Here is a 72,089-nt window from a genome sequence, read left to right as displayed (position 1 = left end):
ATCTGTTTAGTCTAGCCTTTTAACATCAGTTGACAAAGAGTTGGCTGCTTTCTCCTTCAAGTTTGTTCAGCACAGTTGGGTGAGTAATGATCCAACCACACCTTCTACAGCCACTTAGTCCTCCAGCCATTGTCTGTTCTATTCTACACATTTAAACATAATATGAATTTAAGGCCACCTTGCCTTAACACATAATTTGTTTTTAAATACTAAGGAAAAGTTGCCTTTATTTAGGCATGAATCATTTGATTCCTTCAAATGATGTATTCAGTATTTCTATTTAAGTATTCAAGAAAAATGGGTGAGACGCGCAATGGCCAGTGGTGAGGACTTGGCGATCTGATCCTCCGCTACAGAAGCTGCCTCTCCATACCTGGAATGTCAGAAAGAGCCTGAGTTGGTGTGTGAGGCTGAGAGGTTCCAGTCGGACTCACCTCCACGCATGGCTCTGGCTCCAGAACCAGATGCTTTGAGAGCAGAGGAAAATGGATGGATGGGAAAAAATCTTCACCGTAATGGCTTGAGCCACAGATTGTGATGTGTTCAGGACACCGAGTGAGTGGGAAGAGGTCTGGTTCGGATTTGGTTCTGGAAATTTTTACTTTAACATCCTGCTCGTGCGTGTTGCAAGCTGGTGTTTTACAATTTCCTGAAACCATCAAATTCTGTGACTCTAGGGGCTGTTTGACGAAAGGGTTCGGATCTTTGAATTGTTTTTTTCAAAATGTAGTTTTCTTGAACAGCTTTTACTAAGATTGAACTTTGCACCTTTAACTAAAAAGCTGTTTTTTCCTCAGAATCTACAGGAGATTTCCCCATGTCCTGAATGACAAACTGGAAGGAACGGTCAGTAATCCAAAAACATTTTACTGTTTTACACCTGTTCTAATAGTAGGCCTTAGAATGCACTTACAGACTGAGTGGGATGTGAGTGTGTGTGTGCACATTTAAATATTGCACAACTTTTGTGAGTCTTTGCCAGTACATGTGTGTAATGACAGGAGAGGAAGGAAGGCAGGTGTCAGCAATCTGGCAATGCTTTCCCACTTATCCCCTATTCACCCGGACCGTTTCCATGGCAATGAATGAATGGCTTGCCACATGGATGATTGGTGCCAATCCACCAGTTACTGGTCTCATAATGGACACCCACTCAGGAAAATAATACTAAATTAGCATAGAGAAAAGCTGTATTTTGTAGAATACATCACTGAGAGATTTTCGACTTTTGTCACCAGTTATTTTTTCCTAAAATTTCTAATCATTTCGAATAATTTCTGTAAAAATTTGTGTTACCCTCTGAACATTTCAAGAGTTATAAAAAAATTCAAGATTAACTGTTTTGTTTTCATAAAATAAATTCTATATAATTTAATTTATTCAGTAGGTGTTGGCTAGCCTAGAATGTAGGTTAGGCAACCCCAGTCCAAGAGAGCTGCAGTCCTGTTTTTGCTCATTTTAAATATATTTTTAATCATTTTCTAAATTCCTTTTTACATTTTACATTTTCTGTGAAGCGCCCCGTGATTTTTATCTTGAGAAGCACTATAGAAAAGATCTCTTCTTCTTCTTCTTCTTCTTCTTCTTCTTCTTCTTCTTCTTCTTCTTCTTCTTCTTCTTCTTCTTCTTCTTCTTCAATAAAGAACAAATATTGTTGAGCAATTTAAAATTTATTATCAAATAAATATTTGGCAGAGGAAATTGATGAAACAGAGATCAAAGGTTCATTATAAAAATGTGTTCCTATGTCTGAGATGTTTTAATTGCCCCTTTAGAACAGTTATGTTTAATTATTAAGGTATTACATTGATTTCCTCCTTACATTGTGGGGACAGATTGCCATTTTTTTAACGTGGAACAGTGAATTGTGGGTCTGCACTGACATTCAAGAGAAAATCACAGTCTTTGTCAACATATGTGACAATTAGAGAGAAGATTTCAGACCATCTGTGACCGATAACCACGTAAGGATGTTGATTAGGAAAGAACGTACAATCTCAACCATCCATCAGCAGAATGAACCCTGAAATTCTGATCAAGAGGCCAAAAAAATAAGTTCACAGTTAAACACTGAAACAAACAAAAAAAGATTAAATCAAAGTGTTGATTTACTTCTAGTTTGCACAATCCTTAGCATCATTCTGATGCAAATGAAGCAATGCTCTAATCTGGTCAGATCATTTTTCCCAATTATTGAACAGCATTCCAGTGTTGAAGACTGTAATGATCAGAGGTCATTACCAGAGTTTAAATAGCTGTGAAGAGTTACGCGATAGAGAAAGATCGAACTGAAGCCAGATTTCAGGTAAGCTCATCTGCTAGCTGATGCCTGATGGCTTTTGTGCAAATTGGAGATGGAGATAGAGAGATTTCAGGAAGATAATTGGCATGAAAAGTTTTTCTTTGAAGTTTATCTTTCTGCCCTTTTCAAGACTAAATCTTTCGAAAGCATTACAAAGCTGCAATGTGGCACTGAGCTTGCACAAGAAGCATCATTTTATGTATGTGACAGAGACCTAAAATGGCTCGTTCTAGAAGGAAATGAAACTGTCAAAAATAAACCTGATAAAATTACTTTATGTGAGAGGGACTTAGCGACCATAGAACTATTATAACTGAAAAAAGTCCTAATATGTCTCCTTTAAGTTCACTTTGCATCTTTTGTGCATTCATCTGATTGCATTTTTAGGTTCTTCTTTCAACACAGAAAAAGTAGTTTTCCCTTTGTTGCTGACAGTTTCAACCACTCCTGCAGTCTTTTTTAGAGCTAGCCACTGTTTGCGGTGTCAATTCCTTCTCCGTTTATCTGTGGGTAGCAAAGAACGGCGTCGCCCTCTGCTGCTCACGCTCTCCTTGTCGATGACACAGTCCCATGTGTGATCCAATGTGTAGACCCCATGGTCTCTGTGCATGGTTGTGTGTCCACGTCTCCTTGTTTCTACGGCTTCCACTTTGCATGCAAACACCAATTAGCTTACTGGGAGCAGTGGTGAGTTGTAATGTACTTTCCGTTCTGCATCCTTGGGGGCAGGGAAGACAACCACTGAAACAGATCCCAACGACCCTCTGGAAGGAAAATAAAGGGATTGATTTGTAAACCACATAAAGAGTTTAACAGTTTCACCGGCAAACTACTCAAACAATAGACTAAACCTGCATCTTCACAAATATGAAAGAACTAATAAAAGACTTCCCTTTTAGTCTGTTTAGTCTAAACTAGACTAAATTTGGTCTAAAAGTCCAAAATTCGGCCTAAATCATCTTGAGAGGCAAAATTGCTCACTGTCTGCTGGAGTTGTGTCTGAATCATGTAAGCCCAAGACCAGATAAGCCTTCTAATTCATATCAGCTCCAAAAGATATTCACAAGACCTCTTTCAATGGCACTAAAGTCTGCTACCCTCTGATCTGATGCTGAAGAAAATAAGAGCAGGAATTTAGTTTGATGAGTGGATGGGTTGTCACGTGGCTTGTAGAAAGCTTGTCTTTTTGGCTAACTTGTGACGCACAATGACAAGTTCAAGAGGGTCTACCAGCTGTTTTGTTGTTGGGTTTATTTATTTCTTTTTTGGGAAAGGGTCGATCCACTTCCTAAGGGAACATATAGGATTGTCCAAGGAAGTTTAAAGATTAAGTTGACATTTAGACATTTTAAGCATTCCTAGGCTCAGTGTTGGTAGACTGAACTCCACTATTAGCAATGTAAAATATACACAAAAAAAAGCCATAGAACCTCAAATAAAGTTAATTCTCTCCATAAGTAAATGTAGCCTATGCAAGTTCTAGCATTTAACAATAAACTAATTATTCAGCTTTTCCAGATGTCAGATTTATATTTTTAGTCTAAGAAGAACAAAGTTGACGTTCTACAAAATCAAATCAATCAATCAAAGATACTTTATTAAACCCAGAGGGAAATTAGAGTTTCAGTACACACAATTCAGAGATCAGACATACATGGGCAAGACACATGACAAGAATTGGTGACTGTGGTCATTCGCAACCCTGACTCGCGCTACCTTAATAGAGATCAGAGGGTATCATGAGGAATTGATTCGGGAGGAGGGAAAAAAAGGCACTTCACAGCTACCCTCACAACCAGGAGTGCAGCTTTGCTCTGCAAAAAAACACCTCAAACAGATATGCAACAGACTTCAGACAACACAACATGAGACTCCAATAGGAAGGCGGGGGGGGGGGGGTGTCCTTTCTCCCCCAGCGAGAGCAGCCATCTACGGCACTCAGCCACTGTAGCCACAGGTGGGAGGGAGATCTCGGGAGAAGCGCAGAGCACATTGACTACTGCAGGTTGATGACGTCGCCAGGCTGAAGTCCACCAATCCGAAGGCAGGGTAGGTAGGTCGGGTTTTCACAGCATCTGTCTGCATTCCTTCATGGGGGTTTGTTGCTAGCCTCTTAAGGCTGTTATGGCATCAGATTCGGATAACAAGATTTTGTTTGGGTCAGGCTGAGATAATTTTCCTCTCTGCCTTCAGTCTTTAAACTGATCATTCCTGTCCTTCAGTGAAGCCAATTTGGAGTTTTAAACTTGTCCATACCGTCCGGTGACCCTCTCCGAAATGACATCCACTTTGCGCACTAATACCGGTATCGCAGCTAGAACATTGTCCAGCTTATGATTCACCTCGAGTAACATCCCAGTCTGTGAGGTCTCCACACGGAAGGGGCTTTCCATGGGTGCAGGTCGCCCTCCAATCGCTCCCTTCTTCCCAAATTTCCAGAAAACCAGATATCCTCCCACACCAATCAGGAGAAATCCAGTGATCATCAGGCCGAATATCCACACGTCTTCGACATCCTCAATGGACAGCTGGGAGAGGCATATGATCTTCCATTCCCTCCAGGAATCCAGCATATACCCCGCCGGGTGTGTCCCCTGTGGGCATGTGGGAGCCCCCAACTCCGTTCTCATTGTTGAAAAAATCTTATCAATTGTGTTGAATGACCAATTTATCAAATCCGTGTTTAAAAAATAGGGGTTTTCAGAAGAAATGCAGAGAAGCGCTCTGTGGGCAGACAGGACAAAGAGCCTTGGGAAAAAAAGATAAGGGAGCAAAAAGAGAAGTGTCTGTACTCTGTAAGTGCCAGGAAGAAGATGGGTTGGTTCAATGCCTCAACTGACAATATTTTTTTAATTGTACATGTGTGTATGATCCTTAATAAAAGTAGTAGTAATAGTAATTGTTGTAGAAGTAGTAGAAGCATAAGCAGTGTTGTGGAGTACCGGAATACTAGTACCACTATTATGTATTTAAAATACTAATTATGAGTAACTGTATTCCGGTACAGTTACTATTTTTAAACATGGTATTTAGAATACAGTTACTTTCGTAATATCATTGTAATACTTGTAATACTTGTGTGTTTTTCACATTTCACCCAAAACATGAATAAAGAAATTCAATAAATAAGGAAAGAAATTGTCGGGCAGTGACTACGGTCCATTGACGGCTCTCAGCTCTCTTTCTATTCTCTGCCCTAAGCACGGGGTGGGATTTACGGTCTTTCTCCGCATGCTATTGGATACCAAACAACCAGACATACTCACCATTATGGGTGCCAAGTCAACGATGCGGTCCGCCCTACTCCGTCAAAAAAGATGCAAATACGTCCTTTTTGAAACAAACTTAAGTACCTCCACCCATCTCCCCTTGACTCAAAGAAAACACTAAGTCAAAAATAGTCCAAAGTTGATGCCAAAGCCGTTTCAAACGATCCACCGCTATCTTTGTATCAGTAACATCCCCTCCACCAACAGAGTGCTGTGATTGGCCCACCAAACCAAAACAACAGTGTGATTGAACCACTACGAAGCAGCGGCCATCTTGGTTTGCTAACTTGCAGGTACATCCCGCCCATTTGGCTGACAGAGTGCTATGATTGGCCCATCAAACATATAGAGCACTGTGATTGGACTGCTTTGGATGTCTGTTAAGGAGGCAGTCCACCATTCCATTGTGGAAAAACTATAAAACACATAAAAAAATAAAAATAATACATTGTTTTTTCTAAATCAATGCGCTGTGATTGGCCAGTCCCAATTATTTTGAAGTGTTTTGTCTAGATTACATTTTCTTGCAGACAGTAATGCTGTGCAATGTTCAAGCACTTTCTCACAGAAACAGATATACATTTTCTATTGACTGTTTGATCAATAAAGTAACAAAAACAATTTAATCGTTTTTTTTCTGAGTCGGTACATGACATTCAGCATTAATATGCCCTGCTTTTCAGCAGAAGTAGCTATCAACACATTGTGACATTTAATAGACCTAAATGCTGTTTTTATTGGAAAGTATTCTAAGTATTTTGAATACAGTACCAAGATTAAACAAAGTAATGGAATACATTACAGAATACATTACAGAATACATTTTAAAGCAAGTATTCAGTATTATTTACAAAGTATTCTCCCCAACACTGAGCATTAGTATTTGTGTTAGTAGTAGCAGTAGTACTAGTAGAGCAACAGAAGAGTCCTCCACAAAGACACTTTGATACATGCACAAAGCTTCATACTCTTTAAACAGAGCCCATACCTCTGAGCCATGGCTTGGTGATTTTTCAGCTTTTAACTGATCTTCAGCCAATTTAAAATCTCCTATAAAAGCAAAAAAACTGCTTGGGTTTGCTGGTTCAGGGCACTATGGTTGTCGTCATTGTGTTGAAAGACATCAGCTGTGACATGAGGGTACTAATTCTTGCTTCCCATCAATACAAGAGGGGTCACAAGGTCATATCCAAACAGCTAGCAGTCAATTAATTCACTCTTAATGAAAAGTAGGGAACATTAAAGCTAGTCGTCTATCTTCCCAGGAGCAGAGGTCCGAGCAAGTTCATCTCAAGGTCACTGCATGATGCTAAGAAAAATTCATAAGAAAAGCACTTTGGACTTCACAAGCCTCAGGTAACAAGTCCATAACAGACACGCAGAAAAACAGAGAAATTTATTCAGTTGTATGAAATGCTGATTCACTATGTATGAAATTCACTATGTACAGACACCCCCCCCACCACCACCACCACCAACAACAACAACAACAACAGCAACAACATCAAATGAACAAATAAGCTAAAAGCAAATAATTAAAGGTGTACTTAATGCTAAGAACCTTGAACCATTACCAAAGTCCTCAAAAATGAAATAAAGGAACCAAGCGTGATTGGAACCAGAAGGAATGTTTTAAGAATGACTTTATGGAAGACAAACAATATAAAGCGCTTTGGGCTTCCTGACAGGGTTGCGGAAGGCGCTTTATAAATAAAGCTTTGATTGATTGATTGATTGATTGATTGATTGATTAAAGATCTTTAAAAATAAAAGCCAAATTCTCTTTAGAACCCTTTGTTGTCAGGGCCAAATCTGTCAAATTCAAGTCATAAAGCAGGTCATTAAGTCAGAGGTGTATCTAACAGCCATAAAGTATGAAGCTTTAGTGTGAGCAATATGATTTTAAAGACCTCTTTAAATCTATCAAAAATTCATTGCGGGAAGAGGAGCAAAGAATTATTATGATCGTCCATCTTTGTCCTGTCAATAAGTGCAGCAACAGCATATTCTAATGAATCAGGAGCGATTCCTGCCATGGAAAACCTCATAACCACAGAGAAATGCAGAAATGGAATGAAAAATAAAGTACAAACAAGCATATATTTCTCTACTATTTCTAATTCCTTTAAGATTAAGGTAAAAATGCACACATAAAATCCTCATTGTGAAGGTGAGAAAATTATTTAAAAGTCATACTTTCCAATTTCTAAATCATTCTTTTGAAGTGAATGACCAGTGTGGTTTGTACTTCTTTAGTAACACTAAAGAGGTTTTGTATAAAAATACAAGATTACTATAGTTTCCTGACTCTTTTAAAAGTGAGAGTTAAAACAAAATCTTTATCTAAATAGTTGAACTTTTAATGTATAAAATTGAAGTCATGTAATTGATGTTCACCCTATTAGATTTTTATGGCCAGTCTTCATGTTCAGGATGAGGGGCTGAATGTTGTGCATTGTCATCCACACAAAGATTGTGGATTTCCAGCATAAAAAACTTAATTAAATTAAATTATGCCAACAACAAAAACAGCTAAATTATTTCTCTTCTCCTTGTGCTTTTTATTGAAAGTCAGCAAACTGAAAAAGTGAGCTGCTTGCCTCTAGATTAGCTACTGATCAAGTAAACAGCTTTCGCCATAAAGCAGGTAGAGACCTTTCACTAGTGTTCTTCTCATACCACAAACCTGTTAAGTGCAATTTCTGGTGAGAAGAGAAAGGTCTGTCCAGTGTGAAGATGGCCAAGTTTCTGCCTCAAGAATCACTGAAACCAGTTTGAAAGCAGTATATTAAAGTAATAAAACTCTTTAGTGCTGCTTTAAGGAACATGTCCCTCCAACAGCATAAATCAGTCTTAACCACCCTAATGTATTAACCTGTCCTCCTCTTTCCAAAACCGCCTTGTGCTTTTGTCTTCAGTCCTTCTGAATTCTGTCATCTTTCAAAATAAAGTTGTCAAGATTATCACGTCTCCCAAGAGTTTCTATCTGCATGTGAGTCAAACAAATGAACAAAACCACAACAACATGTAGGTTTTAGGACAGGGATACCTGAATAAGCTAACATGATATAAACAGTAAATTTAGATACAGCTGGAAATAATTCAAGAAAAAGCTAAAGAAAATGTTGAATAAGAACAATGATCAAAATGATCTGAAGAGACGCTTAATAAGAACAGATGTGTGATGCAGGAAGTAGTATGATGATGTACAAATACACAAAACAGCTCAGAGCAGCTTGAAAGGCTGAAAAGTGGAGAGCTAGTTGAAAATCAACAACCAGGCACTGCTGCTGGCTTAACCACTACAGTCTACATCAGAGAAAGGTTGCCATGAACAGTACTGACAGATCTGCCTCCAACTGACATGCTTTACTCATAGTGCAGGGTGAAGGAGGACAGAGGAATTGGGAGCAAGTTATGAAATGACCCGGGAGAAAAGAATAATGCGGTGAGAGAATGGGATGAAATACAGGTGACGACATAGAATGATTAGAGAAGAGGAGACATATATAGGAACGTAGTGTAAAGAAAGAGTTACAAGACCTCAAATGGCCACAAAAACCAGGTCATGTTGAATCATAGTTCTGGAAAAACGGCTCTGATCAGGGAGAAGATGACAGCTTAGGCTCAGTTGATGAACACAAGGCAGTTCTTATGTAAAGGGTTTTGTTTTATATGATGAAAGGCTGACTTTAATTTTTGACATCACTGAATGGACCCTTTAGGCTGTGTAACCATGGTCTCTGTCAGCCATTTCTTGCTGACTCAGTTGAAGAATTATAAATTCACATCTGAGCAGCTAAAAATCCACCTTTCCAGTAGAGAATACAGTTTTTCTAAATTCCGTTAATAGTAAAGAAATAAACCAGCATCCTGTTCTGGGGCGTGTTTGGGTGAGCAGGGTGCCTACAGGACTTTATGGTTGTGTCTCAGTAACATATATGTCAAGTTTTTCCCTCAGTTTGTTTTTCAGAGCCTATGAATGAATTTGGAAGTTCAATTGATCTTGTTTTATAGTTTCTTTTGGTGAATAAATTAATGATACAGTCTGAAAATACACACTTTAGTAAATCATTTGTAAAAAAATGTTTTTGCTGTTAACGTATGAAAATTCTGAACACTTAAGAAAAAAACCTACACCTGTCATTTTGTCAAATAAACTGGTGTATGTACATTCTGATTATGAACCAAACAATAAAATAAGCTCTATCAAGTTTTTGATTTGGGAACATTGTCTCATTTTAAGGCAGATTTCAGTATGCCCACCCCTGAAATTGTCATGTTGTGGAAAAGGCGCTTAACCCAGGACATGAAGAACCACACGTGAAAACCAGGCAAGTAAAAAAAAAAAGTAAAATATTTTATTAAATGAAGCTTAGGAAAAACTAAGGGCGCTGCTCCAGAAAAGCAGGAACAGGAACGGACCGGTAATCTAAAAAGAATAAACAATCGTGCATACGAAGCAGAACCAGAGAACCAAGAGAATAATAAGTTTGGTGTTGAATTGTTCTTACAGTGTTAAACCAATTCTTAGCGGTGGCAGACTGGGTGAGTTCAGTGGAGGAGAGGCAGCAGGTCCAATGGTTGTAGAGGAGGTGGACAGGAGAAGGTTGTGTGAGTCCAGGGTGTAGGTTGGCAGGCAGAGTGATGGAGAGTGGAGGCCAGAAGATCCTGAGCGACGGGACGAGGAAAACAACTCCAGGCGTGGTTAGAGGATGCGAGGCGCGATACTAGAAACAAGAGCATACAGGATCTCATACTGTAGAACAAGTTCGTTGGAAGATCAGGTAGTGTACTGGGCTAGAAGCTACCCTGGCGAGAGTATCAACCGACACTGGAGTTGTGTCACACCGCTCCTTAAATCCCCTGGCCCTCTGATTAGCGGAATCAGGATCAGCTGGAACTCGTGCCACGCCCACCTTCAACACAAACAGCTAACTGCCAGGTTACCTCACCTGCTGATAGAGGCAGACCGAGGCAGAAACAGCACATGTAGATTACCGAGAGCTTTAAGAAGTTATGTATGAATGCCTGATATGAAATATGACACTCTGCCTGAATTTAATTTTTATTTATAAAAATTAAGGACACTGCAGATCAAGCTACCTACAGCCTTGTATTGTTAGCTGTTGTCTTTAAAGAGCAAGTAACGTCTAAATTAACTTTTTTTTGCTGATGAACTGTATAAATGAGTGTCTAATAGTGTTTTAAATGTGTGTATTCATTATTTTAGCATTTTGGTGCATTTTCTTTAAAAATTGAAAATTCTGCCTAAATACCACAGTATAGCGCCACCTTCAGCTTAAAACATAGAATTTGAGTCATTTTGAATAAAATTTAGCCAATGGCTAAAGAGAAAGATACTACGTAAACCAGTAGAGTACTACGTAGCAGCTCTGTGTCAAAGTTATAAAAGCATCGAGAGCCTCTACCACGCCTTGGGAGTTGGATTTGCAAGCGAGTGTAGGAGGTTAGCCGTAGTTCAGTATTAGCATATAGCATTAGCATATACTAGTCTTTAGCGTAGCTTTTTGTGTTATACATACTTATTTAGTGTTAGTTTGGCTGTTGGATATTGTAGTTTAGTTAGTGTTTGGCTGTTAGTGTCATTAGGAAAGTTGTTCGGGTTTAGTGCTCCATATCGTGTTAGTATGGTGAGAAGGTGTAGTGTAGTATGGTTGCGGTGGCTCTGTGGGGTTGCACTCCTTTCCGCTCGACTTAGAAATTAGGCGCCAGTGGTTGCGCGCAATCGGTGTCTGGAAAACATTCAGCTCCCGCCTGGTGCTGTAGTTTGCAACCAGCATTTTACCCGCGATTCTGCACGTCTCCGTTTGAAGAGGGAGGCTGTGCCCACCGTGGCTCTTCCGCGATTTAGATGCAGCCCACTGACTCTGCTCCCCCAACATGGCGGGCTCCAGTCTGAGGTGAGTAAGCTAAATAAAAGTTTTAACATCTTCTAAAGACAATTCCCTTCCTAAATGCAAAGTTTGAGAGACGTGTTTCACTCCATTTAGCTAACATCAGCCTGCACTGCCTTCGGGCTGATTTGTCAAGTTCACAAAATGTGGAATGGGAGAATCAGCGACGAATCGGAACATATCTCGACGCCCTGGCCGACAAAACGGTCCACATGGCTTGGAGAAAATTCGGGTTGTTTTTGTGTCAGTCGGTAATTCTGCAACAGTGGCTCTAACTAACGCAGCACTAGTTGACAGACAGCATTACAGCGTGAAATCCAGCTTGTGACCCGGTTCCGTGAGGAATTCTGTTCAGGAGGTCGCATTTCAGGCTCTCCACATCATATGTGACTGACTTTTACGTTAGAATAACGATCACACACTAGGAATGTTATAAAGTGCCTATATGTTTCTTTTGTATATTATCTGACTTTATAAACTCCAACAACAAAGTGCTTCTATTTTTTTTCTGGTTAAATCTACCAAAGACACTGGCTGTCAGAATGCACTTGTCCAGGCTGATGTGAAGCCTTACCCGTAGCAAAGGTGAATTATTTTTAGTAATCTTCTATGCATACATTGTATTATTACCTTCTAGTTTTAATCTGTTTTACAGATTATTGTTACACGTGATGTTATGCTCTTTTAAACATTTATAAATGTGCTGCTTCTTTGTTTTTACATAGCCAGCCAGAATAGAGCTCCCAGCCGCAGTGTGTCTTGTGACACAGGGACCATGACGGAAATTCATCTTCCAGAAAGTCCCAGAGCAGCGTCCACACCCCTGAAAAAACCAAGATGTGAGGTGTCTGCTGTTGATTCCAGCTTCCACCTCAGTGACAGTGCAAGCTCAGTGAACTGTTCAAGGTAAAAAAAAAAATTAAAACATTTCAGAATTTTTAAGATATTAACTAATTAAATAAGTATGTGATTACATCATGACATCACGAAGGAGGCTACTGATGCTGGCCCTGTGACACTTGGTGGTGACGTGTGAGCTGATTCACCTGGTAAATAACTTTTACATCAAATATTTTGTTTTTGCTATCAAAAGTAAATTAACTAATAACCTGCATTATTGCAGGACACTCAGCAAAATATGGACTCTACACCATGAGGCAGGCACACGTTAATATTCTATAAGAGCACATAAGGTGAGCAACACCACATATTATTGTTATTATTGTACACTGTCCTGGATTTGTTTTCTTTCTGCATCTCATCATTAGCCTGGCTGATCACCTGATAACTCCTGTCATCTGGTTATGATAGCATGAGGATGTCCTCACACACCTGTAACCTATCAGCTCATCTGGCAGAATAGAGAAGAGACAACACCACATCTCCTGTTCCTGGAAAGCCTTCAGCCATCCTTCGATGACTGAGAACCTCCATCAGCTCTGTCTCCTGTCTGCCTACAATTATTATAATAAATATTGTGTTTGACAAGTTTTTTTCTGCTGCCAAATATCTCATTTTGATTCCAGTTTTGATATTTTAATGGATATTTATAAATTACATTAATTGAATTATCACATTGGTGCATGTTTAACTAGCTCTATTGTGATGAATTAAACTAGCACCTCACTGTTAAAAGCTCGTTTTAATTTCAAGCATGTTTAAGTATTTATGGACATGAACAAAAACAGGAAATATATAAATTGAGATTTATTTAATTAATATAACAAATAAGGGGGAAAGAGTAATTGAAAGGCACATTCTTCTGGAAGCTCCTGATCCTGACGACACCAGCAGAGACCAGCTGTAGACACCAGAAGATCACCTACAACCAAGAAAGCAGCTAGTATCAGTAAATAAATAATGAAATCAGGGCAGTTTTAGTGGGCTGAACACATTGCAGAATAATTTTCTCATGGGGTTTTTTCATAACTTTCTATGCAGCAGATTGTAACTTGAGCCCAGGGCTCCTGGAGAGCTGCTATCCAGCACGTTTCAGTGGTTTTCCTGCTTTAACAGGTTAGATTAGCTGTTAAGCAGCTCAGCTATTTGTTGCTGATTAAAACCATGTGTGTTGAAGCAGATAAACTTCAACATGCTGAATACTAGCTCTCTAGGGCCATGGAGCCAAACCCTGCAGCTAATCCAATGCTATGGCTAACGGCTACTTACCATTCAGAACTGGTTCTGTTGGGTCGGTTCCGGCAGTTTCAGGCAACTCACAAGCTCAGAACAATAAGGCTCAGGTCCGCTTGTCTCCTTCAAATAGACTTGGTCCCTTTCTTCTCGAGTGTCTGGGTAAGGAGGGGGAGAAACGTCCTCCACTTCTAATAACTGCTCAGAGTGAAGGGAGCTAGCATCGTCTAGTTAGCTATCGTCTTCGTCACTGCCGCGGCTCCGCCCTCTCGGTCCTCCAGGCAACGCCTACTAATGTTGCAGTTTTTAAAATTAATACGTGGGTGGGGTAAGACTCTGAGGGGGACATTACGACTTCTTTAAAGTGGCTGTGTGTAGTTCCCTGGCACTAGGGGGCAGTGCATACATTTCAGGGTAGTTTTACACCATGTTGCCGTGACTGTCACTAGTCTAAAAAAATTGCAGTAAATGTTACCTGTGGAGCAGAAAGCATGCAACCTCAGTGGGACTCCTCAGACTTTGATGGTCCTTCAGTTAATTCCACCGAGTGAATGCAATACCGATTGTAGTTTTCTGGCATTGTAGTTTCTGGATCTGCTCGGGGTCCTGCGCCTGCCAATGACGTCTACGTCAACACAGCTCAGCCAAAATATTTTGCATCTCTTTTTTGATTCTGTTCTTTCACATATGTTACAGAAATAGTTTAACAGTTTTGTTATTAAATTTGTTTAATGAAATGTTACTTCCATAAGTCGTACATCTAGCCAGTCGTCTAGTGTGACATCATCAACCAGCGCAGGAGCTCGAGCCAGACAGAAGAAAACACGGCGTCTAATATGGTGCCCTCAAAGACGCTAGAACTGCACCCTACTATAGATCCAATTTTTATGGTTGTATATCTTTTTTTTTTTTTTTTTCAAAAACTGGACATCCTTTTGTTCATTTTAAACATTGTTTTGATGGATATTTACAGACATTAATGCTTAAAACTACACATTCTCTCTTTAACAGATAAACTTACGTTATTGGATGGATCAATATGAAGAAGCATAAAAAACCTGAACACCGTTAAGAAATAATAAAAACAAAATTAAAATTTGAGTAGAAGTCCAACAGAAGGACTCAACACTAAGGAAACAAAAGGTATTCATGTACCAGGGCTGGTGATTAGTGCAATGAGGAGCAGCTGGGTTTATTAGCACATTGAAATGCAGGTGACAGTTAGTGAACTGTGGAGCTGAGGGGAAACTCAAATCTCAGGGAGTAAATTGAAAACAAACAACCATAAATAAGACTTGATTTAAAAAAAGACATTTCTAAACAATTAAACAAAGAAAATGAGTGACTAGAAAATAACAAAAGCACCAAAGGAATCACCAAATGTAACAAAACTGTAACAAAAGGTAAATGGCCTGCATTTGGTGTGGCACTTTCCAGGGTTCTACCCTCCAAGGAACTTTACAACACAATCAGTCATTCATCCATGCACACATGAGCTAAACTGGTTTCATTCACCAAATCTACCACAGGGGAATTTACAGAAACTTACAGCTGCCACCCATGCAAAGTAACATTAGAGTGAGATGCCATTATACTGTCATAATTCTATTATTTTAACAGAATAATTACCATGTTTGTGCTGTTTTGTTATATTGCACAAACCTGAAATACATATAGTTATGACAAGACAGTATGTGATGAGAAAAATCATATTTAAATGTAATCATATCATACTACAATGTGATATCGCTCTAATTTTATTTAGCGTGGGTGGCAGGTCTATAGTAACACCATGTTTTTTTTACTTCCTAATAAATATTTCTCTCAGGCTTTTAATTTATTTTTACCAAAAAAGAAATGATTTTGAAATCTGCTCAAACTGTGTCATCGGTTTTAGTCATTCAGAGTTGAATTTCAGTTAACGTTCAGCAAAGCGCCAAGAATTTTTACTTATTTTAAGGAGAAATAAATAAGCATGCAACAAACAGAGATAGATAACAGTCTCCTCACTGAGTATATCTGCAAGAATATGATGCTCACCGTGTCCACAAAAGCTAAAATAGTCTTGCACCAAATGCACCCACTGAGGAGGAGAGGCACTTTCATGCACACAGTAAGAGAACCAATCGGATCAGATCACCCTGGGCTCTGAATTACTGGACTAGATTAGCATCCTCTTTGCTCCCCTTATGTTATTTCTGAGCAGCCATGGCATAGTAAACCCTATACTCCTCTTGTTATTGCACGGCACATCATTAAATGTTAATAGCCAATCCATGCTGACACACCATTAGGCACAGAGAATTTGGTTAATGTGCTATAAGACCATTTGGGGATTTGCAGACTTCATTCCCATTTTATGGTATGTGAAAATCTATAGCGCGAACTAAAGATGTCATCAATGAGAAACACATCATGGGTTTTGCTCAAATGAAGTCTGTTCTGCATCATTCTGTGGTTCGGTGTATCTGAACAAGAGAAACTGAGAAGAAGAAGAAGAAGAAGAAGAAGAAGAAGAAGAAGAAGAAGAAGAAGAAGAAGAAGAAGAAGAAGAAGAAGAAGAAAGATGGGTGAGATTGTTAAAAGAAGAAGGGAAGTCAATACAGGAAGAGTAGGTGAGGAAAAAAAAGAGAAACCAGGTCAACACTGCCCCCTAAAAAGAAAAGTGAACTGAGGGCACTAAAAGCAGCATGTAGAGGTGTGGAAGCTTTGAAGCAACATTTGCTTTGAAGCAAAACTGATCAGAGGCGCTTCATCCCTTAAATGTATTGAAATCGTTTGCACTTTTCCCCTTCGTCCAGTATTTGGACATTTCCACATGTCATAATGCAGATCTGAACAGCGAAATACAAATAAATAATTAAAAAAATCATACAATGTGATTTCCTGATTTTTTAAATGCTGTCTCTCGACCCTCCATGATTTCTAAGTGGGATAACTTGCAAAATTGCAGAGTGTTCAAATACTTTTGTTCATCACTGTTTTTGCTTTTATTGGAGTGACAAAAATAGGCTTCTATAGATCCCAAGGGTTCCCAAACGTTTCGCCTTGAGGACCCCAGACAACCCTGCCCTCCCCCTCCCAACCACAGCTCCTACCCCCCAAACTTAGCAGCTTTAGATTGTTGCACTTATGCTCCTTGTTTTACACTGTAGGGTGTGTTACTGGGATTTTATAAATGTAATTTTTACAAATGCATGGCTCTGGCTCTGCAACCAGTTTCCTTGATAGCAGTTGGACTTTCTACCACCCTGGAGCTGCTCCCCACTGAGAGGCACCAATCAGAGGAGGGCATACTTGTTGTCCCCCGTCTTGGTGCCTGTACATTGGGGTTTATCCCAACGGATTGAGAGGGTAGCTTCCCTCCGCCTACGTGTGGGGGTCAGGTCCTGACTGTGGTTTGTGCTTATGCACCAAACTACAGTTCAGACTACCCACCATTTTTGGAGTCCTTGGAGGAGGTGCTGGAGAGCGCTCCTTCCGGTGACTGCCTCGTTCTGCTGGTGGACTTTGACGCTCTTGTGGGCAACGACAGTGAAACCTGGAGAAGCATGGTTGGGAGGAAAGTGGTTGAGCTGAATGTCCAAGCTCATATAGTTTTAATTGTCTGGTTTAGCCTTTTTCAGAGTTTCTCTATGATGGATTTAATTCATGGGACAATAAATCTGTAGTTGCTGATAAGACCATTCAAAAGGAGGCATGTTCTTATATTTTGTATGCTTTGGTAGGAAGCGTTACAAAAGAAACCCCAAAGATTTAAAGGTCAAATTAAACTGTTGACCTCAATTAACCCAAGCTTTACAAAAGAAGCTCCAGGTCTCAACCATGATGCCTTGGACACCCAAATGTGGTTTTGGACAGATAGCATCTTTTCTACCTCCAATTTAATACATTCATTTTTGTGGTCAATTTTTACATTTAGGAGGTGGTAACATTTTTTTAATTGCATAAAGCTCAAAGTCAGCATGTGGAGTCCTGTTTTCTGACAGTCACACTAAAGGGGCTTAAATGTTTCTGTGTCACCTTCAGTCTAGCTTGGATATTTGAGTAAAGATTAATTAAACCAGAAATCAGAATCCCACATGTATACACCATGAAGGGGTAGAAAATACTGGTGAAAATATTTTAAATCATCTCAGGTCAGAAAGTTCATAAATAAAGAAGCACAAAAACAAATAAACAGCTTTGTTTGGTCATTTTTTGACATTTTCAGTACCTTCCAGAATGAGCCGTTTCAGGTTCAGGTTTACAAAAACAAGCTGGAGCTGGCCACGCCCACTCATTCATGCTCAGGCCGAGAAGCTCCGATATCCGATATCCTGCTCCTGCACAGAGAAAAACAAGCAAAAGATGAAAAATGGCTACTGATAAGTCAAACGTAACAAACAATACATCTGCCTGAAAACGTTGAAGGAAATTTACGATTGCAAGATATTATCAAGATCACATTTGCAATAATCTACAGCAATAAAAATGCTAATAAAATATACACAGTACAGTTTTTTGAATACCTGATGGGAAAACGAATGAAGCAATTTTATAACTGTATATCAAACCTGAGAATAACATCATCATTAGTGCTTTTCTCCAGCCTTGTTTCATTTACACGCCCCTAGAATCCATGAAATAATGAGGTTTTAGCTAACAGCTTTACACACAAACAATCCAATCAAACAGTAGATTGTGGTGAGATTCGTTCATTTTATTGATGGAAATGAAAACCATATTAGCAAAGTAATTCTAAATCTGTTTCAGTGCTGCATTTGCTGTCATAATGCAACTGTTACCTATCGACTTTATTTTGTTTATTTGCACTTCCAGGTTTCCAGGCTTTAACCATCCTGCTTTAATCTCTATGATAAATAATCTTGAATAATATTTGCTTAAAGGTGTGGGACACTCATTTAATTAATACATTTGCAGTGGTCTATATTAGGAATGAATGCATTGTAGGTTTTCCTCAAGGGAATTAAAAGCTCACATGTGTTTGTTTCATGAACTAGAAGATGGCCACAGCTTAACATGGCAGGATCTGAAGTCTTAATTGATTTGGACATCTCACCTCTGATTGGCTAACAGTAGCATGACTCTACCACTGACTCTGTTTGCTCTGCAATGTTGAAATAACACAAGTCTGACGGAATTCAGTCACGTTGTGGAGTTGCTAATGCTAACAGTTTTTTCTAATCACACAGGAACAAGTATTGTCTTTTTTTAGCTTTGCAAAGGGGAAAGAGCAATGGAGAAGTTAAACAGGATACAGTCGTGACTCCACTCCACTGCCCAATTCCAAAGTTCTCCCCTGCGTGGCTCGTTTTTATTAAGCACAGGAACACATGGGAGTGGTTACACATTACAAGGATGTGATGTGGTAAGATTGTGTTCAATCAGCTGCAACGTAACATGGAACTGAAACGTAATATTCCAGACACAAAAGTGTGGGTGACTGTGTGTAAATGTAGGTGAATTGTTAGCATGAATGTGGGTGAATCGTCAGAATGGGGAACAAACATCATGTGCATACATAGTCATACATATTTTGAGATAAATGGTATTTTAAAACTCCAAAATCTCCCTCCTGTTTATCGAGTAATATGTGTGCTAATTAAGGTAGAAATAACCTAAGGAACATCAGTTAAACTCCTCTTGTGGATACATTTTCAATGAAAACATCATAACAGGTTACATAAGATATAGCAACATTTATCCAGCAGATTCGGATTCAGGAGGATCTTCAGCATGTAGCATTTGGTAATCTAGCATAGTATTAGACAACATTTTAACAACCATGAACTTAAAACATGGAACCATGCATGTGGTTAATAGGCAAAACAGAATGAAAATAACTATAAAAGGCATTAAGCATCTGAGGAGCAGTTGCCACCAAGAGCCAGCAGTCAGTCATGACCGCGAGTCCCAGTGTGATTGCCCAGTCTTGTAGATTCCTGAGGGCTTCCATGGCTTTTTCTACGTGGGTGTAATTTTCTCCTGGAATGTAGTAACAGCAGGTGGAGCCTATTACGACATAGACTCCTTGTTCTTTTGCCGTCAGCATGTCCAGAACCATCCTGTTCTGGAGGACGATAAGTCGTAGTGATTCAAGTTCTTTCCTTTGTCATTTGTTGATGTTGATGGATAGGGTCACAAAAGTCTTCAGTCTGTAGTCCACTGTTTCCAATTAGAGCATGTTTTCCTACTCCAAACCAGGGAAACAGAGTGAGTGTGACTTTCTGTCCATCATTCCAGTGCTTGAACTCTGCGGGCACATCAGTTCCCCAGATGGAGTCGTGTGGTGCGAAGTTGGGCACTACAGACGCATCTTGTCTCTTCTTCCAGGTGTGATAATCTCCACATGCATTGCTGAGATGAAGAAGGTATGGCCTGACACTAAGATGGGTGCACAAAGACCGCTCCAGTTACCTGATAGCGATGGGTATGCCAGACCATTGCCACACAACCACCAACCTCCATCAACCTTGAATGAAGATGTTTGCAGCCGCAAACGAAACGTCAGCAAGGTAAAGAAAAACCTTATCTGTGTTTTAAAAAAAAGAACCAAAAATGGCATCCTGTCCAAGTACAGCCACATCAAGGCTGCTAGAATTGATGGTGAGGTTGACAGTGAGGCAATTTGACACATTGCCGAGAGTAGGGCTGTCATCAACAAACCAGTGTTCTCCTTCAGTTAAAGGTGTATCAGTTAAATCTGGTCTGGGTAACTGTAGGGACTCTGTGTCTTCTAAGCAGTCATGTGGTATCCCATCTGCTGCTGTGGGCAGCAAAGTTGCAGGATTTAAAACAGTACATCTTTTAAAAATCAGATTTGGTTGTGATAATGTTTCTGTGTATGAGAGATGTCTTGCTGGTGTAATGAAGCGTTAATTACATGTAATTAAGGACCATAAGACATTAAAAATTCATATTGAGTATGAATTCCATCTTATGGACACTGGGTTATTTAAATCAGAAGATTGGATCTTTTTATTGCAGGGAACTTAGATAACACTTTGTATTAACTGAGAGACAAGAGAAGAGAGAGAGACCTTCAAACGTTTAAGGAAATTTATTACTAAATAATTTCAAACAATTTAACAGTACTAACTCTCTAATGATGGATGTTTTATTTGAATGAGGTGTGAGGTGGTTGGTGTGTGTGTGAATGATGTCAGATTCAGAACCCTCGCATCCGGAGAAACAAAGTCTGAGTGGGAGATGATGTTTTGCTCCTAACTTATCAGAGTTTGAGACTCATAGTCATAAACACATGAGACGCCATTTATGTCACATCCACATACCCTCAGTGAGACCTCAATGATGGATCCAGAATGCCAGGTCCTCGGACCTTCCTTCCGGTACTGGAGCCAATGGTACAGCGTCACAGCATGGCAAACTAGTCCTTGGATTGTCTCCAGGTAAAAAGCAACAGGTGGTTCACAGCGTCAAAAAGGGGACCCTCCTTGGGTCAGTGAGTCCAGCTTTTATTCTGATAGGTACCGTTGCTTGGTTGGTAAACTGAATTTTCCCAGCTTGAATGGTTCTCAGCTTAAAAAGAGAAGTACAGATGGCCTGTCCATACTTCACTTAACATGCGGTGAACTTCATGGGATCTTGAGAACTGAACTTAAGATGGCGTTGGAACTGTTTCATTAATCTGGATGTTTTTGATTCTGGACGAATCAAAGCTGACAGATTTATAAACACCACAGAGACTCTGCCACGCTTCAGACTAGAAAGGTTCTGACTGGATCAGTACAGCAATAAGTCATGTGATTGTTTTCCTTACGTGTGTCAGTGTGTCTAGTGAACTAGATAAGTCATATTACTTATTAAAACATATTAATCATAACATTGTTATTTCACAGATCTGTCACATTGTATTATTGACTAACAGTTGTTTTGATTAGCTTTACTGAAAATAGAGTTCTTTGTGTCACGGTCCGGACGGAGGAGGTGGAAACCAAAAATGCAGAACCCAGAACGACTCGAGGCAAGAGTGGTTAAAGAAAAATAATTGTTTTATTTAAAGGAGGATGAGCCAAAAGTCCAAAAACACATGAACTAGACCAAATCTTAAAAACAAAACAGAAGCTCACTCATGAGCACGGACTAGGAGAAAACTTGAGAGAGACAAAACCACGCTGACAAATACAATGGACCAACAAACACTGAGTGACAAGACACGGCTTATATACACATAGAGGAGCAATTAGGGAAACAGGCAGCAGGTGTGTGGAGTGAAGGCTGGAGGGAAAGCAGGTGCATAATATTATCTAAATGGGAAACAGAACCAGAGGAGGGCAGATAAACCTAAAACTATAAAACACAAAACTAAACCTAAAGACTTAGGGCCAAAATTAAACAACTAATAACTAGACAGATAAGGAGGACTAAAGAAAGATTGATAGGAATGGGGAATGATTAGAAAGACACCTGAGGGAAGTCTACAGAGGGCTGGGGATAATAATGGAACACAAGAGGAAAACCTGGAGTGGGAACTGGAGGGGCTGGGGAACAAAGGGACACAGAACATGACACTTTGATTTAATAAAAGAAAAGAGTATCTTCATCTTCTGTCTTCATTGCTGGAAAGTAAACAGTTTAGAAGCGAATGCATGACCTTGAGGCTGTTTCATGCACTCTGGCGCTGTGTCAAAGCGAACTGTGGAAAAGGTTAAATACCTTGGAAGAATAGTTCCTTCATCATGTTACACAGGAGAAAGCAAATTCATTTTGCTCTGTAGCAATAGTACATCAACTGCATGAGGAACTAAAATTTCCATTGGGTGGTACAAAACAACATCTGCTGATGACGTCACACCTATTGCTGCCACACACACGGTGGAAAGGCTTGTGCTACTGGGTCTACTTCCTTAGAATAGAATGCAAGTGGGTGTAGCTTTCCCCCATGAGTTTGAGAAAGTACAGAAGTCATAAATCCATCTTTGTATTCTACAGTTTGAACAAAAGATTTTGAGAAGTCAGGCAATACATGCGTGTCTATGTTAGTGCTTGCTTTAACATTACAAATGTTTTTTCTGTTTCCGAAGTCCATTTTACATGATCCGTCATGACCATGGGAGTTGCATGAATTAAATCTTGCATTGGGGTGTTTTTTCTGCATAGTGTGGAATCCATGCTCTGCAGTAGTTACATAAGCCTAAAAAGGACATCACTTGTTTCTTTTGACAGGTTTCGGTGCTTGCATGGTGGCAGTTTTTCTTGCGTCTTGTATCTGTTTTCCAGCAGCAGACAGTGAATGTCCTAAATAAGCAACTTGTTGCTTTACCCACTATACTTTGTCTTTGGTGACTCTGTTCCCGGTTTGTCCTAAGTGTTTGAGTAATGCCAGCAAGTCAGCTTTACTCTCTGCTTTCAGATGCTACTAAGATGTCATTTACATAAACCAGAACTTGGCTTTCGTGTGAGGCTGTGAAGTCTGCTAAACAGTTCATACTGGCTTGTGTGAAGATTGTTGGACTGTCTGCGAACCCTTGTGGTAAACGTGTGTAGCTATAGCTTCATTCTTTATAAGTAAATGCAAACCAGAACTGTGCATCCTCATGGATTGGAACAGAGAAAAATGTATAACTTAAATGTATTACTGTAAAGAACTTCTTGTTTGGTTGCTATGAATTTAACAAAGTGTGGTGATCTGGCATGTTGGGTGGTCTTGTCTGAACTACTTCATTCACTGTTCTTAAATCCTGTACCATTCTCCAGTCTGTTTAGTTAGCTATTTGTACTGGAAAAATAGATGTGTTACATGGTGAGTCAGAGCATTTCCTAATGATGCCAGCCTTTAGAAGGTTATTTATAACTGGTTGGATATCTGATTGAGCTTCTGGCTTTAGTGGAAACTGTTTTATCCTAGGTCTCCAACTAGACATCAGTAGGGTCTTTTGCCCATAATTGGTTGGTTTTCTATAGTCTTTGGGTTAGGGTTAGGGTTGGGTTAGGGTTAGGGTTATTACTGCTTCTTCAAAGAATCCTGACTGCTTTTAATAAAACCACAGCTAATTAAAAAAATCACTTTATATCATATTCCTTCAGGAAACTTGCTAACAGTAATTAAGTGTGTACTTTGAACCCATCGCCACTACATTACAGCACAGCATCCCATCTGTTGGGTAATTTTATCAATCCAGGATTACCTTAAGGAAAGTTTAATGCACAGGGGGTTATAGTAATCAATCAATCAATCAACACCAATACCAATCATAAACAATCAATTTAGACTTTGCAAAGTGGAGAGAAAAATCAGTACACACCAAGGCTGAAATCAGTTCATTCTCCCATCAGACTGACGTCTTCCGAAAGAATTTATTAGCGCAAGCACACACAAAGATTAGCACACACACATTTGACATTCCTTAAGCTATTACGTAGACTCTCAGGCGGTAAGCTGTGAAGGGAGTCTAAACTCTAAAACTCCAGGTGAACCCTAAATCAACAAAGCACTTTCTAGACTTTCTCAAGGGAGGTTTACTGATAAAGGTCGGTTCTGAGGCAAGGCCAATCCTCCTTGTAGGAACTAGTGGAGACTGGTATCTGTCAACAGGATGAAGCTGCGTTTTAATAAGGCACCAGATGTTTAGCAGTCAAGACATTAATATTAGTTCAATAATAATATCAGTTTTTACTTAACACAATCTAATCACTGACCCATTCCAACACATTACAGTGAGATTGGGAGCACTGTCTTTGGCTGGTCCCTAAACAGTGATGTGACCTACTAACTCTTTGTGTGTGTGTGTGTGTGTGTGTGTGTGTGTGTGTGTGTGTGTGTGTGTGTGTGTGTGTGTGTGTGTGTGTGTGTGTGTGTGTGTGTGTGTGTGTGTGTGTGTGTTTACAATGGCACCTACAGAAGAAGGTTTTTCTTATTCCAAGGTCAGGGAGAAATGAACAGAAATTACACAGCTGCCAGAATCTATTACTGCAGAGTCACACACCACAGGGCCCAAACACTGGCCGAGTCTACTTAAGAGAAACACCACATTCACACAAACATACATGTACACACAGAGACAATCATACACACATGTGGTGGAGTAAAGCCAATAAATTATAATCTCTCATTTTTGTCACTTGGTATTTGTCTTTATGTCGTTTTTTAAATTTTCCCACCCCACTGTGTAGTTCAGTATGAAACCCAACGCTAATCCCCCCAAACTTCTCACATTAAATAAATCTAAACAACTGAGTGAATGGTCGATTTAAGCCTTGCACTGGAAAATAATATTAAATTAACTGTAAATATGTCTCAAATAGGCATGAAGATGTGACGCTCTCCTGATTTTGTGCCCTTCAGCCACATTTAATCTGACCGGTTTGAGTTTTCCTCGTCCTACATTCATACACAACAAAAGAGGTTGACTTACCACAGTGGTGACTTGGACTTGATTAATCATTTAATAGAATTTTTTTTTGCAGATTACCTTTTTTTTTCTGGCTACTAAGATGAAGGTGAGAGTGTGTTCCCAGATGTTTTATAACAATTCAAGAAAATGTTTCTGAATGACAGTTTCCCTTAAAGGTGCAGCAAGTAAGAATAAAGTGAGAAGTTGACAGTGAGAAAATCCCAAAAGAGTCTAACGTTTCAGTCATTTTGGAAGGAAGGTTATACTGAAACATATTTGACATCCAGCTGGCTGCGGGGATTGCCAGTTTTTCTCCTTTCAAAACAAAGGAAGAAGGGCCATAACTACTGTTTACCATCACTGAGTGTGGGATAGCCGTGTCTCCTGCAGGCTAATGCTGCAGCATAATTTCACAATGGCCGACACAAAGCGGAGTTGTTTAAAGTTGACAGAAATAATGTGCTGTGCTATTCAACATTTATTCAACAACAATTTGATTGCAATAAGACTGATGAGGCAAACTATCAAGAATGTAAAGAAAACATGTCAAACGCTAGCATGTGTATGACACTAGACATGCTGAAGGAGGTTAATTGCCAAAGTGAGATCTAATGCTTTAAAACACACAGCATTGTATAGAGGGATGTGTGAGTGGAATTGTCTACCAAAGCAAATCGCTAATAATGGAAGTAAAAATCCATTTAAATTAGATGAAAATAATATTTATGTAGTAATGTGGGAGGAGGAATGCATTAAATATTTAAAATAGTTAACCATATTGTTACAGAAGATGAAATATAGGTATGTGGCATTATGGATGCCCTGGGATTTGTGAAGCTATATGATAAGATGGTTCATTGTTGTTGATTTTGTGTTATTATTATAATCATTATTCATAAGGTTATGCTGAGGATGATAAGTATGTTCTGTTTTGGGTTCTCAAAGTGTACTTTGTTGCTGTGTCGTTATTCTTTTATGCATTTTTCTTCTTCTTTTATGTAAACTTTTATGTAAATGTATAAAGAGGTCTCCAAGTTAGAATGGCAGCAGCTTGCTGCAGGTATTTGGGTTCCTAATAATAAAATATAAAACCGGGTCTGAAACGTTAATCGTTCAAAATCAGGACTTGAAGACAGAACCAGAATCAAAACAAGATGAAAAACCAGCCCGGGCTTAAGTCCCATAAATTCCCCCCTCGCTCTGCTCCTGCTTCCCAAACTGGTCAGTTTCAGACGGGCTGCATGGTGGCGCAGTTGTTAGCACTGTTGCCTCGCAGCACGAAGGTCGCAGGTTCGAAACTCGGCTGTGGCCTTTCTGTGTGGAGTTGCGTGTTCTGCCCATGCATGCGTGGGTTTCCTCCGGGTTCTCCGGTTTCCTCCACAGATCACAACATGCCCTATAGGTTATAAATTGTAAGTCGCTTCGGATAAAAGCGTCTGCCAAATAAATAAACATAAACAGTTATGTACATTAGAATTTAGGGTTATTTACAAGCAGAAGATTCTTCAGTTGCAGCAAAATGTAGCACTACAAAGATCCAGGGGTCATGTCCAGTGAGAGGGACGCTGGCTCACAGCCAGAGGGGCACAAAGCAAGAAGTCCTCAGATGGCCCAGAACCCAGTCATCACTCTAGAACTCCATCTCTGCAGTGCTCAAGACCTTTCTCAATACCTGAAGATGCCCTAGCAAGTGTCTAAATTAGACAGAATTTCATGCAGATTTAATTCCATGGACTAAATGGATTGCACTCCTTCTGGTGCCACATATGTTAATTCTTTAAACGAAACATCTGAATGTTCTTGTGTTTGTACCTCATCTTCTGCAGGGCTTCACCTACTCACTAGCCTGGCAAGCCTATTATTTAGTTTGGCAACACTTCATTGACGGCTCTCGGTTGTGGGGCGGGTTCTACCGTTGTCTTTCAAATGATCTCTGCATGCTACTGGACAATGAATGTGACATACTCACTGCAACAGCTATCGGTAAATGAGGCGGTCCGCAGTTGAAGGAGAAAATACATCATTTTTTCAAAAAAAAAAAAGCACTTAAATACATCTATCTGCTCCTGATTCTAATGAAGACCAAGTTCTAATAGTCCAAAATTGATGTAAAAGCCATTTCAAACGAGCTGTCGCCATCTTGTTTCACTCTGTTGCATCATCCCACCCACCAGGCATATAGTGTGCTCTGATTGGCCCACAAAGCGGATAAAGCTCTGTGATTTGTTCACTAAGCAGATAGAGCACTATGATTGGCCCACCATTATGGACCAATCACAGCTCTTTATGTGTTTGAAACCCCTCTAGAGAGCTGTGATTGGCCAGCCAAAATGCTGTTAGGGGCTGCAGAGGTTCCAGTGGAGCGTTCCTAGACCAAACTTTGCAAAGCAAGAATTTGGTCCAGTTCACTAGGCTACCTGTCCACATGATGGTTTTAAGATTTGAACAGTTCCTAATTTTCACACTTTTGTAAGTGAGATTTAGATTTTTTGTGAATCCATGTTTTTATTGCTGTTGGGTCAAAATCTCACATCCACATTTTCCTCTTTGTACAAATCAGCCATAATTCAAAGTATTAACTGCTTTTGAATGAAACATTCTACAAAGAAACTACATAGATTTAATTCACTGATATATATATATATATATATATATATATATATATATATATATATATATATATATATATATATATATACAGGTCCTTCTCAAAATATTAGCATATTGTAATAAAGTTCATTATTTTCTGTAATGTACTGATAAACATTAGACTTTCTTAAATATTAGATTCATTACACAACTAAAGTAGTTCAATCCTTTTATTGTTTCTGATATTGATGATTTTGGCATACAGCTCATGAAAACCCAAAATTCCTTTCTCAAAAAATTTGCATATCATGAAAAGGTTCTCTAAACGAGCTATTAACCTAATCATCTGAATCAAATAATTAACTCTAAACACCTGCAAAAGATTCCTGAGGCTTTTAAAAACTCCCAGCCTGGTTCATTACTCAAAACCGCAATCATGGGAAAGATTGCCGACCTGACTGCTGTCCAGAAGGTCATCATTGACACCCTCAAGCAAGAGGGTAAGACACAGAAAGACATTTCTGAATGAATAGGTGGTTCCCAGAGTGCTGTATCAAGGCACCTCGTGGGAAGTCTGTGGGAAGGAAAAAGTGCGGCAGAAAACGCTGCGCAACGAGAAGAGGTGACCGGACCCTGAGGAGGATTGTGGAGAAGGACCAATTCCAGACCTTGGGGGACCTGTGGAAGCAGTGGATTTAGTCTGGAGTAGAAACATCCAGAGCCACCGTGTACAGGCGTGTGCAGGAAATGAGCTACAGGTGCCGCATTCCTCAGGTCAAGCCACTTTTGAACCAGAAACAGAGGAAGAAGCGCCTGACCTGGGCTACAGAGAAGCAGCACTGTACTGTTGCTCAGTGGTCCAAAGTACTTTTTTCAGATGAAAGCAAATTTTGCATGTCATTCGGAAATCAAGGTTCCAGAGTCTGGAGGAAGACTGGGCAGAGGGAAATGCCAAAATGCCTGAAGTCCAGTGTCAAGTACCCACAGTCAGTGATGGTCTGGGTTGCCAAGTCAGCTGCTGGTGTTGGTCCACTGTATTTTATCAAGGGCAGGGCCAGTGCAGCTAGCTATCAGGAGATTTTGGAGCACTTCATGCTTCCATCTGCTGAAAAGCTTTATGGAGATGAAGATTTCATTTTTCAGCACGACCTGGCACCTGCTCACAGTGCCAAAACCACTGGTAAATGGTTTACTGACCATGGCATTACTGTGCTCAATTGGCCTGCCAACTCTCCTGACCTGAACCCCATAGAGAATCTGTGGGATGCTGTGAAGAAAAAGTTGAGAGATGCAAGACCCAACACTCTGGATGAGCTTAAGGCCACTATCGAAGCATCCTGGGCCTCAATAACACCTCAGCAGTGCCACAGGCTGATTGCCTCCATGCCACGCCGCATTGAAGCAGTTTTTTATGCAAAAGGATCCCCGACCAAGTATTGAGTGCAAAACTGAACATGATTATTTGAAGGATGACTTGTTTTGTATTAAAAACACTTTTCTTTTATTGGTCGGATGAAATATGCTAATTTTTTGCGATAGGAATTTTGTGTTTTCATGGGCTGAATGCCAAAATCACCAATATTAGAAACAATAAAAGGCTTGAACTACTTCAGCTGTGTGTAATGAATCTAATATATATGAAAGTGTCTTTGGTATGTTATTACTGTGTCTAGTTTCTAATTCAAATTTTGGTTCTTTTTAAAACACAGGAAAGGTTTCTCTTTACCTTGCTAACGTTTCGTTTGCCGACTGCAAAACATCCTCAGAGCTGACGCTGATGGTGGCGTCATTTCCTACTCCGTTTTTCTGTGGGCAGTAGAGGACGTTGTCGCCCTCTGCTGCCCGCTCTTCCCTTTCTGATGATGCAGTCCCATGCACGATCCAATGTGTAGACCCCATCGTTTCTGTTCATGGTCCCACATCCACGTCTCCTTATCTCTGTAGCTTCCTTTATCCATCTCTTGTATTTCTGTTGTTCGGTGTTTATGATCCCTGTGTTGTCCCAGTCCATTATATGGTTTTCTCTTATGCAGTGATCTGTTACGGGTGACTTCTTTATTGTGTTTTCTGCTTCTTGTGTGTTTTCGACTTGTTTCTTTCTCACACTCCTTTTTATGTTCTATTGTTCGTGTGTTGAGTTGGCGTCCGGTTTCTCCTATGTATGTTTTATTGCGGAGTTTGCATGGGATTTCATAAACAACTCCACATTTATGTCCAACTGGTATGTTGTCTTTTGGGTCTACTAGTCTGTTTCTAACTGTTGTGTATGGTTTTGTTGGTGTGTTTTGTTGTTTTTTCATTGTTGCTCTTATTTTTTCTGCATCATCAGAGAGGGGACAGCGGGGGGGGGGGGGGGGGGGGCAGAGGGCGACAATGTCCTCTGCTGCCCGTGGATAAACAGAGTAGGAAGTGATGCCACCATCAGCGTCAGCTCTGAGGATGTTTTGCAGTCGGCAAACAAAACGTTAGCAAGGTAAAGAGAAACCTTTCCTGTGTTTTAAAAAGAACCAAAAATGGAATATGAAAGTCTTATGTTTATCAGTAAATTACAGAAAATAATGAACTTTATCACAATGTGCTAATTTTTTGAGAAGGACCTGTATATATATATATATATATATATATATATATATATATATATATATATATATATATATATATATATATATATAATTGTCTTCCTGGACAGTTTCATTTCTGGACAAAGGCTTCTTTCTTTTCTTTTTTTTATCCCCTTTTGATCTAAACATTCCCCGTGCTCCCACCAGGAACAGAACATGTTTTTCTCCATGTTAAGGATTTTTATTTCCCACCAGATTTCTCTCACTGACGCCCTTCATCCGTCCACCTTCTCTCCTCAGGCATGGTTCTCTTGGTTTTTTGTTGAGTCGTTTCTGTGCTACCATAGTATTGAGCATCCTCTTTCCTCCCAGTTCACATGCTCTCCGTTTTGATTGACTTGCACACTCTCACTGGTTAACATGTCTCATGAACATAAACACAATCAAAATACATAAAATATTTAATTTGCCATGCTTTCTGTCTGAATTTTGCTTTTCAGCAGAAGACACGGTTCATCTTCGGCATGAGATAATCTAATGAAATTAAATTAGGATTAGACTGAATGTGGAACTAAAATCCAAACCCAGACACAAAGGTACTCAGAGGTTTTACATGATCATACTGGTTTTTGAGCAGAGGACTGATTGCAGAAACCTTTTTTTTTTTTGTTGTTGTTTTACCTGCTGCTGAAGCTCTCTTCCTCAGGTAGTTTGGAATTTGCTGCCCCCTGCTGAAACCAGAAGAAAGATTGTCCCACTCAAAAGCCAAAGGTGCCAACAAGCCATACTGAAACTGAGCCTTTTATAATTAAAGGAGGATTAGCATGAATTCTCAGGCTATTGCGACTGTGACTGTGTATGTCCAATTAACTTCTTTGATTCATTCTTCTATCATTTTGCGATTAACGTCAAACTAACATGAGATCTCAGATAATGGAATAAACTAGGTTTAAGCTAGTTTGTGACATGTCAGCTAATAATATTTTTCTTTAGTTTAACTCATCTGCTTCAGCTTTGACATTCTCAACAAAAAAACTGCCTCAAAACAACACAAAAATACATTAATCAACAATAAATGAACAATCTGCATGTGTACTCCGTCGTTTGTCCTTTCTACCTGCTCTTCTATCTCTAGCTTTGTTACCCATTACCTCCGTTTTAATCATCTGCTTCTCTCCATCTCTCACTCCCATCACACAATTATGTGCTGCCTTCTGGGCTCTTATCTGTGGAGCGTGGTATAATTTAAAAGAGACTAAAACCAGGAACAACGCAAAGCCATTTGTGTGAGATCAGAACTCACCAAGAACACTAAAAACACAAGACATCGTTCCGTCCCCAAATTTGTTTTCCAAGAACTCAAATAGACACAAACATAAAAGCATTTATAAAGATAAATAGTTCTATTTCCTTCACAGTACTAGGAGGCTTTTGTGCATTTTTCCTCCATCAAAAGTGAGATGGGGATAAGAATCTGGGCTGCAATGATCTTTGGGGGACGAAGATGACTTTTGGCCACACAGCACGTTGTATTTGTGTCTCGGTTTTGACCCGAAGCGCTGCTCCAGAACGCTGAGCGTGACTCAACTAATCTGCCCGCTCCGGAAGGAATAATGAGAGCAGGAACGCTGCCTCTTTATTCGCTCTTACAGACTCTTCTGTCCGATGTGTTTTCTCATCTGCTTTCAGACCTGAAACTGCATCCGTTACTGTATTAATGTAACAGGATGTTTTCCTCTGGATCTCATCACTTTGCAGCTTTTGGGTGCTTTAAAAATGAATTCTCCTTTTCCCCTTTTGTAGTTTTTTTGACTAGTTTGTATCCACGATCATGAGTTGAATCTATATTGTTTTTGTTTTCTTTAAGATCTGTGCATTTACTTAAATATGTGTTTGATAGCATTGGAGCTGGTCTCAGTGCATGAGCAGCAGTAAAGGGAAGTGAAAGCAATAGGAAAACTCATCACATATTGGAAACGTTTAATTAAAATGCTTGTTTTAGAATAATCACAACCATGCAGCTTTGCATGAGAGCAATGCTCTAAATCCACATTTCAGTTCGGACTTTGAACCTTCTCATATCCGCTTCAAAGATGAAAATCCAGACTATTGGTGAATTTTTCTGACTATTATCCATCTGGTTACACATTTCCTCTGTCTGCTTATCTTTCTGCTGAGATGTTTACACCCAGAGAAATAAAAAAGAAGAGAATTTATTTTTTCAGCACTTCAGACAGGCTGATTCTGAGTTTAAAGAGGAATGCAGAGGGGTTTGAAATTCTCATTCTGGTTGATTTGGTGCAGAATCCAGAACTGTTTGTGGTCAGTAAAGTATAAAGTGAGTGCTCATGTGAGCAGACCTGTGTTGGATCAAAAGCAGAAATTAAAGCTGATTTCTGAAGTGTTTAAATGCTTTTTACACCAAACACACACTGTACTGATAAGAGATACAAATCAATGAGTTTTATTTTTGTTGTGACATGAAATACCCTCAAAGTAAAACTTTTATCATCCCAATGATCAACTGGAGACACTTCCTTATCTGTTCTTACACTATTTCAGCATACGGTGGTCTGAGATGTTTAATCCTCAGCGAATGTTGGAACCCTTCATGGAGGGGCTAGGAGGAGGCTCTCCATTTCTCTTAGGTCAGGCTGAGATAAGAAAGCGGTTGCATGTGAAATCTTTGCCATCACAGTTGGTGATATCATTTCAGATGACAGCAGACTGATGCACAAAGATGGATTTTGTGAACCACAACAGGGTTTAAAAAGAGCCCTGATGCAGTAGAAGTGATGAAACATTTCATATGTTGAGCAAAGTTACTCAGAATCTGGGAGTTTGTTCAAGTTTAAAGGTGCATTATGTAGAAAATAAAAAAATAACATCATTTGGTAAAATTTGGTTCCTGCAACCACTTTAAACAACTCTGGAGCTTTGTGCCGGCCGTCGTCAAGTTACAGTTGTCTGCTCTGAAGAATCAGCTTGCAGGATACACGGCAGCCCCACCGTTTATATTTTTTCTAACCTAAGTTCATGTACAGCAATCCCAGCTAACTGTAAAATTATTAAGCCTGTTTTCAGGTGTTTTATGATGCGTTTTCTGTGGTGGCCCTAAAATTATGGACTGGGCTTCCTTTGCTCGTGAAGCAGATGCCCTCCATCCAGTCTTGTTTAAATACACAATTTTATCAATTGGCCTTCTTCCTCTGAATTCCTTTGTTTTATTGTGCTCTTTCATCGGCCACGCGTCTCCAAGTTTCCAGGTCATGCCTGGGTTTTCACTGTGTTTTTAAATTTTGTATTTTGGACTTTTTTTAGACTTCTTATATAAATATACTTTGTCTCCATCTATTTTATCATGTTTTTGTTTTATTGTGCCTGTTGTACTGTGCTGGCGTACAGCAACTTGGGCCTTCGAGAAGGTGGTGGAAGGTGCTGTAGAAATAAGGACGATGATGATTCAAATGAGATAAGACAACAATAAACAAAATGTCCAGAGTCTAAAGCCCACTTTCCTTCAGATTTATTCTTAAAAATGAGTAAGCAGACAGTTTCTGTATCCTGTGAAAACCAAAATGTGTGTAGAACAGTTTGGAATAGTAAAACACTTCAGTACAGTTCTGTATCAAGTGCTTTGAACATTTCAAAAGTCAAAAACAAAGTTCTTTTTTATTACATCAATCTCCTTTTTTAAACAGTCTTCATCTTGAGAATAAAACCAGACTTCTAGAAAGAAATGTAAAAATGTACATCAATGTGATCAGTGTTAAACAGCAGGCTAGAATTTTGAACACACACATCTATGAACTTGTACAAACATCAGTGAAGAGGTGATATTGTATGAATGCACCTGCATCAGAGGGTCCATTATGGGTTTTAAGAATGTCAACACTTAAAAAGGAGCTTCACATACTAAACACTTCCTCGTTTTCTCTCGTTTTCTACTCAATCACTCACTTCCTCCACTCTGCAGCTCTTTAAGCCCTCACCTGCCTTTTTCTTCTTCTCCTCCTAAGAACTGTTAGAAAATGATTTTATTATTCCCTCAGATGCTCTCCTCTGATTGCATTTTCATCAGAAATCACAATAAAGAAGGGAAGTAACTCTTTGTTGGACAAAGGAAATTGGGGTTTAGATGGGACAGATCTAGAAAGTGAGACCAGCTCGGTTGCAGGAACAGCACACGCAGCCCTGCAGTGGCTCAGACAGCAAAATTAAAACTGGAAGGTTTGTGGTGTCAGACAAAAGGGCACACAAATGCAGGTCAGTAGCAATAATATGGCTGATGAAATGCAAAATACTGCAGATTCATCTGAGGCCTTTGTAATTATTCAGCCCAAGCATGCAATGAAGGGAAGCAGAACAAGAAGCAGAAGAAATATGAGGATATTGAAAGCAGCAGGAAGGGAGAGGGTGAAGCTGAGGAGGAAAGACAAGAATGAAAAGATGGAAAATAAGAGAACAGATGAGGTTTGAAATGCTCATCTGATGTGCGTTCGTCATCTCTCTACGGGCGGGGCAGGAAAGAAAAACTCTGGGTTTGAGGCACATCTATCTGTCAGTCTTTGTTAGGCTCAGAAAAAATACTGTGGAATGACAAGAGATCCACGACTTAAAGGAGGGCAGCTAGAGGAGGAAGACGAGTGTTTTGGACTCAGCCTGCGAGTCACATGCATCTATTTGTGGCCCAAACAGAAAAATAAGATGTTTTTTTTTTCTTTTGAAACAATGTTTGAACCTCTTGCCTTTTTAGTTTTGCTGTAAACCTCCCAAGTTAACCATTGTTTGCAGTTGCAGCTGCTTCTGATCAAATTAAAATATAAACCTTTTTGTAAATGACTAAAACTTTTCCTTTTGAGGATGATGAGCTACTTCAGAAAACAATAAGTTGTAGAATCATCTCCAAAGCTGCTATTGTTTCTGATCCAGAGGTACAGCGATGCGATCCTCGTGCAGCACAACACGTCGGCATCATTCTGAAGGCACACACACTAGTGTGACCTTCACTCCCAGGTTACCAGAACAGATTTTAACCATGCTGTTAAACACACCTAATGGTTAAGCCTACAGGAAACAGTTGTGTTAAATGAAAATGTCAAACATGTTATTTAAAGTTTTGTGCAAAACAGAAGCAGACTACATAATCGTGTAAATTTCATTTTTTTTTTACAAAACCAAAAATAGCTTCTCTGAGTAATTAATGTCACTTCTTGTTTGTTCGTTTGTTTGTTTTCTGCAAATGTCGATGTTGTAGTTTTTGTTTGTTGGGCTTCGGGACAACTCGGTCAGTTAGAAATGCGTCTCCTTCTCTGAAACGGTGGATATTTTGCCATCGACCTTGAGCTTTGCATCTTTGACAGCGTAAGGGCTGAGGGTGGCGAGTTTGCCTCTCATCTTTAGATCTGGACTGGGAGTGGTCAGTTTCTTCATCCTCTGCAGTGACAAAAACAAGATGATAATGTCATCTTTCCTTCTGTAGTAGTTGGGTTTAAAAACTGCTGCACGGTGTTATTGTATAAAAACGATAAATGTTGATTTTCATCTCTCTTTGAATCAATCGTGTCAATCACCGATAATAACATCACATAAAATTCCTCCGATTAAACTGTTGATAGATTCTGGATTGTTCACCTCACCAAAAGACCAAACTGGCTTTTTCCTGCCAAAAAATCTCATAAATGTCTTTATGGAAGTAATTATTACGATATTAAAGATATTTGCTAGAGACGAAAGATCACTTGCATTTCACACAGCTCTCTTCAGAGAGATTTGCTCCACTTCTGTTAAAACCACTGTGTTATGCTTGAAGTGTTTTCAGTTTTTTTGTCAACTTTAAAAAATTCTACAAATAAGATTTTTCCAGTGAAGGTTTGTACCTCGGAAAAGGTGCCAGGAGTCTTCCAGATCATCCAGATGATTCCCAGTGGGATGCACACCATGGAGGACATGGCCATGAACCAGCCGATCCCATAACCCCAGTCAGGATATGTGTACACGTTGTTGTACTTCAGAGGTTTGTATTTAATCAAGAAGAAGAGGAAAATCCCCTGCATGAAAAAGAAAAACACATTTTTAACAGAAATTCTTAAATTCTGAATTACGTTTTAAATATTTCACTGATCCAGAAGATGCTGTCTGACGAAATAACTGTTTTAGGATTGCAGATCTCTAAAATTATAATTATAATAATTTTAACAAATTTCCATTTTTCTGTCTCCTTTATTTAGTTTTCATTTAAAATGGATTTACAGGCAACCGCTGAATAACAATGAATGACGCTTAGCTTGTTGCTTCACGAAGATTCTGGATAAAACAAGGATGGATGATTTCCCAGCTTCCCTCTCTGCTTCCTTGTGTTTCTTTATGCATTAAAATCACAGGCATAAACAGGATATTTTTTCTCTTTTTTAAATTTTGAAGTAACCTTGAGTGATCAATGACGTCAAAAGCTTTTTTCAAATCAATGAAAACACTAACAAAGTCATTTTTATTATCAATTGCTGTTGATATTTTATCTGTTAATTCCATTATTGCCATTGCTGTGGAATGTTTAATTCTAAACCCATATTGTTCATTGTTTAAAATATTATTTTTATCGATGAATTTATCCAACCTTGATACAAATACTTTTTCCAATATTTTAGAAAACTGTTGAATCAGTGACACTGGCCTGCAATTATTGAAACTATGTTTATCACCACTCTTATAGTACAAAGGAATGACTTTAGCTGTTTTCATTGCGTCAGGAAAATTTCCAGTAGAAAGTGATAGATTACAAATGTAAGTGAATGGTTCAATGACAGATTCTGTGATGGTTTTAAGAGTTATGTCCAGATACTGATAATCGGTTGATCGTTTGTTTCTGCAATTTTTTACAATGTTTCGTATTTCTTCTTTATCTACTTTGTCAAAGACAATACTATTGACAGTACTAATCATTGTGGTCAATTTATCTTCTATTATTGGTTTGTTTTCCATCAAACTCCTACCTGCATTTACAAAAAATCATTAAACTCATCAGTGGTTTCTTTATCATCATAAATATCTTTTTTGTCCTTAGCAAAATGCTTTGGAATGCTGGATTTTGTTTTCTCTCTACTAGTCACACTGTTTAGTATTCCCCAAGTAGCTTTTGTGTTATTTTTATTCTGATTCCATAGATTACCATAATAATATTTTTTGCTTCCTAATTATTGTTACCAATTTATTTTTATATTTTTTATATCTATCTTCTGCTTCCCTTGTTTGTAATAAAAAAAAAACCTCCTATTTAAATTATTCTTTTTTGCACACGCATTCTTTAATCCCTTAAGGCTGGTTTATGCTTGACGCGTCCGCGAGGTCCGCACGGCAAAATTGCATCATTTTAACAACCACTTCCCTCCACCGCGCCTCTGCACAGCCCAAAATTTCCGCAACGCACACCTAGGAAAATTTCTAACCACGCGGACGGTCGGACCCGGAAAAACATGGCGGACCGGCAAGAACTAGTATGGCAGAGGTTCGTAAATACAGACATTTGTATGATTCAGCTCTCAGAGATCACCGTGATCAACATGTTGTTAATAATTCTTGGAGAGAAATAGCTCGCACTGTCGGAAAAGACGAGGATGCTGTTAAAAATGCTGGAATGACATGTTGTAAACAGTAATTTCTACTTCTACTATGGTGTAGTGTTGGATGCATGCCGTAGAGCTCCATGCTGCCCCGTTCAGTTTGGGAGAATATTGGCTCACCGCAGAGACAAGCCGCATGAACCATAAACGCTGCAAGTTGTGAAGCGCGTTCCATCCGCGAGCCGCACCAAGCGGAAAGTAAATGCGTCAAGCATAAACCAAGCTTAACACGCGTACGGTCGGAGGCGGAAAAACATGGCGGACTGGGACAAACTAGTATGGCAGAGGTTCGTAAATTCAGATATTTGTATGATTCAGCTCTCAGAGATCACTGTGATCAACATGTTGTTAATGATTCTTGGAGAGAAATAGCTCGCACTGTCGGAAAAGACGAGGACGCCGTTAAAAATGCTGGAATGCCATGTTGTAAACAACAGTCATTTTACTTCTACTATGGTGTAGTGTTGGATGCATGCCGTAGAGCTCCATGCTGCCCCGTTCAGTTTGGGAGAATATTGGCTCACCGCAGAGACAAGGCGCATGAAACATAAATGCTGCAAGTTGTGAAGCGCGTTCCATCCGGAAAGTAAATGCGTCAAGCATAAACCAAGCTTTAGTCATCCAAGGTTGATTTTCCCTTTTACCTGTAGATTTGATTAATTTGCAGTTATTATATGACTTCACCAGCATTTTCATGAAGGATGCGTATGCAGCGTTGACATCACTGACGTATACCGCTTTCCAATTTTGTTTATTAAGATCTTTGTTTAATGCCTCCACAGCTTTAACTGATTTATCTCTTCTGTAGTTCATGGTCATGTTTTGTTTTATGGGATATTTGTATTTGAAGACTGCGAAAACAGGTAGGTGGTCACTAACATCCGTCATTAATATCCCTGTTTTCCTGACATTTTAAAATGTTCACTTTTCTCTTCTGTGGAGTTAGAATTTTTTTAATTGGCGGACCTGTAAGATGAACTTTTAAATCTAATAAGTGTTTTATTCATTAATTCATAAAAACAAGTGCACCAGCACTCTGATTAAATCACATCAGTGAAAATTAGATATTTTTCAAAGTTAAATGGAAACCTCGATCAGAGACACAAACAGAAAAGTATTTAGTTTTCTGTTTGTGTCTCTTAAAAACAGCAAATGGAACGAAGCAAGTCAATATCTCCCATCTGGGTTTCGTTGCTGCTGTTTGTGTGTGTGTGTGTGTGTGTGTGTGTGTGTGTGTGTGTGTGTGTGTGTGTGTGTGTCCGTGCGTGTTGTGTTTGTTGCTGTTTTTGTGACTGAGTTGAACTCACAGCACAGATGCCCGGGGTCAGGATCATCCAGCACCACTTGATGAAGAAGACGGGTTTGTAGCCAATCATGTCCTCAATGTTTAGGTAGAATCTGTCACTTCCTGAAAGCAAATAAGTCTCACTCAAGACGTACTGCATGCGTCATCCAAGTAATGATGTGACTGATGTCTTTGGATGGTTTTTGGTCACGTGAACATGGCTGCTGATGGGATGTGATTCAATTTTATTCTGAATCTTTCAGGGAAAAAGAAGAAATACTGGTAAAAAAAAAATACCGATTTCCTGCTTGGATCAGCAATACTATTCATGTGTTCACTGAAAAGCTAAATGTGCATAAAATAGAGCTTATTTCATTAGTGAAAAATATAAACTTTACTGCGTAGTTTATGTTTTATTTTGTTTTAATTATATTCCTCTCATGAAATGTCAAAAGAACCATGAGTGTGTTTGAGATGATTCTCCAGCAGGGGGCAGAAAAACAACATTTTTCCATCAGCACCCTTTGAGCTTGTTTTATGTTTTTTGATCTGTCACAGCTGTTTATTCCAAAACTGTAAAACTGTTATAAATCTGAACAGTTAAAGTCAAATGTTTGATGACTTTGTTTCTTACCGTACACCCAGCCTATACAGATGGACTCAAATATGGCCACGAAGAGCAAACACATGCCACTGGCAGCGTAGGCGTCGAACAGCTGGAATACGTACATCCCTCCCTGATGACACAAGTTAGGAGTTAGGTCTCACATCATCTCAATATGATTTCATCAACCTGGCAACACATTTTAACATTGTGAAATATGCTGCAGGTTGCTGACACAGATGGCCTCACAGTGGATTGGGGATTTTAAACATTGTTTCTATTCATAGTTATTCTTAAATATTGACACGTCCTACTGCCCTTTTCATTTGACCATATTGTCCCCAATAGTGTCCTTTAAAACTATTTCATAATCATACACTTTATTTTTGACACAAAGAGCCAAACATCTATCTGAGTCAGCATACGGGAGGGTGGGCTGAAGTGTATTACAAAAAAAATGAAAACCTTTTCATGGTTGAAAAACCATCTTGACTGTGTGAGGGATCAGGTTCTTCCCTCTCACTGAAGAATAAAGATTAAAGCTCTTAAAAGCACAGCAGGACTTCTGTGAAGGCTCAAAAGTCTCACCGTCCACATGTTGGAGTTCAGATGTGTTCCTGTTTAATAACAGAATGTTGGTTTGGTGTAGCTTAAATGTTTAGAGCTGTTTTTATTCTGAAACGAAATGAAATGTAACAAAGTACCTGTCTGGATGTAACGATGATGATGAAGTTGAGGAGGAAGAGGAGGAGGAATTGGATTAAGAGGATGATGATGATGACGATAAAGAAGAGGAGGAGGATGAGAATGAGGATGAAGATAATGAAGAGGAGGAGGGTGAGGATGATGATGATGATGATGATGAAGAAGAGGAGGAGGAGTATGGTGATAATGATAATAATGATAAAGAGGAGGAGGATGATAATGATGATAATGATGAAGAGGACGATGATGACCATGATGATGATGGTGATGATGATGATGAGGAGGAGGAGGATGATAATGATGAAGAGGAGGAGGACGATGATGACCATGATGATGATAAAGAGGAGGAGGATGAACATGATGATGATGGTGATGATGTTGAGGAGGAGGAGGATGATAATGATGAAGAGGAGGAGGATGACCATGATGATGATGGTGATGATGTTGAGGAGGAGGAGGATGATAATGATGAAGAGGAGGAGGATGACCATGATGATGATGGTAATGATGATGATGATGAGGAGGAGGAGGATGACCAGTATGATGATGGTGATGATGATGATGAGGAGGAGGAGGACGATAATGATGATAATGATGAAGAGGAGGAGGATGACCATGATGATGATGGTGACGATGATGAGGAGGAGGAGAAGGATGATGATGATGAAGAGGAGGAGGACGATGATGACCATGATGATGATGGTGATGATGATGAGGAGGAGGAGAAGGACACTGATGACAAGGAGAATGAGAATGAGAATGATAAAAGATGGTGAAGATGAAATAACTTCCAGAAACACACCCATTAGTAGCCTTTTTATCACAAATAAAGATAATTAAAGACTAAACCGTAGTGAACACAATAAATATTTATTGAATACTTCCATGTGTTTATGATTTACCAGTTTAATGGTACCGTTTTTACACAACAGTACTACATGTTTAATCAATGACCCAAAGGAGATCATGCATGTTTGAACACACACAGACGGGATGGCTCCTTTAAGTGATGTAACAGACTCTCACCTCGCAGCACATGATGAGTCCGATGAAGAAGGAGATGACGGACATGCCGAGGATCAGCAGTTCTCTGCGGTAGCCCCTCCTGAAGGTTTCTGGGTACATGTCCACCACAGCCGTCACCAGACTCTCAACACACACAAACTGTCAAACACAAAATAATACCTACATGAAATAAAGATCATAAGCACTAGAAAACTGAACAAAAAGGAAAAGGTTTACACAGAAAATGTGCTGAACCTAAAAATGGATAAAATGCCAGTTTGTCTGCAACAGTCTGGTTGTGAGACAAAGTTTCACCACAGGAACATTTTTAGTTTTAGGTCACGGCCTAGAGCTTGTTACGTTCATTCGTTTGTTTTGACTTCCTTTTAGCTCAGCCCATCATCCACCAACAGCTTGTCTCTTACCCACCTGACTGTCCAGGCCGAGGAAAATCAGCATCATGAAGAAGAGACAAGCCCAAAGAGGAGACAGAGGCATCATGGTTACAGCTTTGGGGTATGCAATGAAGGCCAGACCAGGACCTGCAGGAAGAGAAAAACTAACATCAAACATCCCAAAGAAGACAAAAACTGTTCGATACATACAGTGTATGTAAATATTTGGTTTTAGTGCATTTATATTAGTTTATTTTGATTGAGTACACGTAACAATGTCACACTCTGATTGTGTAATCTTTAATAATTGTTACCACTTTTTGACAACTAGTCTGGTTCTATCTCCAAAAAGATAGTCTCTTTAGTATTTGGTGTTATACAGTCGGTGCACACCGCTTCACCGATTAACATATGACTCAAAAGCCTGAAGCAGAAAAGAGGGATTAAATCTGAATGTCTCTGAAACACAAACATGTTCAAGTATTAAACAGCCAGGGAAGTATTTCCATCCATTAGTTGAGTGCCAGTCTGAGCTCTGTGTGCAGAATGCTGTACTAACTCAAAAAGAAGACCTACACAGATGCTCTCAGGGAGTGTGTAACTTTAATATTTTATAATTTAAGTGGAAGCTGTTTGATTTTCTTTTCTCAGAAAATTGTGTCAGTTTGTAAACAGGTTGCATAATTCCTCTAATTTCACTAAAAAGTCCATAAAATGGGCTAAAAGTGAAGAACTTTCTGGCTCAGAAAGCAAAAAACACCCAACCAGCATTGTGTTGTTTAGGAGAGCATCGTCTGCAGGACGAAACTCTTGTCTCTGCTGCAGCCGAAGACAAACATCTCCATTCTCTTGCTCTGTCACTTTCCCTAAATCATTCATGCTGACTTAAATAAACCATAATGCAGCGGTCTAAAAGCCTAGGTGCGGGTGTTATATAACTGGGAAGGATTATCTATTTTAGCACAATAAGTTATGTGAAGGCATGAAGATTCTCTTTTCCCAGTCTGCCATGGCTGCACAGGACCAGCAGAACAAACTCGGATTTATTCTGAGCATTAATCCGGTTCTCTCACCAGATTCAGCCACAGCCTCGATGGGAACATTTTGTTCGTAGGCCATGAAGCCCAGCACAGAGAAGATGGCAAAACCTGCCACAAAGCTGGTGCCGCTGTTCAAACAGCACAGCATGATGCAGTCCCTGAGGAGGACAAAGACACAGCACTTTCTGTTTGAGCAGTCACTGGACATCACACCAAGTAACACAACCGTGCTTTACCTCAGAGACACTGTGTTATCACCGTTTAACAGTTGAGTCATCTTTACCTGTAGCAGTTATTGTTGTAGGAATTGTAGCTCCCAAGAGCGGTGAGACAGCCCAAGCAGATGGCATAGGAAAAGAAGATTTGGGTTCCTGCATCCACCCATACCTAGAACAGCAAGGTCAAAAGGATTCAGCAGCATGTGGTGTGACCTTCAGGGACAACCAGGAGACATGAGTGACTCAAGGTGCAGCATGCATCAGCGTTGACTCAGTCAGCTCACTTTTAAAGGTTATGATTATTTCAGAATGTTTGAAACCGTTCAGATGTTCTACATGTTTGAACGGTAAACTGGTATAAGTTCTCAGTCATCCAGCTAATGGGAATTCTTGGTTTAGGTGAGAAAAAGGCCACTTATCCATCCATCCATCCATCCATTGTCTTGTGCTAATTTGGGGTCAGGTTATGGGGGCAGTAGCCTAAGGCAAGAGGCCCAGACTTCCCTCTCCCCAGCCACTTGGGCCAGCTCCTCCGGGGGAATCCTAAGGCGTTCCCTGGCCAGGTGAGAGACATAGTCCCTCCACCGTGTCCTGGTTAGCCACCCTTGCCAAGTTTTTCATCTCAAAGTGAGTCTAATGAAAGACTGGCTTAGGTAAACTTTTATGGTTCTTTTTTAAAGAACACGGAGCAGCTGCATACATTTAAACCAAATGAAGCTAAAAGTTCACTTAAGTTTTTAATATTCGGGTTTTTATCAGACTCAAATACTTTTCACTAGTAAAGTTAATTATAGAATGTAAATGAAACTGTATGATAATCTCTGTTCTACGCTCTCATAAACGTGATACTTAAACTTGGCTTTCCCTCCTTATCCAGCTGAGCACCATGGCTTCAGACTCAAAAGTGTTAACTTGCACCTGCTGCAAACTGCTCCAGAGGTTTTGGCTTGATTAGGCGAACACATCCACATAGTTCATTTTTTAAAAGCCATTTAAAACTTTAGAATTTCTTACACTGCAAAAACTGGGTTTTAAGAAAGTAAAAAAAGCCTAATTTTTTGGACATTTTGTCTCATTTTTAGTCTATAAAGAAAAAATATTCTCTAGAAAAATAGCATTAGGTGTACTTAAATAGAATAAATAATTTTAAATATGATCCAAACTTTCTTGTTTTTAGTAAAAAATAAATAAAAATCTGCCAATGGGAAAATTAAAAGTAGCTTGGCTAGAATTCTTAAAACTAAATGGTAAATAGTTAATGGTCTGTACTTGATATAGCACCTTCTAGAGTCCTGGAACCCCCAAGGTGCTTTACAACACAATCAGTCATTCACCCACTCACACACATTCACACACTGGAGGGGATGAGCTACGATGTAGCCACAGCTGCCCTGGGGCACACTGACAGAGGTGAGGCTGCCGAGCACTGACGCCACCGGTCCCTCCGACCACCACCAGCAGGCAAGGTGGGTTAAGTGTCTTGCCCAAGTACGCAACGACAGCAACAGACTGAGCGGGGCTCGAACCTGCAACCTTCCGATTATGGGGCGAGCACTTAACTCCTGTGCCACCGTCGCCCAACTAGTCTATAAATCTAAATTTAGATTCTCATGCTAGTTTCTAGACTTAAAATAAGATAACATGTCTAAAAAGTAGGTTTTTTTTTAGAACTCTGTTTTTACAGTGTACTTACTTAATTACTGGCTATAAATGTGTGATGTGACGAGCAATAAACTCTCAAACATGGTTTACCTTAAACACTGTTTTACATCAGCTTCTTCAAATCAACCAAACACATGAAAACGGTTGTTCAAACTCCTTCTAATACCCCAGAGGGGCTGAAGATCTGGTCCAGTGATCAACAACCACAATGAAAGCCACTTTCTTCCTCCTGAACACATTTTGACCATCAGCCAAACTCTCCTCTCCAGACTTTCCCAGGGAGGTTGGACCCTGTTGTCCTAAGGGACATGGTGGGGAGTTCAGGTATTCAAGAGCAGGTCAGAGTTCAGAGTAGAGTCACAGACTGACCACATTAGATGGATCTGATTGGTAGTGATGGCTTAAGGAGATTCTCTAAAGGAGGTATTTTGATGATGTTCAGAAGGATTAGGGCCCCGGCACAGACACAAGAACATTTTCTACCTATCGGTGGTTTGGCGTCACCAGGGATGAGCTACAAGTGTTACTGTAGAGAGGGAGGCCTGACAGTATTGTCCCAAGATAAAGTCAGAGATGAATGGATGAACAGCCAGATTGGGTGGAATGATGGATGGTCAGACAAGGTTATTGAACAGAAGAAGGTTTGAGTGAACAGGTTAAGCTGACTTTGAAGCATTAAAACTCCAAATCATTGATCATGATTCAGTATTACAAAAGAACACTTCTGAACTCTTGATGCTGCATTTCTATTCTTCCTTTGATCCCTAAAGAAGCAAAAACAAATAAAATTATGAATCAACCACATATTCAAGTATTTTTCCCTCCCTAATGACAAATTTATTGACTCAAATAGTTTTCATCCCAGAGCTTTAAAATCTTCTATATGAATCGTGTTTGCAGAGCAGCGCAGGACCCACGGGATAGCGCCAGGGTGCTAGCAGATGCAAACCTAAAGCATCAAGGCTATTTGAAAACTCTCTCACATCACCATTCAGCGACTAATCTCATTTCCCCCAGTAAAACAATTAACAAACGCAAGGTCTTCGCTCCCTCCTGGGAGTAACCACGGTAACTTCTGTGACCTCACAAACACAGAACTGTTCCTGTGGAAGAACAGGCTTTTCTCTCCTAATGTTCATTAATGTTCCCTTTAGTTCACTCTCGGCTGATGGCCGCACAGCGTAGAGGAGCCTTAAAGGCCCAGGCTCAGAGAAAATCATTTGTTGATGTTGTGCCTAATTTGGCTGTCTTCTGTTTGGTCATGTTGAGACTGTGGCTCCAGGAAACGTTTCTACTGCGTGAAAGCTGGATGGCGCTGGCTGTAAGATAGTGTCCTTGTAATGTAAATCCACGGCTCACAGTACCGCCTTACATCCCTGACTTCAGCTGCAGATTTACGAACACGGATACTGCTGCCATAATGCCACAATCTGCCGTTTTACTGCTGTTACTAAAAAAAAACCCTCAAAGCATCTTTTAAACGGTTTCTTAAAAACAAAAAGCTCGGTTTAACTTTCTGTTTCACATCAGCTTTTGCTGAAATTTATCAGGATAATGCTGGAGGTAGTATTGTGTGACGGACCATTTGAGGGCGATGAACCATAACAAAAGGGAAAGAAAGATTGATCAATAGACTAAATGTGTTTTGCAAATATTATGCATATTGATACATTTTAGAAACAAATTAACTAAAGTTGTGCAAGTGCAGGATTCCCTTTCAGTCATGTCACTGTCTGCTCCTTCTCACTGTCTGATTTTAAAACAGTAGTAGTTGTGTATTAGCATAGAAACACCCATAAATGTATAAAGTAGTAGCTGTTAAGACTTGAAAACTTGTTCATTTCTGACTGTGCTGATTTGTGACAATAAGAGAGAGAAGAAAATGTGAAGAACAAAGCCACAAGCCAAATATAATCAAAAATTAGACTGGAGCTCACGGATTGGTTTGCTGACTTAAAGGTACAGCAGAGGACCTTTTATCGGAGCAGAACCATTGGTCCGCGTAGCTGCCAATCATTCTGGTGAAGCTTTGATGCAAGGCCGTTATACGTGCTAGTTCCTGGGTTAGTTTTCACTTCCTGCACATTCTGTTTAGGTGCAGACCGATACGCCTTCATTCCTCACCGTTAGAAAGCAAAGACTGGGCTCTCCACAGGCGTCTCTGTTGCCAGTGTTCTGCTTGACAGGTAAGCTAAAGTTCAGCATGCTATTTGGAGAAATTAATTTCAGATTACTGCTAGAAGAAGTGCTGCAAGGCCGGCAGTTATTTGTAAACAGAATGTGTATTTTTTCAAAACGTGGGTTTTTCCTGAAATTCAGAAACATCCTCCGCCATACCTTTAATATGCAAACAAGCACCAATGCATGGACTCTTGCTGTGTCTCTATCAGAGTCAACCTCCTCCTCCTCAAAAGGAATCATGTTTATCTTCTTATTTTCACTTTATTTGAGGTTTATTGTGTAAAAAAAGTACCTCTTTGGCGCCACCCAGTCCAGAGTAGGTATTGCCTCTACGGTAGCCCACACGCCTCAAAAAGGCAATATGTCATCAGTTGTATTCAACACCTGATCGGGTGTGGATGTGGAGAACTCTGTGTCACTCGCTCTGACATCTCCAAGAAGGAGCTGGCTCAGATCGGCTTTAAGAGCCGTTTCGTGCATATCCGACACATCAATAGTGTGGCTGTCAGAAAGCCTGATAGCGCTGCACTTTATTTAACCACATTAAAGTAACGCATCACTTTACAGGCCCAGCAATGGTAACGGCGTTGCAATGATGAAGAAGAAGAAGAAGAAGAAGAAGAAGAAGAAGAAGAAGAAGAAGAAGAAGAAGAAGAAGAAGAAGAAGAAGAAGAAGAGGAGAAGAAGAAGAAGAAGAAGAAGAAGAAGAAGAAAATATCATTTCTATAGTGCCTCTCAAGATAAAAATCACGAGGCGCTTCACAAAGATTGGAAAAGTAATTAATTAGACCATCCCATTACCTAAAAAATAACGCCGTTAGTAGAGCTGTTATACTTAAATGCTGCTATTCTCAACACTGGTCAGTTGTTAACTTAAAAATGTCCCATTTCTCAGAATTTGTAAAGTATATTTAGTTTCATGCTAACCATACAGTTTCACTCTTTTTTAGTAAAGTTTTACTTTAAAATACATCTGATTGATCAATTTACAGTCACAGCCAACCATTCTTGCTCATCTATGTCCAAAATTCAAGAAAACAGATTTCAAAGAGAAATTATAAAATCTAAAACTCATATAAACAACATAATCTAAGTTACTCATGCAAGGTTCTGCAGATTAAGAAATAAAGCCCACTTGATGCTAATTTACAACAATGACTATTCCTTTTCGTGTTGTGGAAACAAAATGTCTGAATACGCTCAAACCAGGAGCTAAAACGTTATTGTTTCCCGGAGTTCGGCCGAGTTTGGTCTAAAACGGTGGTGGCATGAATTTAAAACAAGAGTTTTCTCTGCTTGCAGAAAGGCGAGTGTAAATGAGTAACACACATTCAGCTATGAGGAAGAGAAACAAGTGTGAGAAGTGTAATGAGGATGGAGGAACACCGTCAGGAAGAGAGGAGCAGAGAGTGGAGGAGGCTTTGTGAGCTCAGGGGTGTAAACGCAGAGGATAACACACAGGCACACACTCCACACAGCCTTGTAAACAGAACAGAGATGCGATTGTCTCAGAGGATGCTAATTTAACACTGAAGTCAAAAGTTATGTCCTCAATAAAAACCACCTTCCTTCTTTATCTATCTCCTCTTGTTATGACTCAGGGCTGTTTGGAGTTTTCCCTGAGTTTTAGAGCGTGTGTGTGTGTGTGTGTGTGTGTCTGTGTGTGTGTGTGTGTGTGTGTGTGTGTGTGTGTGTGTGTGTGTGTGTGTGTGTGTGTGTGCGTGCGTGCGTGCGTGTGTGCGTATGTGTGTGTGTGTGTGTGTGTGTGTGTGTGTGTGTGTGTCGGCTGTGCTGAAGAGAAAGGTACAGAACCAAATTATTTAATTAATTAGCTGCGCGTTCTCCTGTCCTCTGTCTTCCGGGCCACACACACACACACACACACACACACACACACACACACACACACACACACACACACACACGCACACACACACACAGCCTTGTAAACAGAACAGAGATGCGATTGTCTCAGAGGATGCTAATTTAACACTGAAGTCAAAAGTTATGTCCTCAATAAAAACCACCTTCCTTCTTTATCTATCTCCTCTTGTTATGACTCAGGGCTGTTTGGAGTTTTCCCTGAGTTTTAGAGCGTGTGTGTGTGTGTGTGTGTGTGTGTGTGTGTGTGTGTGTGTGTGTGCGCGTGTGTGTGTGTGTGTGTGTGTGTGTGTGTGTGTGTGTGTGTGTGTGTGTGTGTGTGTGTGTGTGTGTGTGTGTCGGCTGTGCTGAAGAGAAAGGTACAGAACCAAATTATTTAATTAATTAGCTGCGTGTTCTCCTGTCCTCTGTCTTCCGGGCCACACACACACACACACACACACACACACACACACACACACACACACACACACACACACACAACTGTCTCAGCTGTTATTTTCATTAAGGAGTGTGCACGTACACCCTGCGTGCCTCCTGCACGAGCCTACTATTGAAGCTGCCGTTACGCTTTTGGCCTGAGGGGGCAATCGCGAGCATAAAAATTCAAAACTCTGTAAAGTCCCTTTAATTTTAACACAAGAACATGTGTCCTCAATTGTTACCCCAGGCCCCCTAGACACCCTGGATCGTAACACCTCTAAAATCATTGGTCTACATAAATTACAAGTTCCTGTCCTACTTTAGCTTAATATTATCGTACAATAACTAAAACCCTAAAACAAAAAAGACAGTGTGTTTATCAAAACAAAACATGGTACAAAAAGCTTGGATTGCAGCAAGAAGGAAATTTAATGTTGGAAGTAAAAGGATGTATCTGAGCTCACGCTTTTTAATTAGGCACCAAACTTTTCTCGTTATCACATTTAAGCTGTCCCACCATGGGAACTAGCGGTTGATATGGAAAGTGCCAAACAGGTGTTTAGGTGTAAACTAAAGCTGCCAGAAAAGTAAAATGCTGATTTTTAAAGCCTGTTTTTTCTTTCACCTCTTCAAAAACTGAGATCCACTAGATTTTTAGCTCTTTGCTTTTGGTGCAGAGTTTAAATCTAAGATCTTTTAAAACTTGAATTTTAAAACAAAATTGTTCCTTTATTTTAGAGAAAATGTCTGAGTCTTTGAAGTCTTAGTAATTTTATGGATTTTAAATCCAACCATTGTGACTAAAACAATAATGAAATTCTCTCTCCAACAGATTTAAATTTTTACGCTGCAAAGACAAATGGAAAACAATTGATCTGATAACATGTTGACAACGTTCTAACATAGTGTAGTCATAAATGCATTGTGTAGATTAAATAAATGAAAATAACTATTAAAGTGGTTCTCTCGCATTTGTCTAAAAACCTCTGCCAATAAAACGTTTCGGGCCGAGAGTAACTATTGCGCCATGCAGTTATAGCTGAACCGCTGCGCTTCCATTCATTACGCACTCACGTATTTATTAGCAGCACACCACTGGTGTGAGAGGCTCTCCGCTCAATAATATTAGAGAAGGAGAAACAGCCGGCTGCTACCACTGCTGCTTTAGGACAAACTACCAGAATCCCTAAAAGATACACCATTTGAAGTCACGGACAACAAAAGACATTTGGACCTAGAAAATGGCAACTGGTGTTTAGTGTCATCTCGTTTCTGCTGGCATTGCAGGTTTCTGATTCCAGCAGAAGCGTCTCAGGGAAGATACCCGAGAGGATGAGTGATAGTTCCGTGACCGTGTTTGCGTTCAAAACATAGCCTGTTCTGTAAATTTGCTAAAACAACTTTAACTCACATTAGTTCCACAAGCTACATTTACCTGTTTGCTGGCCTCTTTAGCCTTTATTTTTAACAAACTTTGTCTTTTTCAGCTCAAGCTATCATGAATCACCATTATCTGGTGCTCTGTTTCCTGGCAACCCAAGCTGTCTTCTTTATCAAAGTCAAGAAGTCTAAACGTGAGTGTGTGTGTGTGTGTGTGTGTGTGTGTGTGTGTGTGTGTGTGTGTGTGTGTGTGTGTGTGTGTGTGTGTGTGTGTGTGTGTGTGTGTGTGTGTGCGTGTGCGTGTGTGTGTGTGTGTGTGTGTGTTAACATGACATTGTGAACTTTAGACCCCACAGGCTCTGTTTTTCTAGATTAGCTTCATCATGAGTACGAAGGCTGAGGACAAAACAACACATGAAAGCACTGCTGCAACAGGAGTGGGATGCAGAAATACAGCCATTTACATGCATTCACTATAGTAAAAACACCACCTGTTCTTCTGGGACTTCGACCCCCTGCTACTTTCTATAGATACAAAATTCAGGAGAAACAATCAGTTTGATCTGATTTACCAAATTTAACATTCAGTCATTTAGAAATACAGCATTTCGCTGATATTATTTCTTTTTTAAATCAAAGGGACAAGCGTTAATATTCAAATTCTACAACAAGCCCAAAACTAGAGCATTTGCACCCTTGTCAATTTTCAGAGTGTTTTCAGTCACCAGCTGGAGACAGACACAGAGGTGAGAGACCTACCTGAGGGTCAGAGAGACGAGAAATATCTGGGTAGAGGTAGAACTTGATGCCATCAAAGGCTCCAGGCAGCGTGACTCCTCTGATCAGCAGGATCAGCAGCATGAAGTACGGGAAGGTAGCTGTCACATACACAACCTGCAGGATAAAAAACACACATCCGTTAAACAGATCACACAACACACGACTGGTACTGAATAAGCTGCATGCTTCAACTTAAGTTTTTGAGATTCTATAAAAAAAGTATCTGCCTTTCAAAGGAATGATTTACTTATTTGACATATTTGTCAATTGCACTGGGAAAGGGCGGGGTCAGGATTATTAGATTCCTTTCAGCCTGATATTATGCACAGCCTTCTGCGCTGTGGGTGACTTGTTCCTGCTAGCATGATGGTGATGATCTGGTCAGGTCGTGGCTTCGAGCATGAAACCAGAGCGTGAAACTGCAGCCAGGCACATCATGGACACTCCACCACCATGCTCCAACTAGGAACATGTTGTGCTGTCACCTAAAAATAAACCACCATGACCTCACCAAAAGGTTTGCTCATGCATCAAGATACCATCCATATTCAGGCTAACCTTTCTTTTTCTCTTTACAATAGCAGAAGCTTCTCCCTATGTGAAAGAAGCTCATTTGACAGACCAAGGTAGATTTCTTTTTAAAATATTATAAATATCAATTCATGCACATCCGATTTTTATTTAGCTTTTAATTTGTGGACAGTGATTTGAATGTAGGGTAACAGTTTCTGCTATCATCAGAGCGACAGTTTGGGTAAATGTCATTTCAAAATTATTTTGTAAGTTATAACATGTCGACAGTCTACACAAACTATGTACATGAATTTATTTACACTAAATCTCCCTTGCATAAATAAGCATCATTCTTGACATTTTCAGTGCCTTCCAGAATGAGCCATCTCAGGTGTCTGTCACTCTGAAAAAACTAGCTGGAACTGGCCACGCCCACAACTCCCCTGATTGGCTGCTGAAGTGAGGGGCTCAGAGTAGAGCCACTGCTCCTCTGGTGTCAACAGATTCTATGCTAGCAGCAGCTCCAAAGGTTGTGGAACTCCCTGCTGGATCATCTGCGAGCCCCACAAAACAGGGAGTCTTAAGAACACCTAAAGACCTTTTGACTTTCAAAAATGTTTCCATAGCTTTCCCTAACACGTTTTGACTTTTAATATGTTTTTATTATGTTTGATTTGTGTACGATATTTTCATCCTCTAAATTTTACTTATTCTGTAGCACATTGAGGTTTGCTTGACAAATCTAAGGTGCTTTATGAATTAAATGTATCGTTGTTGTTAATCTACATTGTGATGTCACAAACGGGGACCTTTTCAAACGGCTCGCTTTAGGCTCATAATTCCAAAAACCAGACACTGACGGAAAACAGATGGACAGGCTTTTTCACTTTTGAAGTTTTTATAGAGGCAGTAGAGACCCACATGGCATGCTAATTTATAAAGTGATTTTTGCATAATACGTTTGCTTTAAGTGACTTACTCAACATCGGTCGCATGGCAGCAAAGTTGATGCCCTGACGTCACAAGCAACTGATTCTCTGTTTTGCGCTTTAAGATGCAATACCCTGATAGATACATCCAGTAGCGCCAAGTGTTTACCAACCACCAAACCAACCTTTATCATTGTTGTAGAACCTTTCAGGTTTTACAGAACTGTGCTCAAAATCTCAAGACTCCGGACAAAGACTTTGGCCTCTTGGAAGGCATTTGGGGGGGTGGTGGGGGGGGGGGGGGGGTTTGCGGTGGGGGGGGGGGGGGGGGGACATACGTCCTCCGGCTTTCTGGCACTGACTCAAAGTCCAATTGAGGACAGAACAGGACAGAGCAGAGCTGGGCCTGGAGCCCAAAAAGAAAAGAGGGCTCCTCTGGCCCCCGTCTCCTTAACAGGAGAAGCCCAGAGGAGTGATCCTGGCAGTGTGGGAAAATGTGCTTCCCTTTGAAGCTCGCAGAGAAGTGCATGAGCACACACACACACACACACACACACACACACACACACACACACACACACCCGCACGCACGCACGCACACACAAACGGACACGCTACAAACATATGTGCACACACAGAGCTGAAGACACAGTGGTTACATCATAGTCCTTCTGCATGTAGCATTTCCATGAATGGCTACTCATTTTACACTTCTGGGAGGAGGAAGTGAAGCGCATTGATGCGAGGAACTTCCTAATCCAACAGTCCTGAAGTTCAGTTCACTCTAACAGCATGAGGTAGTGATTTACTCACTCATTCACAAAAAAAAAGGACAAAGACGTCGTCCTTCTCTGAAAGAACACCTTTAACTTTAAAATCTCTGTTTAAAAGTTGTGTAAAAATATCCTGATCAATGTCTTGTTTGAACTGTAATAAATCCATGAGATTACCCAGCATAAACCCAGTTAATCCAACAGAAACCTACAAGGAGAGTGTGGGAAAGCGTGTCACTTTCCCAGCAGTACCTTCCTTTAATTTGTCAAATGAAACGATTACATTTCTTAAACCTTCTCTCCCTCCTCGTCTTTATCTCTCTGGAGATGAAAAGAATCATTTTCAGTCTCTCTGTGAACTTTTAAAGCTCTGCAAGTGGTTTCCCTTCTGCACACCACGGGTAAACATCTACGCTGCCACAAATTTCCCTGGTCAAGCTCGTCCCTGCCTTCACTGTAAATCTAACAGCGGGGCTTAGATGTGAGAATGGCTGGCAAATGTGGCCAACAAAAGCAAGCAGCTCAGCTGAGTCTGAACTGAAAGAGCTGTAGGGCCTGCAGAAAAGAAAAGCACCCCTCTCTTGCAACAAGTGAGCTGTGGTTAATTTCTCATAGCAGGAGAGAGGATGAGGATGAGGATACACTCTGCATGCTCTTCATGAACGCTCCCTTTTCCTCCAGTAAATACAAGAATCAATCTTGGACCGGCTGCTAAAGCCCAGCCATGGAGAAGCATTCTCCCGTCTTACTTCACAAACAAAAGCTACTTTATGGAGATATAGGCATTGCTCCCCCCGCCTTTCATGTAGAATGTGGGCCCATTAATTTTTCCTCACACACCTCGTCTCCTTTCTCTCCTTTTTCCTCGCTTTATCTCTATCTTCCTGCTCATTCTGGCTCATTGAGTCTGTGAGGAGGTGGATAGGGCTGCTGAGTGGTTACTGTCCTTCTATCTGCCAAATGAGACTCAAGGAAAGAAATTAAAGGAGGAAAAAGAAGTGGGCTGAACAGACACCTTTTTTGTTCTGCTGTTGCAGGAGAAACCTCACGTGGATTCATGTGAGAGAGTTGTTTTTAGGATCAGAAGAAAAGACAAACCATGAAATTTGCACTATCACTCACTGAATCATCCAAATATGAATAAACCGCTAATTGAAAACTTTGAAGAAGGTCTGCACTTGTTGATGTAATACATTTGCAGTGGTCTCTGGCATAAAGTAATGCCTGGTAAGATGATCTCTGTGGAATAAAACTCTGGCGCTCCTGTTTCAGGAAGTAGAATTTAGTTGGAGGAGTGGGGGGCAGAAAACAGCAGAATTTGGAGTCTTGCAATTAACATCCATGACATGCAAACATCTCACTTCTGATTGGTTAACAGCTACACAGCTCTTCCACTGCTTCTGTTTACTCTCCAACGTTGATGTTTTATCTCCACAAATAGCACAAGCCTGGAGGAGTTTGGTGGAGTCGCTAATGCTAATGGTTAGCTTTTTTATTTTTTTGCTGTTTCCTGGACACTAAATCCAGTAACTAAGATGAGTGAGTCCATGAATGATCATTTACAGTGTGAAGCAGAGCTGTGTGGCTTTTTCTGACACAAAAGGTTCCTCGATTATTTATCACCAGCTGCAAATGCAGGAAATAAGGGTAGAAGAGTATTTTCCTGTTAAGCCTGCATGACAAACTCGGAGTGACAATCATATTAAAAATTAAATATTAACAGTGAACTTCCTCTTTAACACTGATTATTTAAAATCCCATTCATTCTAAGGGACTCTCTCACTTTCACACACCAGTCACGTGCACACAGGGATCTTACCTTGCCAGTTGACTTGGGTCCCTTCCAGATGCAGAAGTAGCAGATGAACCAGGCCAGAGCCAGACACATGGCCAGTTCCCAACGCATCCCCCCCATGTGTTCGATACCATCTGATATCTTCAGCACTCTGCGTCTGATGTGAAAACACAGATGACTACTTGTTAAGTCTTATGACATTTTGGAAATGTGTTATTTAGATGTGGAAAAAAGCTGAAGCAAAAGCTTGAACAGACTGAGTTCTGTCTCAAGGCATTTAGCTGTGCTAAATAAGTTACAACACTGTTGAAAAATAAATATATGCATGCAGCAGCTGAGTATAAATAGTAATGCTATTTCTTCTGCTGGTTTGCTGTTTTCCTCTGCAAATCTCTAAAAATCACACATTTAAGCACAACTCTTCTTCGTTTTCTATCCGCCTCCATTTCCAATGCCTCTTAAACACGCTTTGGGTGGCAAAATAGTTTTTTTTAACCAGGTGTGTTTTTTTGTTGTTGTTTTTATTGTAACCAGAAAATGCCCCCATAGCACCTTTCTAGTCTTTCACAAACATTTCATTAAACATCCTAGGAACAGTGTCTGACATAAATAATATCCATCATCAAAGCTTTCATCCACTTGTTCATAATTCAGACAGCAACACAACAGTGAAGGGAGTGAGCTGCGGTAAAAAATGGCTCCCCATCCTTAGATATTTGGGCACAATACGCACAATTATACAATAAAAACACAGTAAATGGAAGACCTGCAAAAGACGAAGAGGAAATTACTTCAGCCACTGTGGCGGCAATATGAGAACAGCGCTGAAGCAACTGCTGCTCAGTTTTGTATGGTAAGAAAAATTAGGAAGGAAAACAGGCTAATGAGCTTGAGGATTTTATGTGACATCCTTCTGATACAAAAGAGAAATCAGCAAACAAACAGCTAGCTAAATGTAGACTCAGTAGCGCCACCATTTAAATGTAAACATCCCCAGACTGTACGCCCTAAAGTGGTTTGATTTATAGCTGGGTCTAAATGTGGAGTTATCTGAGAGAGCAGCACCGGTGATGACCCAATGTGACAAAATGGCATACAGGTGCATGCATTTATGACATCATACATCTTTGGCGGCAGTGAGTGCAGGTTATGTTCTGGTTTGCAGAAGAAGAATCAGGCAACAGCAACTGATGGAGGATGAGAAGCAGCAGAGTCACATGGGTCTGCCAAACCTTACCAACCAGTTCACCCCGGGGGCTGCTGACCAGCTATTGATCATCATGACATGTTCTTGGTGGATGGCCACTGGCTTGGTCCAACACACACACACACACACACACATGCACGCACGCACGCACGCACACACACACACACACACACACGCATGCACGCGCACACACATGCACGCACGCACGCACACACACACACACACACACACACGCATGCACGCGCGCGCACACACACACACACACATACACGTGGCCAAACAAATGGGCAAGGTCTGTGAGGAGAGGAGCCACTGAAGGTGAACAGATGTGTGTAAACTTATTCTGTGTATGTTTACAAGATTTAGTACCTACTCACAAATCTTGAAAATGATGTTTGGAATACCCTAAGTGACCAGTTCCCCTCCATCCATCCATTTTCCTCCACTCATCCAGGGTTGGATCGTGGGGACAGAAGCCTAAACAGAGAAGCCCAGACTTCCCTCTCCCCAGCTACTTGGGCCAGCTCCTCCTGGGGAATCCCAAGGCGTTCCATGACTAGCTGAGAAACATAGTCCCTCCAGCGTGTCCTGGGTCTTCCTTTAGGTTTTCTCCATGTTGGATGTTCCTGGAAAACCTCACCAGGGAAGTACCCAGGGGGCTCCTCTTGATGTGGAGGAGCAGCAAATCTACTCTGAGCCCCTCCCGGATGACCAAGCTGACAGATCAATACAACGCCCGCATCACTGCAGACGCAGCACCAATCTACCTATTGATCTCCGGCTCCATCTTTTCCTCACTTGTGAACAAGACCCCGAGATTCTTAAACTCCTCCACTTGAGGCAGGACCTCATCCCTGACCCAGAGAAGGCATTCTACCCTTTTCCAACTCAAGACCATGGTCTCGGATTTAGAGGACTTGATTCTCATCCCAGCTGCTTCACAGTGAACCGCTCCAGAAAAAGCTGCAGACCATGTTGTGATGAAGCCAACAGGACCACATCATCTGCAAAATGCAGGGACCTTATTCCAAAGCCACCATAATGGATCCTCAACATCTTGGCTGTGCCAAGAAATCTTGTTCATAAAGGTTATGAACAAAATCGGTGACAAAGGGCAGCCTTGGCGGAGTCCAACTCTCACTGGGAACGAGCCCGACTTACTGCCAGCAATGCAGACCAAGCTCTAACACGGGTCATACAGGGACCTAACAGCCCGTATCACAGGGCCTCGTACCTCCTACTCCCAAGTACTACCCCTCCCTTTTCCTCCTTTACATGTGAGCTGGTTGTGTGAGTAAACAACCCCCAGAAATATTTGAGATATCAAATTTAAAATTAAATTAATGAGGGTTAAATCACTTCCTGCAAAATAAAAAAATAATTAAAACAAGGTGGTAAATAGCTTGATATAGCTTTTATTGTACAGATAATAAAGTTTATGAACTGATTACTTGGCCTCATGGTTAACAATAGTTTTTTTCTATATTTATCATGATTGTATTGATCCTAATCTGCAGACTCATGTAAGCGGCTTGTAAATTAGATTCGACCCATCAGAATGAACACAGCTACTGGCAGCCAGACAGGAAGTGTGGTCAGCATTACACACTAACAAGGCGAGATCTGCTGCCACATGCATGGCTCTCGCTGGGAGACAGCCGGCCTACCAGAGCCCGCCAACACACAAATATGAACAAGGCTGACTAATTATTTGGTGGGGGGTGGCACCTGATGCCAGCTATTAAATCTTGATAGTTTCCAAACACATACAGTGACCGCCACAGTTGTGATGTTGCTTTGTGCACAAAAGAAAAACAAGAATTTGTACTCACTCCCAGAATTCCATGACTGGAGAAGTTGCGTTGGGGTTTGTGATGTTGGTGGCGTTTTCTCCATAATAATCGACACAGTTTTCTGTGAAAACGCACAAGATCTGAGCAGGTTAGTTAGCTGCCATGAGCTGCATCTCCTCCTGTGGCTCCTTCTACTACCTGTGTTCCAGTAATGCCCGCAACCGGCCCACGGCAGCTCAGTGGTGAAGCAGTTGAAGAGGTAGAAAATGGCCCAGGCCAAGATTACGATGTAATACACGTTTAGGTGAGCTTCAATCACCTGTGTTGCATAGCCAATACCTGCAAAGGGAAAAAATGTATTTCTGCAGCTGAGTCATTAAATATGAAATCACTGTCAAGACTAGAAGTCAAGGATGTTGGATTTTCTATTGCCCATACCGATGTGTAGAAGTCGTGGTCAGATATGTGCCTCTGATTTTTTTGGGGTGATTTTTTTTGGGGAGCCAGTAGATGCTCTCCATGCTATTTTCATGCAAAAATGTCACTAATTACAGTTGATGCATAAATGTTTTGAAGCTGAATCAGTTTTAGAAGTCTGAACCCGCTTGTCCATGTTGGGTCATGGGGGGGGGGGGGGGGGGGGGGGGGGGGCTGGTGCCTATCTCTAGGGCAACACAGAGACACACAGGACAAACAATCACACACACACACACGCACACACACACTAACACCTAAGGACAATTTAGACAGACAAATTAACCTAACAGTCATGTTTTTGGACTGTGGGAGGAAGCCGGAGTACCCGGAGAGAACCCACACATGCACAGGGAGAACATGCAAACTCCATGCAGATAGATCCCAGGCCGGGAAGTGAACCCAGGACCTTCTTGCTGCAAGGCAACAGCTCTAACCACTGCGCCACTGCTCAGCCCTTCGGTGCACCGCTCAGTGTTAAAACCAGACAAACTAAAGCTAATCAAACTAATCAATTGACAGACCAAGTATTAAAAAAAATCAAAAATTGTGAATAAAAATTAGTTTTAATTGGAAAAAGTTTTAGAGCCCTCATTAAGCAGATGTTGTTCAGAAAAGTAAATATACATTTTAATTCAATTTTGCAACAGCACTGGGCTACCCGCGCATGTGCCTGGCTTTAAACTGGCTTCAGGAGGTATACCGGCCAATGGCCATATACGGTAAATGTCTTCCTGTCTACCAATAGTCAATACATTTATGAGCACTGGATGAAAAGCAACAACATCTACTCACCTTCGAACAACGGGCAGACTTTCCTCCAGCAGGTGATGCCTCCCTCACTTGTAAACTGACCCAAAGCCGTCTCCAGGAAAAACACGGGGATGCCGCAACACACGAAGAAGATGACATACGGAACAAAGAAGGCACCTTTATGCACAGAAAGACAAACACAGCTGTTCAAAACCTACCAATGATGCCACATCAGCCATATGAAGTGACCTTTTCAGGCTTGATGCTGCACCGTACTGTGCAGCCTAAGAAGGAAACTTGCCTCTCCTCATGCTAAACATATTTTCTTAATAAATTATCTTAAATTGTTACACAAGGCTCATTTTCTGCTTTATCAAGAATACTTCACGAGCAAATTTCCAACATGGAACTGTTTTCACCAACTCTAGTTTTGTTAAAAGTTGTGTTCGTTCTCCTCTTGCCTCCTCCGTTTTTGTAGCAGAGGTAAGGAAACCTCCAGACATTGCCCAGCCCGATGATCTCCCCAGCCACAGACAGGATGAACTCAATCTTGTTGTTCCACATGCCCCTCTCATTGTAGACGTACTCGTCGCTGTCCAGGCTCGAGCTGGACCCCTCTGGGTCTCTGCCATCCTCTGGTTTACCGTTTATAACGGGCCCACTCTTCTCAGCTGTCATGACGCTCGGGCAGCCCGCTGAGAGGAGAAAAAAAGACAAGAAAATCTCTGCAAAATGTAAAATGCGTGTGGTTTCTGTTTTGTGAAAATGTTTAAAAACATGAAGCACTTTAATTTAACCTCTTATTAAAGACAGAATAAAGTCATCATAATAAATTAAAATGCTTATAGAAAGTTCATTTAAAGAAGAAAATACTTGCACACCTTTTTTATTTCCTCTAATAAATCAGCCTCAGCACAGTTGACACAAATTTAAAGTATGTGAACAAACATAACGGGTAAGAAATAGTCCACAATATCTAAATCTTCCAATTGGGTGTTAAATTATTGCACCTGAGTGAAAACATGCAAAGACAAGAAGTCTCTGTACTCACCAGTCCCCTGTGGAATAGTATCAAGCCTCCTTTTTGCTCCTGAGGTGATGCGCGCAAAAAAAATCAGCTTTTCAAAAGCTGGTTAAGCCTGATCAGGGAGGGTGAGGAAGAGAGGAAGGAGGGAAAACAAAAGAAGAACAAGGAAAGAAAACAATCTGCACACGCAAATGAATGAGATGGTTTTGTCAAGTCTCGCCTGTATATAAAGGAGGACTCCAGACGTGGTACAGAGCTGCACAAGGCAACAGAGAAGCTGTGACTGCACGCCCTCTCAGCTCAGAGCGTGTTCCGCTCTCAGCGCCTCTAGTTGGATGAGAGCCATGTAGTACCAGGTCCAGGTCGCTCAGCAGCAGAAGGACAATACATGGAGGGAAGAGGATGGCAGCAAGGTCAGAGATTTAGAAAACCAGAAGTAGCAACACATTAGCAGGTAAAATCTGTACAATAAAAGTAGGTGTCACAATAGAGAGCTGCTACGAACAGAACAGAAAATATTTTAAAATGCATTTCCACCAGCTGGGACTGCTGTGAAATGATCCCAAAATGTCTTTCAAAAGAATCTAAAACAGGAAGTTTACAGCAGGAAGCAAAATCAGAGTGATATAATTAGCTGCAAAAAAAAAAAAAGCTAGCAAAAGCATCAAGCTACTGAGACCAGGTGAGTCCAGATGAGCAGGATGGCTAATAGGTGAACTGAGTAAATCATCAACGGGAAGGTAAGAGAATCAGTGACAAATGAAGCAGACATGGGTTAAAAATCTGACAAAAACATTGTGAATTAAGAAATATCTACAACTGAATTAAAAATGTGGTTCACTAGTTTAATAAATACATTTGTAGTAGTCTTTAATGGGAAGGAATGCCCTGTAAGTCGTACTCTGAAGAAAAAAGCTCTGATGCGCTTGTTTCAGGAAGTACAAGTTAGGAGAAAGTAGCTCTTACTTCCTGATATTTGGACATCTCGCCTCTGATCAGTTAACAGCAACGCAACTCTACCACTAACTCCATTTGCTCTGCAACTTTGATGTTTTATCAATAACACAAGCCTAAAGAAGTTCTGCTGTGTGGTGGAGTTGCTAAAGCTAACAGTAAGCTTTTACTAGCTTCCATTTCCTGGACACTAAAATGTTAAATTGCCTGTATTTGGCATAACACCCTCTAGAGTCCTGGAACCCCCCAAAGTGCTTTATAACACAATGAGTCCTTCATCCATGCACACACACATTCACACACTGGTGGGGATGAGTTACAATGTAGCCACAGCTACCCTGGTGCGTACTGACAGAGGCGAGGTCTGCCAATGACTGGCACTACCGGCCCCTCCGACCACCACCAGCCCTAAACATTACACAGCTTCTCCCATCACGAGTCATGATGGAGAGTCCATGAATGTTAAGTGACAGCGTGATCTAAATGTGTCAGTATTTTCAAATCCTAGAGTTTCACCATCCAATGCAGGAGATAGGTGTAGAATATTCTCATGTTCATTCTGCATGTTAAACTCATGACGATCGATTAAAATAAGAGATAATAATTAAAAAATGTTTTTCCAGTTTCCTTTAAAATAAACACAAAAAAACTGTAAAGGGTGTCACACGCTGGACTCACTGATGGTGGGGTTCATTCCCAGCCCTGTCAAGTTAAAACTACCCACATATCATCAAATACTCCAGTAAATTCAAGGCACACCGTTGTCCCTCGCCACCTTATTTTACAGCATTTTAAAGTGAGATCATTCAGATAAATCACTATTGTAAGATTCTGATAGACCTCTTTCACAAGACCCAGTGGGATCGTTTTTTTGTGAATGACTTTCAGCTAAAACTTCAAATTTTAGCTCAATATCTGTAAGCCCTTTTTGTGCTTTCTCATGTTGTTTAATGGTGGCAACCACTCTGAATTGGATTGACTCCAAAAGGTCTAATGACTCTGTAGATGTCAAATGAAAAAAAAAATCCTGAAAAGTTTAATCAAACCCGCCTAGAAGTAGAACCGGTCAGTGGATCGTGTTAAAATGGTCCTTGTTAATTGTAGCCTTTGACCATATAAAGGCTCTAATGATTAATAAATACATTTATATGTATTTTAAGTCATTTTAACTTTGTTTGTTGTTTGAAGTCCTGTGGGAAGTCACCCCTTTTCTTCTCAGAAGCACTGACCCCATTTAATTTTATGGATCAATGTCAAGAGTCTTCTTTTTTTTTGTAGGTCCAGCTTCTCCTCAAGCTTTACTCACAGCATACCAAGTCAGAACTTTTTGTCTTCTGCAGAAGAAGTCACTCTGCAACCAGGAACACAGAGCGAACAGATTTCCTAGAAACACTTCTGTACAGTTGTCCGCAGCCAATGTTGAATGGCCAACCTGTCATAAAGTCCTAATTACACACGCTGCTTGGAAAACAATTGTCTCCCTTTGAGCTCAGATTGGGGGAGGGCTGTAGGGTCTGCTCAAACACAACCTGACTGCTTGGTTTCCAGGCGTGATAGACGAGTGCAGTAGGAACTCCCTGAATCTAAAAGCCTGACCCAGTCTGTAAGAGTCCGTTCACACAGGGGTCACTCGTCATTAGAAGCTTAAAGGAAGCGCCTTGCATAAAAAGTATGACCACCCAAAGTGGCTGGCAAAGAACTCAGTGTGCTTTTCAAGCAAAGTCGTGCTGCCCTTCACAACATTATCAGAAGGTGATTTTTTTATGAATGAAATCCAAAACACGTGTGCAGATGCAAAGCCGCTTCTGGTCTTAACTTTTAGCCATACAGCGGTAGCATCCAAACAAAAACCTCTATCTGTCTGATGGACCTGAAAGTTGGCGTGCTGGTCAGAGGTTGGTAGGCGTTATCCTCATGGCCTGGAGAAAGTGAGATCTGACAGAGTGATGTGATTCCTCAGTCCTGGGATCAGAAAGTTGTTCTGTAGTTAGAATGGGAATTATCACTGAGCAAAGAGAAAACCAAAGAGCTTTTTTATGAGCATATTGGTGGAACTGGAATAATGAGAATATGGAGCAAAAGTGAATCCATGTCAGTAATTCAACTTAGACTGAGAGACCATCTAAAGGTTCAGGAACCATTTGCAGGTGTTTTGGATTCATTAGCTGATAAAATGTGACACTTTGAGTCTAGAATATTGAACATTTCAGCTCATTCCAGAAGGGGAGGTGGACAAGGGCAGGAGGCTAGGAGCTATAAACAGAGACATCATATGTGTACACCCCGTGGACTAGTGCTGCATATCAGAGCTGGCATAGCTGCCATCTTGGATGGGTTCTCCATTCACCCCAGTTCTTTTATTTCTACTGTGGAAGGTGTTACCCAACTAAGAAAAGCATATCATATGCTTTTTCACAAAATCAGACATGTGGTATGGCATGATAGTTAACATATAAATATAAATAAGCAAAGTAAATAAAAATAAACATTTTCTAAAATCCCAACAGAAAACATCAACGTAATCCCACCTGATCTGTTTTCAACGGTGGGAAGAGTTAGGTGCTCGTGCTATGACCAGAGGGTTGCAGGTTCGAGCCCCAGTCAGTTTGTTGCTGTCATTGTGTCCTTATGCAAGACACTTAACCCCCCTTGCCTGCTGGTAGTGGTCGGAGGGACTGGTGGCACTAGTGCTCAGCAGCCTCGCCTCTGTCAGTGCGCCCCAGGGCAGCTGTGGCTACAGTGTAGTTCACATATGTCAGACACAAGGCCTGCGGGCCAGATGCGGCCCGAGGAGCATTTTTATGTGGCCCACGACATAAATATCAAAAATATATTAAAACTGGCCCGCTGGCCGATTTTACAGCAAAGACTTCAACTCCCATGATGCTTTGCGGCGTCGGCGCGGAGCCGACGCGCCCCCTCCTTTGTGTTTTTTCCAGCGCCTGCTGCCGGTGTGCAGCTCCGCTGTCTCGGACAAACTAAACACTCCTCTCACTCAGCTATTTTCTGACGTTGAAGCCCAGAAACGGAGATTCTAGCCGCTCAGTAATGTGTTCACGACTGAAAGAGAAAGTTTTCCAACTAACGTCCAGACAGAGCTGATATAACTCCAGTGAACAGCGACACGCTCAAACCAGCACGACTCTGTGGCTGCTGTCGTGTTTCCTCCCCGACACACAACAACGTGGTCAAGCTGCTCAGACATGTTCATCAGCACAAACCTATGTGAGCACCTGTTGTCATCTAATGTTGTCATTATTATGATGAAGATGAACAAAACAACAGGAGTCTCCTCCTCAGCTCAGATCAACCCCATGATGCAGGTATCTGGCTGGAACAGGTGAGCATCACAGTAAACCAGTGGAGCAAACTGAGCTTTAAATATGTTGGTTTTATGCTCTTTTTCTGCTCCAAAACATGAAAGTTAACAGGTGAGATGTTGCATTTTCATTTAAGATAAAATGATATTTTTAATTTGTTGTTGGCACGTGAGCAAAGATTTAACCTACAGTTAACAGGAAGTGGAAAGGCTGCAGATAGATGAATAGAATAGAAAATCCCTTTATTGTTCCTCAGTGGGGAAAGCTAGATGTCACAGCAGTGATGACACTTATTACAGGAGAAAAAAAGGAGAATAAAAAATAAGAAAAACGAATAAAAAAGAAAACATAAATCCTGAATAGATTTTAAAAATGCTGATTATACCACAAGTAATGAATACCACTGATGCCTTTTATTTAAAACTGACTTGCTCGTGTGTCATTTGGTTATTCCACATTCAGTGTTAATGCAGAAATGTTTGTTTCCAAGTTTAAAGGTTCAAAATTGCATATATGTTGATAAAGAAAATGTGCAAATTTGCCGTCACTTTTTCAAAAAATATTAAGTTTGGCCCTCGACTCCGTCCCAGAGTTTCATTTCAGCCCAGTGTGAGTTTGAGTTTGACACCCCTGGTGTAGTTCATCCCCACAAAGGTGTGAATGGGTGAATGACTGATTGTGTTGTAAAGTTCCTTGGTGGGTTCCAGGACTCTTAAAGGCGCTATATCAAATACAGGCCATTTACCATTTAATAGCACACCAGTTGTTGCAACTGCAGGCTACACAAAAAACGGGCATAGTTGCTCACTCTGCATGACTCCAGTTGGGTTTGGAGAGTAAGGAACCCACCCAATATGGTGGCGACGTTGTTATGCTCTCCATTGCCCAATGGCATCTATGTATTCATGTCTTTGGCTAAAACTGTTCAAATTTCAAAATGTCCTGCTCCTCCCATAAATGACAGACTAAAATCTGTTTCACATGGCAGGGACAAGTAAACACACAAACACATATGTGCACACACACACACACACACACACACACACACACACACACACACACACACACACACACACACACACGCACGCACGCACGCACGCACGCACGCACGCACGCACGCACGCACACACACACACACACACACACACACACACACACACACACACACACACACACACACACACACCACTAAACCTGCTCCTTGTTTAGCATTTCACTTCTTCGGTTTGTTTACTCCCCTTGTCTCCCCTTACTCCCCTCTTGTATTTCCATTTCATCTGAGGATTGTATCGTTTATTTATAATGTGCTAATTACAATCGATATACACAAAAATTAGCACAGCTGCCTGCTGTTTTAAATCAAAATTTCAAATCCCTAAACTTTTAACCTTGTAACTGGCACCAAACATGCATCACTTTAAATTGGTCAAACTTTTTTATTGCCAAAAAGGGAATCACGATGTCATTCTGACAATCATTCTATTAGAAAAGTGGAATCCTTCAGGAAATGTGAGTTTTGTTTTATTTATCAAATATTTAGCTCCCTCAAAGGATGAAACTAAATAGACTGATAAAAGACAAAGTCAAAACTTCAGCCAAGTCTGCCATCCAGCACGCTGAGATTCCAACCCTCAGCCAAGTGTACAAATGTCCATCTCAACAGAAACGGCCCCCACATCTTCATATCAACAGCAATTTGTTTCAGTGATTCAGCAAAACGCCCCCAGAACATTTAAACGTGGGTCACTTCACTGCGAAAGCTTTGGACTGCATTGATGTTTTAACTTACAACAAAAAGAAACTGTGAGGGAAAACGCGAAGAGAAAAGAAACTAGGGGAAATGCAAGACAAAGAGCTCACTGCAAAAGATCCCAAACCCAGGTTCAACAAACCAACTGCAGCCAATCCGCTGCGACCATTCAGCCCAAAATCTCTTTCACCCTGATGTGGCGATTAGTCCAGCGTCCATCTAACTGTGCAGTGCTAACACAGGAGAAGAAGCATCAGTAAAACAGCAGTAGGATAATTCAGCTAGTCATAAACACACAGACACACACTTGCTCTGGACACACACACTCTGACCCTGGCCCCTGCTGCTCTTCAATTTGGCAGGAGGGGAGAGTTGAGCAATGACCAACCAGGCCACCCAACTGTGAGAGAGCCCTGTTAGCAATGCAGCAGGGCACAAGCCAACAGAGCTGGGCAGGGGTGGTGTGTGTGTGTGTGTGGGGGGGGGGGATGACCCGGTCCAAGGAAGTGCGATAACATCACATCATATATGGGTTGATGTAGCACGTAGCAATACCAAGTGATGACATATATATTTAAAGCAACACGAGAAACTAGAGAAGGACCAGGGTCTCAAAGGAGAAAGCCTAGAGAGTGAAGAAGACATAAGTGGTGCCCAAAGTCATCGGGGGACTCAGAACAGCAACCCCCAAACTGGAGTAGTGGCTAGAGCAGATCCCAGAAAAAAATATCAGACATGTCAGTCCAGAAAAGTGCAGTTCTAGGAACAGCTAAGATACTGCAGAACCCTCAAGCACCCAGGCCTCTGGTGGAGGACCCGAGCTTGGAAAAATGAGACCACTTTGAGAAGGGTTGTTGAGCATGTCAAGGTAAATGTCAAATCAAGAATCTCATATTAGAAATAACCAGAAATTTTTGAACATTTGCACAAATGTTGAATTTTGGTTTTGGTTTGTTTGCAGGTTGGCATCTCCAGTTTATCTCCAACAGTGAGACATTTTGGTTCTCCATACTGGTGACTGGTAACTTAAACTCATTCTGCATAGAGTTACAAACACACACTTAAACAGTGTTGCAGATCCTTTTTGTCCAAATATACACCACCCCAATGAGCTAATCATTTCATTTATGCTCTGCAAATATTTCACAAGGAATGGGATGCATTAAGCCAGATGTGCAGCAAGGGCTTTTCTGTCTCCATGCTCACATTCCTGATAACCCCTGAGTGCAGTCGACAACGGGTAATGAAGACGAACCAGAGATATCAAACGAGTAATGGCAGCCGGTGGTCTCTTTCTTTCTGTTCTGCTTTTCACCTTCATCAATCACCCTCCTCTTCCTCCACAATCATATGACACCCCCACATCTTCCTGTGATTTTTGTCATCTTACTTATTTATCACTGCCTGATAACTGCATGAACGATGCAAGCGGGAATGGAGCCTTTACAGCGTTGACGTTTAGAGGTGAAACAGTAATCACAGAGCTGTCCATCTGCTGTCAACGCAGAAGTGGTTCTAATTTTGTCTCATTGGGAGATGGAGAGAGAGAGAACATGATGGCCAACATGTTGATGTAGCCAGGTGACGCATTTCAGGGGACAAATTCTAATCTTTTATTGAGGCTCAAAGGGTTTAGATTTCAGTAGAGCTTTTTGTTAATTGGCTTTGGCACATAATTAGTATGCATGCATTAATATAGCTAAAACTGTACAGGTTTTTACTTGAAATCCTGTTAAAATCTTGAAATTCACTGATTTTTTGTTCCAGTTGTTGCTGAATCTTTTGAAATCTGCTTAAATCTAATGAATACTATTTTACTTGTTTCTCATTCACTTCCTTTCTTGTTTACTGAGGCCCATCTATCCAGGTATGAGCCTTTCATTCACCAGTGTGAGACATTATATGAAGAAAACCTTCCATATATTTAAAACAATGATGACTCACAGTGAAATACTTATTTTGATCCTAAGAGTGTTTGACATGGGGTTGCAAGTGTAACATTTTGCCATGGGTGACCCCTACTGGTCATCCATGGCATCCTGTCTTCATTTTTTCCTTTAGTGTGACAAATTTTCTTTTCTCTCTAACGTGGGTTTTAGTTTTGAGAAGTGAAAATATTCAGCATAAATATTTTCTTCATTTTATGGACGGTGTCATGTTGAAACGTGTGTTGTGCCTCTTCCATGAGGAGCGAGGTGTGTTTGGGAGATAAGGAGTCACCACAAGTCAGTTTTGCTTAGACCGAAACCAACAACATAGCTGTTAGAGAGATAAATGCAGTGTGTGTGTGTGTGTGTGTGTTTTCCCATGTCAATCCCACAATCTCCCAACAGGAACCATAGTGTCCACTTATCCCATTAAAACAATTGCCAACATTGGCATTCAAACATGTGCATGTGTGCGCACAACCATATGCACAAACAAATGGATGCAGACAAATGTACCAATCTGTGCACACAGGCACACACACACAAACATGAAAAAAAAAGAGTAATTTCAGAATAATTCCTTTTGGATAAAAACGGTATAAAAAAGCCTCCAAACCTCCGCAGTGTTGGCTGATCGTAAAGGACTGTCAGTTACTGCAGCCTTTTATTAGGCCAAAGGGAAGCAGCAGGATTCAACTTGGGGCCCAATAAAGAGCTATTCTTTCTGCAAATCAGGCCTCGCACATGGACCTGAATGCACTGTGTCGCTAATCTTCTGAGCTGTGGGAGCCCACTCTATATTCAGACTGTGCCACCACAGCAGGCACAACCTCGCATGTTGATGCTGCCACACTCACCCTCACACAGAGGTGACCACACTGGGTTAACGCTGGGGTCCACAATCTTATCACACCTCAAATTACTGGATTAAGGACTTTATGGCAGCAAAAAGTGTCCATGGAAAGGCAAATGCAGCTCAGTTTGATCAAATAAATTAAGGAGAAAATAGAAGCAAAAGCACAAAAGCTTTCTGTAGGTGAAATATCCTTATAACAAGCTTCAGATTGAAGTAAATAAAGATCATTTGAATAATGACATAAAAATGTATTTTGGCAACACTCACAAGAGATTATCTAAAAGTTTACATAAGAATTAGTCATGAAGGAGTTTCTTGATGTAGGATATAGAGACAAACTACAAACTCATAACATATTTCTGATAAAGTGCTGCCCTCTAGTGGATACTTGCAAGTACAGCTTTTTCCAAAAAAAAGCATAAAGCATTGTTTAAGGGTTTGACGATCAAACAAATAAATAAAACGCATTACTTTGATGCCGCAGTGAAGCCATGTATTTTGTTCTTATTAGTAAAACAGCAGAACCTGAAAAAAATAAATCAGGATTTTTTTCCTCCATTTTCTCCTGACAGTATTAGTCCTTTGGACTTGAACGCACAGAAAACTATGGAGCAGTTGTATGTTTTGCAAATAGTCACATGAAGCTTCAGGTGTATGTCTGAGTGAATGTAAACAAAGAGATAGCCATTAATTCACTGGACTTCACCCACCATGCACCGTGTTATAAAAGGTCTAGTTTGTTTCCCTACAGGATTATAGTTTTCATCTCTAAACTGGCATCTACACCCTCAGTTAAATCAAATGAAAATTTGGTATGAAGGCTGCTGTCTCGGTCCTTGATTATGCATGACTTTAAACCCTTTCTGCATAATTCTCGTCACTGCAGGTCATTTTCTGACCTCTATACCAGATCGCATTTAAAGGGATACTGTTTAGTTTTGGCTTGATTTTAGCCCATTTGGCCACAGTGGGGGTCTGATTCACATTCCATTAACCCTGTAAGAGTCATTTTAGCACTTACTGGCTCAATAAAATTATATAAAACTTAGAAAAGTTGCATAGTATGCTTTTAACCCTCCCACTGTCTTCATGGGTGACCCTGCCAGGAAAGTTGACCATTGAGCAGGATTGATGGTTTCTCCCTTGAGGTCCATGTGGCAGGGTAGGTGGTTCTCACTCCTCACCCCTGCCATGTGGACCTCAAGGGAGAAACCATCAATCCTGCTTAATGGCCAACTTTCCTGGCAGGGTCACCCATGAAGACAATGTGAGGGTTAATGTGAGGGTCATAGACACTATAGCCTAAAATTGTCATTCATTATAGGATAATGGTGGTTAGACTCTGACATTATTATCTATTCTTCTGATGGTTCAAGTTGACCCAAACGATGTCTACATTGTCCTTCACAGGACAACAGAACCACTGGATATCTGCAGTGTGTCTTTAACTAGGATGTTAACAAACTTCCCTGTCCAACAATATCTCGAATGTTTGATTATTTTTACAGTTAAAAGCAAACTTAAAAAAAGGTCTTTCCAGTGAAGTAGATTTTCCAAAGCCCTGGATATGAAGTTCTCTTCATAGAGTTAAGAGGTTTTTGGACCTGATCACTCTCCCCCTTTATTCACCTTCTACACCTCGGACTTCACCTACAACGCAGGCAGCTGTCACCTCCAGAGATTCTCAGATGACTCGGACATTGTTGGCTGTGTGACTGGTGTGAGCCTAACCCACCTTCCCTTGAACACCAGTAGGACAAAGGAAATGATGACTGACTTCAAGAGAAACACTCCTCCTCACTCACCAGCAAACATCCAGGGTGCAGACATTAAGATGGTGGGTACCTTTAAGCACAACACAGATGCTTTGTATGAAAATGTTTGAATTAAACAGAGAAGAAGGGGAGGAAGATTGACATGGGGCTAAGGAAGCCACAGTGATGCTGTTCCTATTGTAAGAAACCTTTGAAGAATACATATCATAACCTTTATTAAGTTATAATTGTTTTATAATCGATACAAAGATGTTAATTAAGTTTTTTTATCTAAATCTGTCTCACATGAAGCAACTTTCAGTTGTTCTATTCGTGACATTTTCAGTACCTTCCTGAATGAAAGGGCTCTGACACTTTAAGAAAACAAGCTGGAGCTGACCACGCCCACATAATCCTTGATTGGCTGCTTTGAGCTGACAAGCTCAAATATTCAGTTCAGGGGCTCAGACAAGGGCCTCTCCCCAGCAACACCTCTTCCATGCGAGAGGTGGTTCAACGCCAATCTCCTCAATTGTGACATCACAGAGACATTTTGAAATGGCTTGTTTTAAGTACATAAATCCTACAAATCAAACACTAACAGCAAAGGGATGGACTTTTTTCTTAACATTTGGAGTGTTTATAGAGGCAGTAGAGACCCACATGGCAGAACAAAAGGATACAAATATACCGTAAATCCTCTAATAATAGCCTGTATTTAAATAACTGCCGGGTATCATATTTTGGCCGGTGTTGGAGTCGGCAGAGGTGAATAATGGCCGTTTTGTTATTGTGGCCGGGTGGAATGTGGTAACAAGTAAGTACGGGGGGCGGTTGTGTCATCCGTCTCACTTTTGATTTGCCAGTGATAGACCGCGAGGGTAACTTTAACCGTGCGGAGACGAAGAGGAGGCGAACATTTGATATCAAGTTCAAAGAGAACGTGCTGATTATGC

At 40.6% G+C, this 72,089-nt stretch overlaps 1 protein-coding gene across 1 annotated transcript; it reads right to left on the bottom strand.

Annotated features, from left to right (window-relative positions):
* Positions 1 to 35,207: 35,207 nt before the first annotated feature.
* slc6a11b (solute carrier family 6 member 11b) lies at positions 35,208 to 60,816 on the bottom strand. The gene is made up of 15 exons (XM_015959084.3): positions 60,596 to 60,816; positions 60,006 to 60,239; positions 59,587 to 59,721; positions 58,516 to 58,656; positions 58,357 to 58,438; positions 55,342 to 55,474; positions 51,287 to 51,421; positions 43,066 to 43,169; positions 42,816 to 42,940; positions 41,777 to 41,889; positions 41,369 to 41,506; positions 39,668 to 39,770; positions 39,056 to 39,156; positions 36,009 to 36,179; positions 35,208 to 35,565 (listed from the first exon to the last, which is right to left on the bottom strand). The coding sequence occupies exons 2-15, from the start codon at positions 60,220 to 60,222 to the stop codon at positions 35,422 to 35,424; spliced, it is 1,842 nt and encodes a 613-aa protein (XP_015814570.1). The 5' UTR covers positions 60,223 to 60,239; positions 60,596 to 60,816; the 3' UTR covers positions 35,208 to 35,421.
* Between the last annotated feature and the right edge of the window lie 11,273 nt (positions 60,817 to 72,089).

The sequence above is a fragment of the Nothobranchius furzeri genome, chromosome 3 (genome assembly GCF_043380555.1).
Source record: "Nothobranchius furzeri strain GRZ-AD chromosome 3, NfurGRZ-RIMD1, whole genome shotgun sequence".
Taxonomy (NCBI): Eukaryota; Metazoa; Chordata; class Actinopteri; order Cyprinodontiformes; family Nothobranchiidae; genus Nothobranchius; species Nothobranchius furzeri.
Note: the sequence above shows the minus strand (reverse complement) of the source record. Positions and strands in the feature narration are given on the sequence as shown.

Excerpts from the sequence above, each read along its gene's own strand:
- slc6a11b (XM_015959084.3), bottom strand. The coding sequence starts at position 60,222 with ATGACAGCTGAGAAGAGTGGGCCCGTTATAAACGGTAAACCAGAGGAT. Across the intron at positions 59,722-60,005 it reads CTGCTACAAAAACGGAGGAG|GTGCCTTCTTTGTTCCGTAT; the intron begins GCAAGAGGAGAA and ends CTGTGCATAAAG. Across the intron at positions 58,657-59,586 it reads AGTCTGCCCGTTGTTCGAAG|GTATTGGCTATGCAACACAG; the intron begins GTGAGTAGATGT and ends TTCCCTTTGCAG.